The following is a 71,391-nucleotide window of genomic DNA, read 5'->3' as shown; positions in this document are numbered from 1 at the left end:
AAATAGGAACACTTGGAGAGACTGTGGTTTTATATTCCATGGCCTTTTAAATGTGTTTGGGGGGGGGTTATTGTTTTGTTTTAACTATTTTTTGTGTTACTATCCTGCATTTTTTTATGTGAACTGCCCTGAGATCTTTGGATGAAGGGCGGTATATAAATTTAATAAATCAACTAATAATAATAATAATAATAATAATAATAATAATAATAATAATAAATCAAATCAGCCGGCTCAGATAGACCCTCTGGAGAGTCCGAAAGTGTCTCGTTCATGGAATAGACCCTGGTGATAAAATAGTGGTTCAGATAATCTGTATATTTATGTAACCATAAGCCCCAGTAGTTCAGGGTGTTCCAGCAAAGGCTCTTATTAAGTCGGTGGGATGGGAAAGGGAAGGCATGTTCTGGGCTGCCCCAGCAGCAACTCTGCCTGGCAGGGGCAAACGGCATGTGGAGGTGAGAGGGTTTGGAGCACAGTCAGAAATAAAATGCCCTAAGTACCTCCATGCAATTCCAGGCAAGCTATGCACACACAACGTGGCAATTCCTGCCTAGACATGAAGAGGAGGCACAGGCTCAGACAAAGGCAGCCCAAATGATCCAGAGATGGAGCAATTCCCCCCCGTGAGGAAGAAGGTTGCAGCATCTGGGGATTTTTAGTTTAGAGAAAAGGGTAAGTGTCACAACTGTGTAAATTTACGTGGCCTGGAGAAAGTGGAAAGAAAGAAAGAAAGTTTTTCTCCCTCTCTCGCAACTCATGGATACCTGATGAGGTTGAATGTTAATAATAATAATAATAATTTTTATTTATACCCCGCCCTCCCTGGCCAGAGCCGGGCTCAGGGTGGCTAACACCAATAAAATAAAATTACAGTAAAAACATAATAGGGGGAAAAGAGAGGGAGGGGGAAACCCCCCAATTTAAAATACAGGTTAAAATGCAATTTAAAATGCAGCCTCCTTTTAAAATATCTGATAAATCAAGACCATAAGGGGAGGGAAGCATAAGGGTCAGACTGAGTCCAAACCAAAGGCCAGGCGGAACAGCTCTGTCTTGCAGGCCCTGTGGAAAGATGTCACGTCCCACAGGGCCCTGGTCTCCTGTGACAGAGCGTTCCACCAAGTCGGGGCCAGTACTGAAAAGGCCCTGGCCCTAGCTGAGACCAATCTAACCTCCTTCAGGCTCGGGACCTCCAAAGTGTTGTCATTTGTGGACCTTAAGGTCCTCCGCAGGGCATACCACGAGAGGCGGTCCCTTAGGTACGTGGGTCCTAGGCCACAATGTTGGAAGATTCAGGACAGATAAAAGGAAGGCGTTGTTAAACTATGGAACTCATTCCCACAGGAGGTAGCGATGGCCCCCACCCTACATGGATTTAAAAGAGGACTAGACAAATTCATGAAACATAAGTGTCAGAGCTGGCTCCTGGTCCCAGCTCACAGAGGACCAACGCTAGCCGGTGGTAATGTACAAAAGTCTTTATTGAAGTACAGTTTCCATTTCCAAGCCGCAGCGCCCCAGCTCTACGTCTAGGGTTTAGACCGGCGAAGCTCCATCTGAATCTCCGCCCCCTGTACACCAGTTTAAGACTCTAACCTTACTCCACCTCTTCCGTCTCTCCTTTCTCCTCTGGGTCCTGCTACCCCCCGGGGTTCCTTCCTTCCTGGACTCTTCCGACACAGACGTTGACCCCCCTGACTCCTCCCTCTCTCTTCGGCGGGCTTTAGGACCTGGCTCCCTATCCGGGCTGCCAACAGTGCCGCCCTCCTGTACATTTGAACTTGGCGCGTGCGCGCAGCCTTCAACCTTCCTCTTGACCGTTTCCGCGCTCCCCGACGGAGGCGTGGTCAATCCTCCCTCATGTTCTCCCGCTGGCAGCGCGCTGCCTGATCCCGATGCCTGGGACTCCTCCCCCCTTCTGCACTCTGGTGTGGACGCTGGTCCAGATTTCCAGCTGCTGCTCTCTGAGTCCCCTCTGGCCCCTTCTCCCTGAAGTGCCCCCCTGGGTACTCCCCTTGCCCTGACCATGGGAGCCCCTTTTTGTGAATCCTCTGATTCACTGGACAGACTCAGAGACCTCGGATCGCTGTCATCGCTGACATTTCCTTCGGACTCCTCCCCCTCGCTCTCCACTTCCTCCCTCTCCTGTGCCTCTGCTCCTGAACCCCTGACAATAAGGCTGTCCCTGGGTATGGCTACTATTATTTATTAAACTTATATTCCGCCCTTCGCAGTATAAAAGCACAAAAATACATAACACCGCAAGAGGCAAGACAATAACACCCCCCGACACAGTTCAAAAGCCATCGATTGTTTCATTAGTCAGAGGCCTAGCAGAAAAAGGATGTTTTTGCCTGGTGCCTTAATCTATGTAACCAAGGCACCCGGCAAGCCTCCCTGGGGAGAGCATGCAAGAAGCAGGGAGCCACCACAGAAAAGGCCCATTCTCATGTTGCCACCCTCCAGATTGCAGGGTCTGTATGAGTTCACAGGGGGAGAGGCAGACCTTGAGGTATTGCAGTCCTGTATAAGGCTTTATAGGTCAAAACTAGCACTTTGAATTGGACCCGGAAACTAATTGTCAGCCAGTGCAGTCGGGCCAGGATCGGTGTAAGATGCTCAAACCGTCTTGTCCTGGTGAGCAACCTGGCTGTCAAATTCTGCACCGGCTGAAGTTTCCGAACCATCTTCAGAGGCAGCCCCACATACAACACGTTGCTGTAGTCTAACCTAGAGGTTACCAGAGCATAGACAACAGAAGTTAGGCTGTCCCTGTGCAGACAAGGGAGCAGATGGGCCCCCGGCCGAAGTTGATGGAAGGCACAGCAATGGACCTAGAAGTATTTCCAAGTATTTCTTGGGAAATGATATATAATGAAATGGGGGGGGGGGGGACCATTGTAAAAAAACAACAACCCAGAAGCTTTTCTTTTGAAAATTATAGGGACAGAACGACCTAAACCAGGCATAGGCAAACTTGGCCCTCCAGATGTTTTGGGACTACAATTCCCATCATCCCTAGCTAACAGGACCAGTGGTCAGGGATGATGGGAGTTGTAGCCAAAACATATAGAGGGGTGAGTTTGCCTATGCCTGACCTAAACTTATTCATGTCTGCGACTACAGCAGCAGGAATGTTACTCGTCCCAAAATGGAAAGAAGCAGAAGTCCCAGCAAAGGAAGAACGGATACAAAAACTTATGGAATATGCAGAAATGGCAAAACTTACCAGAAGAAGAAGAAATTTAAGATAACAAGCTTTTTTAAAATAAAATAATGGAAATGGTTTGTTGAATATTTGCACATACTGTAAATTGTAAACAGATAAAAACATTGGCAGGATAATTGTAATAACCTAGTTTCATAAGAGTATATATTTATATACCCGAGACAGGCAAATGACAATGACTGTCCCACAGAGGCACACCTAGGCTCACTTGCACCCTTGGCAAAGAGGTGCAATGGCACATCCGGAACCGAGAGAGACCATGGACTAAAGAATTTGCTTTTCGTCACCTTTCAGTGATGTTTTACTGTGTTTGATGCTTTAATTTGTTGGAAGCCACCCAGAGTGGCTGGGGCAACCCAGTTAGATGGGTGGCATATAAAAGAACAAGTTCTTGTTGTTTTAACAATGCACAGTTGATTCCACACAACCCTTTAAACCACCACCAGACATCTTTTCAGCCCTTCTGAGCAAATAGAATCATATCTCCCTCCTTTTGCGGTTTAACTGTACATGAGAACTGCAGGGCTGGATCACCGAGTTTGGCTTAAAGTGTCAAATTCAAGATGTTTTGTTTACGATGACATAAAGGAGCTATTGCTCAAACAGGCTGTGTTCCAAGCAAAGGTCCTTCAAATTACCTTCAGCTACACTTTGTTATCCTGCAGCCACAACCTCCGTGTCCTCATTTGACCCCCACCTCTCATCTGGGAAGACGGAGCCGGTTACACACCAGACCTTTAAAGCACATTCAAAGCACACACACCACAAATGTCGGGGGAATGTCGGCACTGCAGTTGTTGAAAGTGGCTGGTTCTTTCTTTTATACATGCTGCATAACTTTGTTTTGCAAAATATACTTCATGAAACAAGTGCAAACACAAAGCAAAACGCTCCTAAAATTGCCCTAGTGTATGGTTATTTAAAGGAAAACAAAGATCTCTTGTGCAAAAGTCTTAGAACGCATTTTACGACAGTGGCAAAGCTCCCTATTTCTAGGTAGTGGGCTAGATGCAGCATGGCTTTCTCAGTTATGGCATCTGGTATTAATGGACAAACTGGCAACACCTGATGTGCAGGAAATATCAGGCAGAAAGAAAGAAAAAACAGAATCCAAGTCTTTTTAGGTCTCATGACATGACCTTTCCATCTATGCAGCCCTGAATGAGCCCAGAAATAGACCAACAACATGGAGACTTTGGGAATGATACTTTTATTAGATAAAAAATGTCTGCTTTTGGTGATTTCATTTCTTATTGCTTTAATCTCTGTACTTCTGTGGGATGGGGGGGAGGAAGGAGTAGAAGGGGGTTATGATCTCTTGTTTTTCTTCTGCATTATGATGATGTTATGATTATTTATGGCTGGCAATTGTAAACGTGTGAGGGTGTTGTGATATAAAAAGGCACACCTTTTGAAATTCTGCAATGAACAAGTGCAGGGTTTTCATCAGAGTAAAATATGCCCATTGTTTATCCTTTGGGGGGATTTTCTCTCCAATACGCACCTTTCTCCTCCCTGCATTGATTGCTACTCATCACTTTTATCACACACCTGTCAAAAACTGAGATTATAGGTGTGGAGTAAGCAAGGTCCTTTAATGCCATTTCACTCACTTGCTGCTCCAGATATTCTCTAATTTAAAAGGCTACCTAATAACTGGAACAGAAATAGGTAGAGAATTGAAATGCAACAGCAAAATCAAAGAAGGAACCATTTTTACCTATGACACACCTGGCTGCAGTGGACATTTGAAGCAGCCATGGCTTATTTTAATGTACGAATGCATATAACTCATAACTTCTCATTCTCAACACCAAATCTGAGTTGTTGGGTGGTTGGGGTAGGAAACTGACTTTCCATTGACCTTGGCTGGATCTAGACACATCCAAGGAGCGCTGCAGAAAAATGTGTTGTGACCTTTATCATGAGAAACCGTGTTGGCAAAAACGGAACTCCACAGCGCCCTCTGGTGCCACAGTCTTATATCACATGTAAAACGCTTTTTGTTTACCAATCTAGCCGCATCCCATGTTTCCAATTGCAGCCCAGTCAACTGAGAATAACAGCACAGCCTGGTGAGGGGAGGGGAATCTACTATGGTTCAGTCCCACGTTCCTTCTGGACTGAACGCAGCTCTGAATCATGCTGTCATCATCCACCAGAATACAGTCAAACCTCGGAACTCAAACGGCTCATTTCTCGAATGTTTCGGGTCCTGAATGCTGAAAACCTGGAAGTGTCCCGGTTTTTGAATGTTCCTCAGAAGTTGAACGACTTCCAAGGCACGTTTTTCATCCCGTCCCCCCATTGACTTTGCAGCCAGTCCATTGATCCTCAGTTTTCAAACATTTTGGAAGCCAATCTGTCTTCTGGAACAGATTACGTTCAAAAACCGAGGTTCCAATGTAATCAACTCAGTTAGCTGCAGCATTTTTATTTAGGTTGATTTGGTTTTAGTGGAGCAAACATTACTTTAAATCCCAGTGCTACACTTTAACTGGGCTGTGGTTACTGCAAAACCTGAGCAAGGTTTTGCATTTCCTCCTATCTTCATTTCCTTTAATGCCTGAATTCCCTCTTGCCCTTGGCATAAAAAGTACAAAAATGATGCCTCTCCTCTTTAAGTCTCTTCCTGGTATTGTCCTTGCTTGGCTTGGCAAGGGAGTGAGAGAGTGTGCACATGCAAATCTGGATGCTCTTGCCTCATTTCTGGAGGGTTATTGAATCCTCCCCTTCCAGCCAAATTTCTCCTTACCTTTAAGGTATTACTTTGCCCCTGGATGCAAAGCCTTTCCAGGGCTGGTAGATTTCCCACTCAGATAAGCGTAGGAGAGGAGCCTGACCTTGTAGCATCAATAGGGATCTTGTCAGGCTGACTCCAACCCAAGGCAGAGAGCTCAAACCCGATTCTCTTGTCTCTTTTGTCCTTGAAGCAAACAGATCACAAGAAGCTCTTGTCTCAAGCCCAGGTCACAGGTCAGCATTTGGCCACCTGACAGAGGTTGTATCCATTCTGTAATTCATAGGGCTGCTGAATTATCCCAATGGAAGCTGTTGTTTTTATACAGTGGTACCTTGGGTTACAGACGCTTCAGGTTACAGACTCCGCTAACCCAGAAATAGTACCTCGGGTTAAGAACTTTGCTTCAGGATGAGAACAGAAATTGTGCTCTGGCAGCGTGGCAGCAGTGGGAGGCCCGATTAGCTAAAGTGGTGCTTCAGGTTAAGAACAGACCTCCAGAATGAATTAAGTTCTTAACCAGAGGTACCACTGTAGTTAGAGTCTGTTTTTAGACTGAGCCCCCACTTTAGGTCTTCATATGGCACCTGCAGCACAAAAGGCCTCCCACCACCTTTAACTCATGTTCCGACTGCATCCCTTCCTGGATAGTGATTGCCCAACCACGGTTATCCCTGCCCTGGTAACCATGGTTGGGCTACCGCTATCCAGGAAAGTAGCTTTCATTCTGGACTAGTGCAGTGCATTTTATATGGCATTCCCTCTCTCCATAGTCTTGGATGACTACAACATTGTAGGATTTTTGCCAACTCCTTCTTATGCCAGGCCTTTGCAGGGTTTGCTTAGATTTACAGGATTTGCTTAGGACGGCTTGTTCCATGGAGTTGCTTAGAAATCATAGAGTTGGAAGGGACCCCAAGGATCATCTAGCAGTCCAACCCCCTGCAACGCCGGAATAGGCAGCTGTCCCATACGAGGATCGAACCTGCAACCTTGGCATTATCAGTGCTGAGTTCTAACCAACTGGGCTATCCACGCTTGTTCTTATTGCTATTTATAATTGCAGTATTTAACTGGTTTTTATCTAGTTACTGGATAGCTCAGCTGGCTAGAGTGCGGTGCTGATAATGCCAAGGTCACAGGTTCAGTCCCCATATGGGACAGTTGCATATTCCTGTGTTGCAGGGGAAACACTGGCCTGCGAATGCTCCCATTGTAGAACAGCCTTGACCAAAGGTGTCATGGGCTTTGAAGACGCTCGAACTCAGGACAAAAGGGAGAAACGTGCTAAGAGGAAGGCACGCTTGGCAAACTCTCACCGTGATCAACTCCCGCCCGGAAACCTACGTCTCCACTGTGGAAGGATCCAGAATTGGCCTCCACACTCACTTATGCTAAAGGTAAAGGTAAAGGTAAAGGTCTCCTGACAGTTAAGCCCAGTCGTGAACGACTCTGAGGTTGCGACGCTCATCTCGCTTTACTGGCTGAGGGAGCTGGTGTTTGTCTGCTCCGCAGACAGTTTTTCCGGGTCATGTGGCCAGCATGACTAAACCGCTTCTGGCGAAACCAGAGCAGCGCATCGAAGCACCGTTTACTTTCCCACCGGAGTGGTACCTATTTATCTACTTGCACTTTGAAGTGCTTTCAAACTGCTAGGTTGGCAGGAGCAGGGACAAAGCAACGGGAGCTCACCCCATCGCGGGGATTTGAACCGCTTACCTTCTAATCGGCAAGCCCAAGGCTCAGTGGTTTAGACTTATGGACTCACTGTTAAAACTGTGCGTATGGAAGACAGCCATACTCAGCTACTAGTGATCGCCAAAAAGAAAGAGAAGAGACAGTTTTATGATTCTATATATGGCATTTTATTGGTCGGTTGGAAACAACTCTGAGGACCCAGCAGGATGAAAAGTTGTCTGCAAGTATTGGAAACGAGCAAATAAAATAAACTGGTGCTACCGTGGGGGACCGTGGCTCCATCTTTCCCTCTCAGCTTAACCTAGGATTGCCCCATGCTGACTTTCTTGAGAGGGGTGAGATCCAAATGTGATACTGAGAATTAATTGATTAACTGTAGCAAAGGTCAGCAAAGGATTGCATGACTGGAAGAACTATTTATTTTAGAAATGTATGTACTGCCACGTCAGTCATCAGCTTTTCTTTTCTTTTTTCTCCTACATTTTTGCAGTTGACACAATCTAGCAAATATTCACTCATTCCTGTCAATGGATACTGGAACATTTTACTTCCCTAAAGTACAATAATTTATTGGAGAGCAGTACTTTCCTCTCCTCTTGAAAGATTAGAATATTTCTTTCACTGAATTTTGGAATGGGAGAAGAAATGCCTGAGCATCATCTTTGGTCATCACCAGGTACACGGAACGGACACGGCAGAATATCCTGCAATAAAAGAAAAATTGGTAACAGACCAAAGTATTGTCCTTGCCACCCTGTTTATAGGACAGAACCTGTGGATCTACAGATAGATTCCAGCAATGAAACTGATTAAAGCTGCTCACTTAAGGCTCTTACATCTGTAAACATAAGATTGTGCTGTAAGGTATAGTTCACAAACACTTGTTCAAGCAAGCATTCCCAAGAATCCAGCACTCCCTTCCATAGAAATGGAAATGAGGGCTACACCCTGCAGCAATTCATTTGATTCTGGAATTTGCAAAAGAAAAGAAAAGTGATTGTGAATATGCATCCAGGAATACAGATTACTCACTGAAGTTCAAGAGTGCCCTCAGGAAGTTCTCATGTGATCTTTCCCGAAGAAAAGAATCAGAAAACAGTGGTAATTCTCCACTAGAGAAGTTTGATGTTTGCCAGATAAAACAAGGAAAGATTTCTCAATCTGCTCCGTGAATTGCAGAAGGCTCTTCAGGAACCACAAAGCTCTGCACTCAAAAGGTGGAGCCAGAATAATTTCCTGAATAATTTGGTACCTTTCCACGGCTCAGCTGTAAGTGGGCAGGTATGTTTAAAATCAGCGTGGCACATCTTTTGGGGTCCTAGCTGCAACCAGCCATCAGTTTGGGCGGAATCAAATGGACAGTCACTATGTTATGGTCTCTTAAAAGAACATAATACTCTAACCAAATGGAAAACTGAATGTCTGCAGCCTTTGGGCAAACATTAAGCTGACCGTTAACACACCACCATCCTTTCTTCTTTGGATTTCTGTACAGTACAGCAGAGGAATCACAGAATCACAGACTTGGAAGGAACCCTTTGAATCATCTAGTTCAGCCCTCTGGAACACAGGAATTTGCAGCTGTCCCAAGTGGGGATCAAACCTGCCACCCTGGCATCATCAGCACCAACTGAGTTATCCGGGTTGACCTTTGACTAACTTGCTTGCTAAGCTGTGCAGAAATCCTTTCTTCGTTTTTCTTTTTGTTTGAATGCAAGCATGGAGATCAGATCACCGTTAGAGGCTGGATGGATCATTGTTTTGACCCCATGAAGAGGGTGTTACCCATCTCTTAACTGTGATGCAGTTTTGGTCGTAATGATGACTTCCCTTCTGTGCTTTGATAGCACCTAGATGCATAGATTGAGGTGTTGCAGGTGGAACCATGAAAGGTGGGGGCTCCTGTTGCCGTCGCTGAGCATTATCTTTTCCCCATCTCCAAATATAATATTCGGGATTAGAAGGAAGGCATAAGGAAACAGCATACCATTGGGGTGCAGACTGGGCAGTGGGCAAGCAGCATCTTTATCCCCACATGTGGAATACAATGCCAGATCTGCCTTGTTTCAGGAGCTCTTGAAATCTTCCCCTTGCAGGCAGGCATTCGCCTGTACTTGCTCCTAGAATAATTAGCTGTTGCGTCTAACAAGATTGCTCAGCGATGTTACGGCACATTCATCAAGAGAGCTCTGCCCTGTGACTATTATTATAGCAGTGGAAGGGAAGGTAAACAACAACAGCAACCCCATCTGCTCTCTTCCTCCCCCAACTGCCTCTCAAGGTAGACCAGCTATGTCAATCAATCAATCAATCAATCAATCAACCAACCAACCTCCTTTATTGGCATAGTAAGAGTACATCGCATACATGGATTGGAACACAAAACATAGCAGGAGGTACTTTAGGATAAAACTGCCCAGATGTCGTGAGACCAGTCAGGCCAAAGTTCCCAAGGCTGCCATCATACCCTATTTGACCCTTTAGCTTGGAGAGGGTGCTTTCTGGAACCCAAGGCAAATTCTTGAAGGAGGGAAGCAGCAATGGCAAAAGCTCAGTTATCCATCCCTGGGGAGCAACGTGGTTTTGCTGTTCTCTGGTTGGCCAGCGCTGCATGAAATGTGGGCCTGCAAGTGGCATGGATGCCTCTTGGATATGCCTCTGATGCAGTTTAGAAGGCACAGTGTAGACGGGATGCAGGTGGCGCTGTGCTCTAAACCACTGAGCCTCTTGGGCTTGCTGATCGGAAGGTCGGTGATTCAAATCCTGCGATGGAGTGAGCTCCTGTTGCTCTGTCCAGCTCCTGCCAACCTAGCAGTTCAAAAGCATCTCAGTGCAAGTAGATAAATAGCGTTGCCATGCGCTCTGGCACTCGTCATGGCGTCCCGTTGCACCTGAAGCGGTTTAGTCATGCTGGCCACATGACCCAGAAAGCTGTCTGCGGATAAACGCCGGCTCCCTCAGTCTGAAAGCAAGATGAGAGCCGCAACCCCATAGTCATCTTTGACTGGTCCTTATATACCTTATATTTTACTTCTTCTCTCTGCCCCTCATCCTGTGAACTCCCTCCCACCTTTGTACATTTCAAACAATTATCCGCTGGTTGGGCACGCTCCTGTTTTGCAATAAGCCCAGCTATCCTTCCTCCAGTTGTGAACTTTCTTTTTCTTGTCACGACATCTCGCTTCTGTGGTTTTACAAAGAGCACAGCTACCTGCTAAACCCCTCCCCTCCCCTCGTATCCCCCAGCCCCCACTAATATGCAGTGTGTATGCCACACTCCTGCTGTTGTGCGAAGGCCAGCCAAGCAGATGGAGCAACACTAGGGCCCTTGCGTGGCCGGGTGTCCCATAGCTGGGCCGGACGAGCTCCCTCTCTTGCAGTGACATAACAGTGCTGCAACATAGCTGTTCCCTATAGCCTGTTACACCGTTCGTTTCTTTTACTTGGCAGGGAGGCCGTGAAATGTGAGCCGTCCAGGAGGGGACTTGCGTAACTGGCCTGCCCTGCCCATCCTGCCTCCTTCGCGTTGAGCGATTGACCTGGAACAGATCGTGCCGCTGGCAGAGCTCGTTCTGCCCACGGACCAGAACACCCAACTGCAGCTCACATGTCAGGCTGGTGCCTTGCCATAACACAGGGCTGCTGGCTTGGCAAGCAGAAGGGGAGTGTCTGGGAGTGGAAGCCGTAGATACATGCAGCTGCCGCTCAGAAAAGGCTGAGCTGACTCCTACAACAGACTTTTTTTTGCTGCCTACAAATGTAAGCATTGCCTAGATTTGGCAAACCAGAGGCAGGCTTGGGGACAGCTGTCCCTTTACCTGATTGACCAGAACTTAACCAAAACAAATAACCCACCTGTAGGCTGTGAAATAGCCGCAGGAGGAGGGAATAACTCAGATGCTGAATTCCGGGGGCTCCATCCCCCTCCCCACCCTTTTAAACTTGGACGGCTGGCTTTGGGAAGAGATAGGTGTGCTCCTTGAGTCTAATCTGTTCGGACAGATTCCTCTGGTTTCTACACAACCAAAAAGCACAGTTAAGCCTTAGAATTGCTACTGTCTTTGTTTTTTTCTTGCAACCATCCGTTCAGTTCTTCAGCTGTTCCAAGGTTTTCGTACGCACAATACGGAAAACCAAGAAATTTAATTTTTGATATTGCTTTAAAATCTTTTACTTTTAAGGTTTTGAGGCCTACCGACCAGGCTTTAGAAGTTACTGTACAACAAAAGAGCTCCTCAAACCTAATATCTTATTTAAACAGGAGGAGCCTTGGAATAGGTCTAAAAATGGTTTTTGGAAGTTAAGCTGAAACAGAGAAAAGGCTACTTGGAAATGTTATATTGGAAGGCAGAATGGAAACAGGACTTCTGAATACTGGACAGAATCTTTGGGTTGTGTCTTCAAGCAGAAAGGACAGCAGTTGAAAGGAGGGAAGGATGCCCAGGAATTAATACTAGTGTCTTTGTTAGGTCTAGTTATTTATTATGGAAAGTTTTTACCTAACTTACCTAGAGAACAATAAGCCTTCTGACATGTTTGCTTAAGGAGAGTGTCTCTGGGGCTGCCAGACGGAGGAATGTGCCAGACAAAGGCATGACTGATACGAAAACTCAGGTGGGTACAATATGTTCAAATAGAGGATCTGCTTACTAATTCCATGGAGACAACTATGGATAAATGTTGATGGAGACAGCAGGCTACTCAACAATTGTCAACTGTACCTTAGTTGCAGAAATTTATTTTAAAAAACTATTCACAAGGCATTCACAAATATTATGAAAAAGGTGTCTCTTTTGGGGTAGACCAATGCATTTCTTTTTTAAAAAGAAGAGCTTTTACATTAAAAAAAAAATAGTAAGGGAGATGCTAGTGTTTCAAAGAACCCCCCCCTTCATTATTGACACATCCTCTGAGCAAGTCTATTGCTCTCTGGATCAAGCCATACAACCAAAACAGTGTGGTTGAATGAATGAATGAATGAATGAACAAGGTTGAATCCTGTTTCGAGCGGAAAAAGGAAACGATTGTCAATTGTCAATCCACATCCACTGTACCCGATTTTGGCAGCTAAAAAAGCAGCAGAGCTTGAGAGGCGACTTTGGAGCTGAGGAACCAGCAAAACACTTCTGCGGTTCTTTCCCCAAGTTCAACAACAGAACTTTCCTTTCCCTCTACTTGCCCGTTGACATTCTCAGCACGTTAACCTGACTTTGTGACTACACACTGGTTGCAGTGTCTGTCAAGGGCTGTTTGACCATGAATTGCACAAGTGCTGGGTGTTACCCAGACCTCCAGGGTGGACCTGCAGTCTCCAGGTTTGCCTGGCCACCTCCAGGTGGCAAGGGGGAGAGGGCGAGAGTATCTATCATCTATCTATCTATCATCTATCTATCTATCTATCTATCTATCTATCAATCATCTATCTATCTATCTATCTATCTATCTATCTATCTATCTATCTTCTATCTGGCTCTGCATGCATCTTGCAAGATTCAGTCTGGCAAGAGCCAGCTGCAAATTACTGCATAGACTGGGGGGGGGGAGGGGGTCCTGGCCTCATCTGCTCCATTCTCCCCTCCCCCAATTCATCTCCATCTCCAGGGCTTAGTGGTGGGAAGGAACACAAAGGGTGGGGGGAATCACCAAGGGCTGCCCTTGTGAAATCATCCGTAGACCTAAAGTTTGGACCCTTAAATCTCAGAGTCTGGGATGCTACCGATCTGACAAACCTAACTGGGTGCCATATTATTTTGTGCAAGCCTTCAACTAACTCATCCATCTTCCTCCCTCCCCATCTCTCATATGGAAGCATGGCTCAGTTTATGGGAATTATATGGGAGGGGGCACATTTTCAAGAATGGAGTTAATGATATATAACACACCCCTTAAGGTTTACAAATTGCTTCCAAGTTAGCCTTTGCAATCCTTTTTTTGCTGTGTTTTTATGGAGCCCACAGAACTTTGCTGTCAAACCGTTGCGCTTTTTCTGACCTGATTTGTGACCCTTTTAAAAAGAATATTGTGCCATTTCAATGCCAGACCTACAGCTTCCTCTTTGTGGGTTCGGCCTGGTTCAAGGGCAAGTTCAGAATCGCCTCTTAATTAAGTCAATTTCTGTCTGTCCTTGAGGAGAGGTCAACTGCTTGCTTCCCCCCTAACCCCCCTCACCCGTCACTTTGTTATACAAAGTAAGGCCATTTCACTGTAAAATAAATAAAGGAGTAAAACCAGAAAGAAATGCAACTGGTGTCCTGTCTGGAGGAAGGGTCGGTATAAAAACACTCAGGCACCAAACCACTTTGCATGTAAATGACAGGTGGCCAGGAATGCAAGGCCAGGTTGGGGGAGTTATGGAAGAAGCAAGTAATTATTAGCAATGCGAAGGCAGGAGCTGCCAGAGGCTAAATAAGGACATATCTGCATACAAATCAGTTCTAGCCTGAGTTATCCGGCCTCTTCAGGGACTTCTCAGCTGACACACTCCTGCCATTTTGTGCTAGCTGGAGCTCAAGCACATCCGATGTTCTCATCGGGGCTTCGGGTTTTAAATCCTAGAGAAGGCACACGTCTAGTCTCTCCAGGTGAAGCAAACTCTTTAAATGGGCAGGAGACTGTGGACAGAGAGCCCTGCCCAGCTCTCTCTCTCCCCAGGGCTCCTAACTCACCTGCGTTCTTGCCTTCATGCCATCTCGTGCCTGCGGGGGGGGGGGGACCATTGCAGTAAATACACAAATATTGCACTGATAATGATGATGATGATGACAAGTCATAATGGTACAACACACAAGACATTTGTTATTAGGCACAATGCGTATTACTAGAAATGTTTCCGTTCCAAGGCCACCACACTCCTCACTGTCAGTGCTTGCTGGGGGGAAAAGACTCTTGCAGTCAATATACACCTATTGCACTAAGAATAATATGAGACACGGGATATTTGCTGTTATGCACAATGCATATTACTTAAAAGGTTCCTAAGCACAAGTTTGGGATTCTTTTTGGCACACTGTTAGAGATGAGGGTGGATCAGTCCCTCTCAAGGAGGTCGCCCGTTACACGGGAACTTGAAGGCAAAAGAGGTCACCCTGTCTGTAAAACCAGGTATAAACCTGGATTTTAATTCTATTATTATTATCACCATCATTGTTGATTTATTCCCTGCCCTTCAAGCTAAGGTTCTAGGATGGGTTATGGCATTAAAACCATATTAAAACAACTTAAAATAACTTACAACCATAAAAATAAGGTGTGCCTGAAAACAGTTGTTTGCTGTACAGCCTGGGCACAGGATTCTCACCACAGTGAGAGCTGGACTTTCCCATTCCTTTTTTTTTTTTTTTTTTTTTTGAAGCCCACCTGTATAGCCCTTCCCACTTTTATTATTGATTAAAAGACCGGCCACAGGAAGCTGCAGACTTAAGAAGATGGAGGGCGGGCGGGTATTTTTCAAGCCAACTCCCTTCCCCTCAACTGCATTTCGACCAGCAGAATGTGGATTTTGCCTCAGGACGAAAAGCAGCTCAGGGCAGTTTTGAGTGGGGAAACAACCCCTCAGACAGAGGGGAATGAGCTGGTTCTCCCCAAGATCCACAGCCTTTCATGGCTGTCCTTGCCAAAAATGGAAACAAGACGTAAGGGGGGAAATATGTACTTTTTGGTTTGAGATGAGTGAGCTGAAGCCACGTTCGTTGGAGCAGAATCTTCTTTTCAGAAGCCCCCTTGGGTCCAAATAGTCCCACGTTCCAGGCTAATATGTCACGGCGCTTGGGGTGCAATGCTTCCTGTCCCGTTGCATCTGGGAAGAGGCCTTGTGAGCAAACCAGGAGGACTAATAACTGAAATAGACAGATGAGTCTGAAAGAGTGGTTCAGATGATGAGCTCAGGCATGACCCTCATTTCTGCTCTTTCTGAAACGGTGACTGTTTTGAAGGAGTCTTTCTTCAGCTATGTTTCTGATACAAGCCTTGCCTTAATTTGGGTGACCTTATCCGTCCCTGAAGCTCTCCCCTCCAGCTTTCTGGTTGTTTGGGGGGGGGGATTCGCCACTGCTTCCCCTTTAGCACACCCCTTCCCTTTCAAATTGCATTTCAACATTCGTACCGTGTGTGATTTTATCGCTTGACGTCAGTAGCAGGAGTTTTGCTTTCTGCCAGGGCACCAAGAATGCAAAGACACGGCCACCATCTGGTGGCTCCTGAAGGCAGCGCAATGTGTGGCGACTTTGACAGGGTTGCCAGACACAATGCTGTGTGAGAGTTTGCCAGATCAAACTTTCAGGAATAAGAATCACTTTGGAGTCACACTGGGTCTGAAATGAGGGATATTTATATCTTGTCTCTGGTACCTGATGTTTCCTCTCAAAATACAGTCGTACCTTGGTTGACAAACGCCTTAGCAGTCAAATGTTTTGGCTCCCAAATGCCGCAAACCTGAAAGTGAGTGTTCCGATTTGCGAACGTTCTCCTGCAGCCAATCAGAAGCTACGCCTTGGAAGTCAAACGTTTTGGAAGTTGAGCGGACTTCCGGAACGGATTCCGTTTGGCTTACAAGGTACAACTCTACGCATGTGATGCTGTCTCCACTTCAAAGCCCCTTTCTACAAAGCCTTTGGGCAAAACTCCTTAGATCTTCTTCCCTACTGGAACAAGTCCTAAACACATTGAAGTAAACACATCTTCTTCTTCTTCTTCTTGTCCTCCTTGCCTCCTTTCCTCTCCCTCTAGCAGAGCAGTCGCCAGCCATTTCAAGATTTGAGATACGACTCATTTTCCAAAAAACCAAACCCACCCACACAAACCTTCCCCAAAAACCGTGCTGACCCACAGAAACCCACCCAGATAACACCCCCCACCATTTAAACCCACCCAGAGAAACTTTCCTATGCCCCTCACAAAAAAACTGAGCACCTCTGACTCTAATTTCAGGCCCACCTTTGTGTACTTTGGCATTCTAAGCAAAATTCAAAAATTGCATTTAAGTGTCTTCTGCATGTGGAAGAGATTTACATTGGCACCGAATCACCTGAAAGACATGTAAGCACTATGTCTAGATGCAGCTTTCAACTACCCTTCCCATGTGATAGCTTACCATGTAACTTAAATTTTTTTTGCTATTGGAAGCAGTTCAGTGATTGGCTTCAGCTTCATGCAATGGGGATAGTGGGAGAGTGTTGGGGATAGTGGGAGTCCTGTATATTTTTTAAAAACCTTGACCATTGTTTATTCATGCCACCAGCTGTCCACAAGTGTAACTAATTGAGGTAAAAACATTTTATTCTAGAATGCGCTCTATTGAACCATTAAGGGGTCTCTGGTTAAAAAAACCCTGAACATTGCACAGAAAAATAAGTATCCCTTTGCAGTCAGGACCACTTCTGAATGCCGCTGCAGGAAGGCTGGTCACATGGCAGGAACAAAGGTAGCACCAAACATGCGAAGCCTGTCTTCTCATTCACACACCTGAGGGCTCCATCCCATGTTACATTTGGCAGATATTGCACTCTTTGTGAACACAAACGCAAAGGAGCAACGCACGCCACTAGCTTCTAGACAAGATCATAACTGGCAGACTTTCTGACTTGGATCCAGTTGCATGCATGGCCCCGATGCATTTATGATGGTGCTCCTTTCGTTTATATATATTTCTTGCTGTCCATGCAGTCAGACATTGGTTATTCCTAAAAACAAGAGAAGGTAACCTTTGGGGGCAAGAAGGAAGGAAAACCGAAAGAAGCAATGGAGGTATTTAGCAACCAACAAGGTTCATTCACCAACAGATCTAGGACTCTGAGACACACACCCACCCCATCAGATTTTTCAAGATGCTCCCCAACTTTTTAGCGCATTGATAAATGCACAACAGTCCTTTATCTTTCGCCCCAATTTTGCTGACCAGGAGAAGCAAACTCTGGATCCAAATATGGCAAACTGCTTTGGAGCTTAGCCCACCTAGAGAAGGTACAAAATTGAAGTGGGCAGCCCTCTGCCCATCCACTCTCCACAGGCTGAGTTTCTGCGAAAGAGGCTGGCTGGCTCCAGATCCAAAAGGTGAGACTTAAGCAAACTAATCATGGAGAGGCAGAAGACAGAAGAGTTTGCTCCCAGATGCCGGTCCGTTTGCCTCTATCCTCACTACTCACCACACAGAGGAACTAAGGAACAGGGCAAAACCTGGCTCAGGAGTCTGCTTGCTCATCTCTCTCAGTCCAGAGGAAGCACAGGGTTTTCCAAGAAGACAGCCAACTTGCCCGCTACCATGTCCAGGTCGTTGGTGTTGGCATACTTCAGCAGGTTGGTGCCTTTGATGAAGTAATGCTTCAGGAAGTGCTGGCTCACGCATTTGTGCAACTTGCGCACCATCCGCAGGAAGCCTTTGCGGAAGCAGGACCAGTCCTTGGAGCGAGGGTACTTCTCGCACGTCCAGAAAAGCACCATCTGCAGAAGACACAAATGAGGCGCAATGGATGGAATTCCACAACACAGGAAGCGTGTGTGTGTGTGTGTGTGTGTGGGGTGGGATACAGTCTGCATGGGATGGCTCCAGCCTTGAAGTCAATACAGGGGTACAAAGTTAAGTCAAGTTAAGCAGATATAGAAGAATAAATGTTTAATTATTAAGATACAAAAATACTATCTCAATAAGAAAGTCACAAAATGCTAACAAGGAAGTCACGCACAGGCAAGAAATAGACACAGGCAAGAAATAAGCAGCAAAAAAAGAAATGGATAAATGTTGGTACATCATGAAATGTGAAAATGTGAATTTACAAATATAATGTATATGTATCTGTAATGGTTCTAGGGGTTGCTCGTGCGTAAGCCGGTGCAAACACCTGGCTGGGTTGCCTGAGTGAACCTTTTCTGTCCGGACAGCCACTCACCCGTGGCTGTCTCAATCGCTGGCAGAATCTGTCAGTGGGCGTTTCTTAAACTTCTTCCAGCAAAGAAGCTCTTTGACGCCAAGTCTTCTCCTACTCTCCCTGCGTGAAAGCCTTCTGCGCAAGGAGGGCGTAGGCAGCGGAGGACCTCTACTCTCCCCGCTGGTCCCCGGCAAGGAGTCATGGGAGCGCCTCGCCGCTTCCCCCATCTGCCCCCCTTCTCCACTGGTGCTACGCTGATTCTCTTCCCCAGAAGATGGGCTGCCTCTCCCAATCCCGGGACGCTCTCCGGAATCCCTCTGGATTTTGCTCTCTCCCTCCGGCACTGATGGCAGTTCCCTGACAGTATCACTATGTAAATATTTCATATATGTGTTGCAAAATTAATAATAAATAAATAAATATTTTTTTTAAAAAAAGTAAATACAGTGGTACCTTGGTTCTCAAACACCTTGGTACTCAGACAATTTGGAACCCAAACACTGCAAACCCGGAAGTAAGTGCTCCGGTTTGCAAATGCTTTTGAGTGCCACGCTTCCGTTTTGAGTGTTACGTTGAGGTCTGTCTGTTTTTGCTATTTATTTTGCGTTTTTGTTTTTGCTGCTCTTTTTGTTCTGCTTTTTGTGACTGTGTGGAACCCAGTTCAGCTAGTGATTGACTGATTGTGTGACTGCAGTACATTGTTTATTGCTTTCATTTTGTGGATCTATGGTCTTGTTAGATAGTAAAATTCATGTTAAATTGCTGTTTTAGGAGTTGTTTTTAAAAGTCTGGAACGGATTAATCTGTTTTGCATTACTTTCTATGGGAAAGCACGCCTTGGTTTTGGAACGCTTTCGTTTTGGAACGGACTTCCGGAACGGATTAAGTTTGAGAACCAAGGTACCACTATAGTTTAGAAATGCTTCAGCTTTCTCAGTGAAACTCACTGTTGCTTTGGCATGAAAAGTAAGTTGCCAGCTGCATCTTGGAACCCCTGATACCCAGGAGAATTTGGGGTTTCTGGTATACCGGGTGGGGGGGGGGACAACAACAGCCTGGGAGGGAGGCTGGCTTGGGCCTGGTTGCCAGAAAAACAAAGGGCAGGACCAGGCTTCCTCAAGCTCGGCCCTCCAAATGTTTTTGGCCTACAACTCCCATGATCCCTAGCCAGCAGGACCAGTGGTCAGGGATGATGGGAATTGTAGTCTCAAAACATCTGGAGGGCCGAGCTTGAGGAAGCCTGGGCAAGACCATTTCCCACCCCCCAAATACCACAAACACAAAATCTGGGCCAAAAATGATTTCCCTGAAACTCACTAGCACATCTCTGGGAAGTGCTAGAATCTGGCCTACACTACATCTTCATGTTTATATGGAGTTGTTTCCATAACTGAAAGCCTAGAAACATACCACAACGTTTAGAAGCACCACAGCTGGTGTCTCCGTCACACAAGCCTATCGTGTAATGTTTGGCCCTGGGTGGGTCTGCAGAAAGTCTCCCATCTAGAAGAGAGAACATGGGGGCTTGCTAGCACAAGTGAATTAGACGGCCTTCTTAATAATGGCATCCGGTCCGAGTAATGACCTGGATCAAGGGTGGAAAACCCTTTTTCTGCATAGCTGTCAACTTACAGATTTGAAAATAAGGGATCAGCAGCCAAAATAAGGGATTTTAGTCAACCAGCATCCAAACAAAGCCTCAAGCGGTGGTTCCCACAGCGCAGCAACCCGGCAAAGGGGATGCAGCAAGGGAAACCACCGTCACCTCTCCGCTGGGAAGCGCTGAGCAAAGACGAGTCCCCAGGCAACGCGGCCGATTTGACTGGCACAAAGCATGCAAGCTCCACCTCCCAGTCGTTCTTAGACTCCTTATTGGGTGAGCAACGCAGCCAAGCAACACAGTTGGAGCCTCCCTCCTCCCTGGCCGGCAGGGAGGGAGGGAGAGGAGCTGCTTCTTTTGAAACCCGGGAAATTTACGGGACATCATCAATAAGGGACAGCAGCCGGACATGGCGCTGGGATAAGGGACTTTCCCACCAAATAAGGGACAGTTGACGGCTATGTTTTTCTGTCAAGTGTCAGATTCCGTTGGGACTACTCTGTCAGAGGTCAATGGTGGATGGAGCCAGAGCAGAAAATGGCAGACTCTACCCATTTCCTCTCTCTTTCCAACACGACCTTTTCCTCACCTCCTTCCCCACCCAGTAGGATCCTGTGGTGTGGGGAAGAGAGAGTCAGCTGCCTTCTGCTCTGTCCAGCCCTTAGCAAACCACAGGCAATGAAGAAGCGTTAAGTAGCCAGTCCTCCAAAATGGCTCCTCTTGTTTTGGGGTACAGATCTCTCCCCCCTTCCCACTGCCTCATTGGCTGGCGCACACACCTGCAGGTGGAAGGCTGTGAGGACTGGCTTGTTTCCCGCACACCAGACATCTTCCTTCATCTGCCTCATAACCCGGAAGCACATCATGCGGCAGCCGCCGTCCTCGTCGAGCCCCTGCATCAGGATGTGCTCAGCTCTCGCGAAGCTCAGGTACCAGTGGTAGTTGGAAGAGGCCAAGAGGTCAAAGCCAAAAGACTGCAGAAAAGAAGAAGCAGAGCAAGTTGGGGAAGGAAAAGACGGGGGGAAGAAGGCAGAGCCCCCCCCCCCAGCTGAGAGATTGGTTGAGCATCTCCATAGGAGCAGCCTTTGCATTGTTTCAACCCATCAACTTATCCCAAGGGTCCAGGGTGCTTACTAATACTCTGAAACAGATTGAAAGGCACAGAATTACGCAAATAAAACATATTAAAATATGCTAAATTAAAAGCAACATTTACATGCTGATCCCATTGCCTTCAATGGGGTACCTACCTACGGGCTACTTTTATGGGCTACTTTTAAAATGAGGCTGCATTTTAAATTGCATTTTAACCTGTATTTTAAATTGGTTCCCCCTCCCCATTATGTTTTTATGGTAATTTTACTGGTGTTAGCCGCCCTGAGCCCGGCTCTGGTCGGGGAGGGTGGGGTATAAATAATTTATTATTATTATTATTATTATTATTATTATTATTATTATTATCAACAGGATATCTAGAAGCTGTGTGAAGGCTTGGGCTTTGGGGACTCTCCAGCGACAGGAGGCTGGATGCATATGCGGAGAAGAGAACGTAAACGGCCCTTCACGTGCCACCATAGTTTTAAACTGGTCCAGATTAAGAAAACATGAGGCATATTTTAGCAGTTGAAAGGGAAAATATGGGAGAAGACACTGTCTAGAGCAGGGTTTCCCAAACTTGGGCCTCCAGCTGTTTTTGGACTACAATTCCCATCATCCCTGACCACTGGTCCTGCCAGCTAGGGATGATGGGAGTTGTAGTCCAAAAAACAGCTGAAGACACAAGTTTGGGAAACCGTGATCTAGTGTAGAGGGTCTTAAAAGCAATTGGTCAAGAGGGATCTGGAATTTACAATCTTCCCCCAACCTAGTAGCATTAAATAGAAATGGTGCCCTCTTCATACTTTTGTGGGTTGTGTACATTGGCCACCTCTCCCAAGCAAGCAGAGGATTTGAAAATGACGCCTGTTTGTCCTCCTTGCTTACAGGAATGTGCTGCAAGTCTCCACGGCCAGTTAGCACCAATCTCCTGTCTCTAGGCATGGCGCACAGAAAGAGGACAGAGAAAAGTCCGCCCCCCCATCTTAACACGAGGGCTTGTGGGCATCCAATGAAGTGGGAAGTTCGAAGGTTCGGGACAAATAAGAGAAAACACTTCTTCACACAGCGCATAGTTAAACTATGGAACTCACTCCATAGTAGTGATGGCCAACAACCCGTACCCTCCAACATTTCTCTGATGAAAATAGGGACGTCCCATTCCATAATGGCAATTTTACTATTTATACCCCACACATCTTCTTGTGTTGCCCCAGCCACTCCTGGCAGCTTCCAACATATATAAAAACATAAGAAAACGTTAAATTTTTTTAACCCTTCCCTATACAGGATTACCTTCAGACACCTTGAGGGCTGGATAACTCCATACCCTCCAACATTTCTCCAGTGAAAATAGGGACATCCTCAGGAAAAGCGGGACATTCCGGGATCAAATCAGAAACCCGGAGGGCTTCTCTAAATCCAGGATGGAAAATAGGGACCCTTGATGGGTCTGCCCACCCAGATAGATTTCATGAAGGAGGGGGCTATAGAAGGCTACTGGCCATAGTGCTCTGTCTATGCTCTGTCTCCACGGCTGGGGCAGTATTACTTCTGAACCCCAGAGCAGAATATTAGTTTTAACTGTTCAAATCATTATGGCCTAAATCATTGGTTCACATTTATTTTATTTGAATAAAAATTTGCTCCTGCCACACTGACTATTTTAGTGATAAGAAATACCTACATCCTCTCCTGTCACACCAGGGTGGCGCACCGCACTCTGGGAACACCCCTGGCCTATATCCTGCTCTCTTACCCCTCCACATGCCCCTCTTTGCAAGATCGGCTTGGGGCTAAAACCACGGTCGCATCCTGGCCTGGTACCTTGACGCATTGCACTTTCTCCTGGCTAGGCCAGCGCTTGAAACATCGGGGCCACTTGATTTTCTGAGGCCAACAAGTTGGGATCTCAATCGTTGGAACCAGCTCAACCTCCACCTGGACGTTGGATGTCTCCACAGCAAGATGGACCACCGGGCTGAAGCCTTCCAAAATGCTGACTCGCTCTGGGGGGAAGGGCATCCAAAGGGGATTGTCAGCAGAAACTGGACTGCAGCAGATTCCTCGCCTGGCACAATTCTGCAGCTGGCATTTCCTCCTCCAATGCCCAATATTAGCTGGATTCTGACATTCATTAATTTATTGCGTTTAGGGGCATCCCCCCCCCCAATCCCTTATGACAGTATGCTTCTGCCAGTCTGTATCTATAGCCACAAAGGCAGTTCAATTTCATTTCACTTTCAATTTGTATACCGCCTTTTTATATTTACTTGCCCAAGGCGGTTTACAGCAACAAAATAAACAACCCAGAACATGCCCCTTACAATAATCTGGTCCAATACAGAAAGGCATAACAAAATAGAACTTTTAAGCAGAATGACTTATATAAAAGAAATTAATATTCAACAATCTATTAGAATATAATAGTACGCAATAAAATTAACTCTGAAAACATCAGCAAATAATAATTAAACAGAAATTCACTCTTAATGACAATAAATATGATCTAAACTATGATAATTAAAAATCACTGCAAGTCACAATGCAGATGATGATGGTGGTGGTGATGATGATGATTTGTGGTATGGTCTGTCCTGAGGGCCAGGACCACACTGCTGGTGTGTGTGTGTGTGTAGGGGGGGGGTGGGGTGGGGTGTAGACCCGGCAGAAATATCTGTTAGAGGTTTGGGGAGGCCATGAGTGCCTGTGGTTGATTGTGGGAAAGTGCTGCCCTGAGCCCCTTCCTCTGGCACCTGCCCCAGTGAACTCACCTGTGAGATTGTGAGCCACGATCGCTTTCTCCACAAGTTCTCGGAAGACAGCCAGGACCTTGGCAGGCACGAGGTCGCCCTCGATGTTCACATCTGCCTCGTGCCACTGCTGGAGGCTCTTGGAGAACTGCTCCACTTCCAGCCACTGCTGCAGCTCCTCCGGGTCCCTGACAGGGGACAGGAGCTTGGCTCCGTGCGTCGTGTAGTAGCGCCAATGCCGCACTTGGCCTTCTTTGTAGCCAGACAGGCCAAGCAAGGGGACGGTGATGAGGAACTGGCCGGGGGTTAAGACCTAGGCAGATTCAGAAAGGTTGGAACAGGAAATGGCTGGGATGGCCAGGAAACTAGAACAGACTTTGGGCTTGTCCACACTTCCATGGGTTGGATCTGAATTCGAGGCTGCCTGATTCACGGCTGAAGGCAACCCTAAGCATGCTTACTCAGAAGTATGTATATTAAGTACTGGAGGCCTTGGTTACTTCACTACATCTGCTAACAGCGAGGAAATGATCTATCTCTCTATATAATAATAATGTAAGAATGCCATCAAGCAATCCTCCTGGAAGATTGGCAGTGCCGTATCACTATCCTGGATTTGCATGAAGTCAGGTTGGGATAGGGAAGCAAACGTGAAAGCAGGTTGCACAACAGCAATGGCCCCGGCAGAGGAGTGAGGAGCAGGCAAGACTGAGAGGGGAAAAGAGGCAGTTGAAAACAACAGAAGAGTTTTAATTAAAGCAGGGATTGAGTGAAGTGAGAGGGAAATGGTTAAGTTGTGGTTGAACATATCAGACGACACAGCAATTCTTCAAACAGCTCTTGCTTATTCACAGGCCAGAACAGAACTGAACTAAAGGGTTCAGCCAGCCTGCTTATATAGAGCTCCACTACATCGCAACTGTAACCACTTTCTGTAACTATCCAATCACTGAACGTCACTTTCGATCCCTTATTTGCATATGTGGACCTGAGTGAAAACTATCTACAGTATCCCCCTGCTGGCCCACGGTGAGAACCTCAGTCCATAACAGAAATGGTGGTTTGAAACAACAGCAGGTGTTTGAGTAAAGTACTATGGAATATTTGAGGGCTTAACATCCTTGGGGAAGTTTGAGCACAGTGAAAAGGGAGGGACACTGAAAAGCAAGAAAAGTGGCCATTTTAAAGAACAGCAGAGGTCTGAATAAAACAAGGATGGGATTCCTCAGAAAGGAATTACAAGGCATAAGTACAGATGGAATTTATTGTTCAAGTGCCATTGCAAAGAAGTCCCACGTGGCTTTAGTGGGGATGACAAATTCTGTGGTACGTAAAGCCCAGGGACTATAATACGTCCGGCAAAATGTGCAGGCCCACATAATGTGAAGCCCCCTTCTTCAGGTGAGACTTCTCAGGCAGCAGGTGGCTTAAAAGCATGACTTTGTGCTTTCATACCTTTTGGGAGGGCTTGGCTAGGGAGGAGGTGAGTTAGGGTAGTTGGTGGAGTGCGAGTGGTGGTGATCAAGGGAGGAAGCAGGCATGAGGGGACCTGGAGGGAACCTGTGCAAGGTGTTTGTACCTGGATAGACGGGTGGAAGGGGCTCTTCCCCTGAAGCAGAGCTGACCACTTGGCCAGTAAGGCTGGCTGATCCTGAGAGGCAGCAAGGAAAGAAGGAGACAGAACAGATGCAGTAAAAGGCAATTAGTCGGCTAACTAAAAACGCAGCTCGTGTGAATGCAAATCACTAGGCAGGGAGAAATGCAAAGAGATGCCCGCTCTGCAGCCTGGAGATGGAACTTCTTCAAAACACTCTGAAGCACACCTTGTCCAGTCCTTCGGGAAACAAGGAAAACACGGCATTGAGCTGGCTTCTTCCCTTGTGGGGTCTTTGCCTGCTATGTCAGTTCAGTCTCTTTCTACCTTATCTGCCTGCAAGAGAGGTGAGTGGGGGACTCAGGGCAGAGAGAGCGAGACAGCAGGAATTGCAGTCATCTCCGCAGGTTTTGCAATGCTGAAAACCAGCTTGTGGCGGCAGCCTCACAACCTTCTCCAGTCTACTAAAATGCAGTGTCCCCTTGTTGCAAGTGCCCTTTCTGAAAACGGGTATTCCAAGAACTGGAATGAGGAAAAAGTGAGGGAGAAGGGAGAAATGGTGCCACCATTCGTCGGCTCCCCCCTCACCTTGCCACAAGCTATGGAGACTTGTGGGGACATTTCGTCGCCCCCCCCCCCGCCCCACAGCTTGCCACCTAGCCAAGACCTGATGGGTTTCCCAATTTCCATAAGTCATCTCAAGGGCGACCCTGCCAGCGACCTCTAAGGCTGCTGGTTAATGTCAAACTAGCTTAGCCCCAAGCCAGGAATGTAGAAGGGGCACTTCAAAGGAGAACTATGGTCCCTGGGATTTTCGGCTACCCATATTGATCCCTGGGGCTGGGAATGATGATCATCGGTACTCACATGTTGCTAGTGTTTCAGTAGTCTGAACCAGCCTGCCTGATGCCTAAATAAGCCCTCTGTTCAGAACCCCCACCATTCCGAGTCTGCAGGTTGAGCCCCTTCTCGTGGATGCATGTAAATTAAAGTGTTACCTGATATCACCATTTGCTGCACCCTCCCTCTAAGCATTCACCTGGAGTTAACTTAGCTGTAAGGTTACTAAGGGACGCGGGTGGCGCTGTGGGTTAAACCACAGAGCCTAGGAGTTGCCGATCAGAAGTTCAGCGGTTCGAATCCCCGCTACGGGGTGAGCTCCAGTTGCTCAGTCCCAGCTCCTGCCAACCTAGCAGTTGGAAAGCACGTCAAAGTGCAAGTAGATAAATAGGTACTGCTCCGGCAGGAAGGTAAACGGCGTTTCCGTGCACTGCTCTGGTTCGCCAGAAGCGGCTTAGTCATTCTGGCCACATGACCCGGAAGCTGTACACCGGCTCCCTTGGCCTATAGTGTGAGATGAGTGCCACAACCCCAGAGTCGGCCACGACTGGGTCCCTTTACCTTTACCTAAGGTTACTAATGGTAAGAATTATGTACACCGCTTTGAGCACTTTGGGGGGAAAGTGGGATTCAAATACATTAAATAAAAAAAAATACGAAGGCAAGTTTCTCTCAAAAAGGCTTAGCTCTTCAGTTGTAGCTATCTAGTCAGTTGACAAGAACTGTTGCTAATTTGCAGAAATGAGACATTTGCTCCCTACGGCCTGCCTTCCAACCATTAAATGTGAAACTGTGCCTTTCTCTGGATGCTTGCAAGAGTTATTAAAAAACTTCCTTTACAAAGGGTTGATGTTTTAGGGGTTTTACTTACTAAATAGAATGAGAACCTTTATCAAATCATGGAATTGCCAAGGTAGAAGGAATATTGAAGACCACCCTCTCCACATCTCCCGACCTTGCACAAAGCTTGCCATGCCCTCAACATCTCTTAGAAGAAAATGACCAGCCTATAATCACACCATTGCTATGCAGTGGCAGAAACTGACAAAACACGGATGTTTTTGTGCAGTCCACAGCATCTGGACGTGGGAGATGAGGGAGGTCGTATTTTATTACAGCCTCTGAAATAGGGAGACCTGGAAGGGTCAGGGCAGCAAATAACCAACATGCAAGGAGGCTCCCAGACAGCATCTGTTGTGAACAGCAGACTCCTAACCATATCTGCTCCTACTTGACCTTATCTGATCCGTCTTACTGAATTCATACACCCAGCTAAGAAGGACTGCAGCCTCAGACCTCAGTTACCATCGCCTATAGTATATCTCCTTCACTCTTTTCAGAAGCTCATACTTTCTCTGGTACAGAGTAGAACATCTCTATGGCCAAAGGCATCTGTGTATCACCAGTGGTCCCATCCATTCTCTTCAATCAATTTCCACTGGCATTATGGTACACCCAGGGCAGATCTACGCTCACGGGCTATAACATTAAGGAAGGGTTAAGGAATGATTTTCCCAACGTAGATAGATGGGCATGTTACGTTTTGCTTGGAACATTAATAATACACCATTGAAAGGTGACACCAGAGGGTGCTGCAGAGCAACCAGGAACTGGCAGCAGGGAAACTGCATTTTGACAGGTAAAACAAGGTAAGGAACGTTTTAAATTTACCAGTTTGCCCTGTGACATTTTAGAACAATCTATCTAATGCCGTTCTAATAACGTTAAAAAGGTCTGCGTAGATCCAGCCCCAGTTTTAATAATTGCAAGGAAGTATGCCTCTGATTGTAACTGATGGCTGAATACGAGTGGTAATAGAAGCCCATTCAGGGGGCATTGAGGTGATGAACTGGAAACAATGGAAACATCCTGAGTTCCAGCTTCTTCCTGCATCTTTTGGTTGTACATCAGTCCTGCCTTCTGGCTTGCCCTTTGGTTCTGAATTGCGCCTTCATTCCACGACTCCGGGTTGCCCACAAACTGCTTCCCACACAACCCAGACCTTACACTGTCCTTTAAAGGTTGCAGAACTGTAGTCCAGAGCAAGGAGCCAGAGGCACCAGGTGTAGCTTTAATCCTGCAGTCTATAATGGACAGATGGTGCTCCCATGAGGAGGAGGGTTCAGAACCGCTTGTGGACTCAGTGCACCAATAATAATAATAATAATAATAATAATAATAATAATAATAATAAATTATTTATACCCCACCCATCTGGCTGGGTTTCCCCAGCCACTCTGGGTGGCTTCCAACAAAATACTAAAAATACATTAAAACAACAGTCATTAAAAACTTCCCTAAACAGGGCTGCCTTCAGATGTCTTCTAAAAGTCAGATAGTTGTTTATTTCCTTGGCATCTGTTGGGAGGGTGTTTCACAGGGAGGGCGCCACAACCGAGAAGGCCTGGTTCAAGCCAAAGACCCCATGCACACTTACCTTCATGTTTTCGTTATGAATCCCAGAGTTAGAAATCGCCTGGAAACGAGAATCCTTGTTGCTAATTTCGTTGGTAAGCCGTTGTATGATTTTTTGCACTTCATCCACTGTTTTGGCCACTGCTCGGTGCCTCAGGTCCACCTGCAGACAAAATCCAACATTCCTACTATATTGTTTTGGACTCCAGACTGTACAGAATCAGAGAATGGTAGACCCGGAAGGCAGTGGTGGAGGAAGGGGGTGGGGAGGGCGGTCTGCTCCAGGTGCCAGCCGGGGGGGGGGGGGGCGTCGCTGTGGTCAGGTGCCTCCCCCTTGGGGTGATCGCTCGGGCAGGTGCCACTCCATTGGGACGCCCCCAGGTACCAAAGCCCCTTCCTCCACGAATGCCGGAAGGGACCCTCAAGGGGCATCTAGTCCACAGCTTAACCAAACAAAGCTACTGAACCACAGACCTTCTGAAGGCATATTATTTTGGTGAACCTTGCTGTGTGCGCATGTACACATGTATGTGAGTCTGCATGCACATGGCATGGGAATTCCAGTTCGGAGGGCGCTGTCCAGTTCAGTAGTTCTGCTAGTGGAAGGATTTTGTTTTTAGAATGGAACTTCCCTCCCCTCCCCAAATCTTTTGGGTTGGGGAAATATCTAAAGGGTTGTCCCCCTTTAGGTATTATTTACACGGCAGAGCTTCCTATGCTTAATTCTGAGTTGTTGTTTAGTCGTCTCCGACTCTTTGTGACCCCCTGGACCAGAGCACGCCAGGCGCTCCTGTCTTCAATAATGAGTCGTTACACCCAAATTTACTGGATCTTACATTTACTCGGCTGGATCTTTGAATTCGTTTGTGTTCTTCATTGTATTGTGAAGCATCTAAAGCTATCACTTGAATTGCTTGGCCTTTTGTAAAAACGAAACAAAAAATTGACCCCCCCCCCTTTCCCCTCAAGGTTTATACACTTAGGTTACGCTTCATGCACTTGACAAAGCAGACTTTTGCCCATGAAAGTGTCAGCTGCAATGAAATTATTATTATTATTATTATTATTATTATTATTTTGAATTTATATACCACCCGTCATCTGTAGATCTCACGGCAGTTCACATCATAAAATTTACAATTTTTAGGCATTAAGATGCTTCAGAACTCATCTTTATTGCCCTATATATCAAATTTCTGGCATCTATGAACTGTATGAGAATCCGTGATTTTCAGACCTGTTTTTAATATACTCCAGTTGCCTGCTGCCCTCCAATTCAGGGTGGGGATTTTTGTAAAAAACCCAACAAGAGCAGTGTTCCTTCCTTCTCAAGAGGTGTCTTCTCACTGGGGCGAAGTTTTGTTTGTTGATAATCCCTTATTACATTGTGTTGACTATACTTAATTATATCATGGGTAGGGTCAAAGTCAATTAGATTTCTTGTGCGACTATATAAAAAACAAGAAGAACAAGGTGTGCATCAAGAAATCAGAAGGTGGGGGAAAACACAAACGAAAACACGAGGAAGAATGAAGCTGCTTCTCATATACAGATTCAAATAGGTGTGGATGGAGACTCTAATTTGATGGGGCAAAGTGGATTAACAGCTACATAATGCCCAAACATGGACAAGCCCAAAGCATCCTTCTGTTAATGCCCAGTTTGAGTAGTTACTGAGAAAATCAGGGCCAAATTAGACACGACAGCACAATATTTCCCACGTGTTTTGAAAACGTAAGTGCAGCTGTGGACAGAAGGTGTCTTGGATCTGCAGGGCTTCTGGAAGGGGCTTTTCACTCTGCCTTTTTCCGCGTTAAAATCCTGCCTCTGCAGACGAGTTAAGGAAGAAAGACTTCCTACAGTTAAGAGAATTTGAAGGAACCCCCCACCCCCCGCCAAATTACTCTAGCCATTCGTATCTCTCCATAGAGAGCCTCTGCCCTGTTTGGCTCCAGCAGACAGAATAAAAATCCTCTTGCATTTGTCCATAATGGTTTTACTGTAGATCCAAGATTGGGTACTTCAGAGCAGGAGACATTCCCGGGTTAGTTTTTGTTGATCCTTCCCAAAATTTTATTCAGTAGGTACTTTACCTGGAGAGCTCTACCCAGTGCTTTTTCCCCCTATTAAAACATGTTTAGGGGTCCTCTCATTTTTTTACTCATATTGAAATACTGCTCCTCAATGAGGCCAAACCTAGATTCATAAAATGTTGAGGGGTGTGTGTACCCCTGCACAACCCCCCACCCCCCGCTGAAAAAAAAACACTGGTTCTACCTCATAAACATGAAAACAGAATTCCGAACCTCTCCAAACAGAAGAGCCACAATGTCCCTTACCTTATTCTGAATGTATTGTTCTACAGCTTCTTCTGCGAGGGGTTTCATGGCAAGGACTTGTCTTCAACGGATCTCCAAGGAAATTCCTTTGTGCCTGCAGGGTTTTCTTGACACTGACGCGGGGTTTTCACATGCGCTTTTTCTATTTCATTAGAAGCCTTGTTTTTCCTGCATATGGAGAAGGAAAGGAAATCTTCTTTTTGTCCCGCATTACAGCACCCATGCGCAGCTTAGCACTTAAGGACATTCCCAGTCCGACCCCCTCCAAAAAGAAAACGGGTTCAATTGTTTCCATTTTTAAAAATGCAAACAATCTTAACATGTGCAGACTTAAGAGTTTCAGAAAAGGCTAATCTTTTATGAAAAAGCAGCGCACTTTCTCAGCCATTGCTGACTGCCACAAGACACTTCCTTGCTCAGTCAAGCTCTCTTGCCCATATCATTGGCAAAATAAATCCTCTTCCACCTCCCCGCCCCCTTCAACGGAGCCCTTGGTTTTATAGGCTTTGGCGTTGCAGTGCAAGGCCTATGCTCCTTATCTCTCCTTTCTGCCTCCTGCGAGTATTGACTGTAAATGCCACACCACTTGGGCCTTGCCTGCCAGCCGCTCGCCTTTCTTGACTGTAAACACAGACTAAGCCGCCTCTCGTTAGCTGCCAGCGGCCCAAACGAACAGAAGCGCACCCACCACAAATTGCTCAGGAAGGGAAAACAATTGATCGGGCTCTTTATCAATCGAAGCTGTTGTTTGTTTTTGCAAAAGCTTGCGTCAGAGGCGTGTGGTGCGCAAGGCCAGAGATTCACTCCGAACAGTTGGGCTTGGCAGCTTGCAGTCTCTTCACTGGATACTCTTGCAGGGCCACAAGGGATTGGGAAGACCGAAACATCTGCAAATAAAAAAGGATTAGCACACAGGGGGCTCCTGCAGCTTCCATGCCTCAACCACCCAAGACATTTGGACGGGAGTTGGCCGTTCTGAAGGTGTCCCTAGCTCACTTCTGAGGTTTTGGTCACGAGACAGATTGATGCGGGTTGCATGACTAGAGGAAGACTGATATGCAGAGAATCCCCCTTAGGGCTGAAAGTCAGATGCCTGTCTCTCCAGCCTCTAAGACTAGGTCCTTCTGCCCCTCACCTGTGCTCTTTTCCTCCCACTGCTGAAAGCCACACACCCAAACCTTGGCCTGTCCGGACAAGATACATTTCTGGAGATACACTGCCAACCAGTGTCGACAATATTGAGCTAGATGCGTCAATGATCTGACTTGGTATAGGGGTGCTTCCTATGGAAAAAGTGACGCGAATGGCACTGTGGTCCAAACCATTGAGCCTCTTGGGCTTGCCGATCAGAAGGTTGGCGGTTCGAATCCCCGCGACAGGGTGAGCTCCCGTTGCTCGGTCCCTGCTCCTGCCAACCTAGCAGTTCAAAAGCAGCCCAGTACGAGTAGATAAATAGGTACCACTGTGGTGGAAAGGTAAACGGCGTTTCTGTGTGCTCTGGTTTCCGTCATGGTGTCCCATTGTGCCAGAAGCGGTTTAGTCATGCTGGCCACATGACCTGGAAAGCTGTCTGTGGACAAACGCCGGCTCCCTTGGCCTGAAAGCGAGATGAGTGCCGCAACCCCAGAGTCGCTTTTGACTGGACTTAACCTTCCAGAGGTCCTTTACCTTTGGAAAAGACAGTATACCTGGCAAAAATGTGCAACAAAGGGGGGAAATGTATGGACTGTTATGGAATACCACGAAAGCCCAGGGCGTACTACCGTTTCCTGCAACTTTGAAAATATAACATTTGGATTACTTTCAAGGTCCCTTCGATGCCAGAGATCTAGGAACAGGATCACCATGATTTGCTAAACTGTAAAGTGTCAATAGCACCTGTGTATAGAGGGGGAACTTGCATTGGGTTCATAGCATGGGGCGGGGCGGGGGGTTTAATTCTTTCATGCTGTTTTCCTTATTAAAATGCCTTCCTCAAGCTGTTGCCCCCCCCCCCCCCAAGCTGGACAAGACATACAGCTATTGTTGCCATTAACACTTAAAACAAAACAAAACCCCAGTAGATTCTGTTCACTGATGTTGCGTCTACTTTGGCTTTAAGACATGAGAAAACGTAAGGAAGGGATTTCTGTAAGTCAAGCTCTTTAGCCTGGTGGTATTTTGCCCTCTCTCCAGCGTAGATATAGCATTCTCACAACTTTTCAGGGTAGGCTGGAGGCAGAACAGATGTAAAAAACCACCCTGTCCGCCCCCCCCCCCGAAAGTGAGATGTGTTCCTGACAACAGAACCATATTGGAACACCTATCGCCCCCATTCTCACCCCCACTGTACTACTTAGCTTCTTTTAATTGTTAGGGGACTGAAATTTAATAACCTGAATTTTGGGGCTGTGCCCACACCTTACCAAAGACTGAGTTCTGTAACTGAAGGTTCTCGTCTTCAATTTTACTACACTGTGCAGTCTTCCGTCGCGGAGTTGCACTTCATTCTATAAATAGCAAAGGAGCATGTTTGACCTGGCTATTTTGAGGATGTTCCGCACATCATTTTTTCTTTTTAATGATTGGATGAGTCACGGGATGGAGGCTTGCAAACAGAGAGAGCTTTACAATGTTGTCGCTAATTCGTTGTGACAGCAGCAAAGTCATGTAGCAAGGCCTTCTTCACTGCTGCCGACGACGGTAGATCAATATTTGTCAGTTCCATCAACTGTGCCTCCAGTGCTTTCTTGTTTGTTTGTTTGCTTAAACAACACACCTAAATCTGCCCTATAGATTGTTACTGCTATGTCAGTCTCAACCACTGTAAAAAGGGGATTTCTTCTTTGGAGTAAGACTTCTCCTGGGAGCCCTGCAAAGATTTTGGAGGTTGCAAAATTTATCTTTGGGCAGAACGATAAAGCTAAATGGGAAAGTGAGCTTAGATATAAAATAAAATGAGTTAATCCTAAATCTGTATTCAGAGAAAGAGAGCATGATTTCTTGCCACCGAGATGTAAACAAATGAAACTAGAACTGGAGTGTTGCTGTTGTTGTTGATGATAATAATAATAATAATAATAATAATAATAATAATAATAGCTAAAGTAATGGTGTCCTGTCCTCCATTGTGACCTGCCGCCCTGCTGAGTGACTTGGCTGAGGACTTTGGGAAGAGCAACTATCTGAGGAAAGTTAGTTTGAGGAGCTAGTTAGTTTGTGAGAAAGCCAAGATGTTTTCCGGTGCAGTGAAGAGACTTTCTTCATCTAAAGTGTAAGTAGGATTTCTAATTCTTTCTTCATTCTGCTTCTTTTGCTATCCCTCAAAATTTAGAAACATAGGGAACCATATCACGGTTAGATTCATTTTTAAAGATTGTCCTCAGGGCCACCTCAGAGGCTTGGAGGGAAATGGCTTGCCTTCTCCCTTGTGGGCATCAGCCCAAGGGCATCTCCCAGTTTGGGAGGGTCTTTTGACAAGATGCCCTCGTCAGTGGGCCAACAACTTGGGTTTTTTTTGGGGGGGGAGATGTTTTCCCCCAAAGTTTTTGGGAATATGGCAACCCTAGATGACCAGCTAGTATTTGGAATCAAAGACAACAAGAGAAGTTTGCTAGAAGATTGTGAGCTCACCTTGGAAAAGGTCCTTGGAATTTTCAAAACAGCTGAGTCAACAGAGCGGAGTCTGCAAATATTACACAGCAGTATGCAAATATTACCCAATAGAAACCCAAGGAATTCTTTAAGCACCAGCTCACAAGACAATGCAAAAACCAAACAAAACCTTAGCAAGCTCTGAGTGGAGGCACACAAATGCAACAGGGCAAGAGCTGTTGGTTTTTATTTTGTCTATTAGTATTGATTCCCCCCCTTATCAATCCCTATTCTGCTTATGGCAGAACTTGTGCCTTACCTGACGATCCGTTAACATGAGTCACATTAAGATTCTTATGATTTCAGAGTTTTAGTACATTTTTAATCCTGCAGTCAAGCTCCATCTTCTCCCTATAATATCTAAATTCTAAAGTATGCCAGCAAGTTCCTAGCTGTAGTTCTAGCTTTGCTCATCCTCACTCCGGCTGTGATGCTAAGCCAATTTTCTCATTTCAGGGGCTCCAGGCTGTTGCTAGCAGCAGTTTGCAGCATATCGAGGGGAAAGTATTGATTCACACTGACAGTTCTAGCTTCCCAAGCCCTTTGGGATGGTGTCACTCTAAATGGAACTGCTTTCTACCTTGTCATTCCTTGCAGGGATGGGTATAAATATCTGGTCTCAAAGAAATCACTCCTTGTGCTAGCAGCAGGCAGGTGGATAAATCAGCATAAAACTGGGTAGGCAGTATTGCAGATGGCCTTGTTTTTATTGAGGTTTTGGAAGTGGGAAAAGAGGGAAAAGGCACAAAGTAAGTCAAACACACATTACACAGATTGTGCAAATCAAAGGCAGTTTTACAGCTTTAAATTGGCAATGTGTTGCCCAATGCAGGAAAATATCTTAAACCCTCAGGCTACAAGCCAAATCCTACACAAGTAAAATATTGTCCTAATGAGTTTACATAGGTATGTAAAATTATAATCATACAGTTTTCAAAGATCATTAACATTTCCAATGGGGCAAAGGTTTCCCTAGTGAATTTCTGTTTTAATTCTACTATATACTGTTATTATAAGGGGCTGAAGCCAAATGATGCGAATAAATATTTTCAGGCAAGAGTGTCGCCATTCTGAGAGATCAGAAGCTGACTTGAAAACAGGGTTGCTGCTCATGGTGTTAATTTTTGTCTCTGGGTCAAAAACCTGTTGAATGCAATGGAATAATGTATGTAAAGTTCTTTGGAAACAAAGCTCTCACAGGTTGCATTCAACTTTCTTAAACTTTGTCTACACCCTGCCTCTTAGTTTTTAAAATTCAGCAATTAATCTGGCAAATGTGAGGATGGGGAGCTGGGGAAACAAAAACACATCTGAACCAAGAGCATCTTCAACTGTGACACAAACATATTTAAAAGGACAGGACTGGCATGGATAGGAATGCAGTACATAGGAAGTTACACCTTTACCATTATAGAACAAGACGATGATTTTAGCAACACACAAAATACATTTGATAGCGAGAGTCTCTTTTCACACGTGTTAAGAAGTGTACATGCCCATATGTTTCCTGTATTCAGAGTGCCCCAAATTCTGTATTAAGAAACATAACAGCATTTCCCGTTCATAAAAGCACCTTCAGGATAAAATCTCTGCACTGGCTCCACAGACATCTTTGAATGAGTTACAATTAACATTTCTGAAGTGGAAAGAAGGAGAAGTTCCAACAAAAGAAGAATGGATTTGAAAGTTATTAGACTATGCTGAGATGGCAAAGTTGACAGCAAAAATAAAGAGATCAAAAAGATGAAATTTGTGTCAAAGAGTGGAGATTCTTTTTGGACTATTTAAGAAAAATTACAGTCAAATGAAATCGCGAGCAGGATTTGAATTCTAGGGAAGGAGAAGAAATAAATTATTGTAATACAAGTTACAATATAACAGAAAATAAATGGTAGATATGGCAGCAGATAAAGGATTACAATAGGAGCATCACGGACGTAAGGATGGGAAGTCAAAATGTAAGAAATTATTATACTGAATGTGAACTGAACAATGTCAAATTTTGTATAAAAAAACTAATAAAACATTATTTAAAAAAAACAATTAACATTTAGGGTTAAGAATGGCAAGCTCCGGTGAAGTACAGTAGCTGCAGACTGAATCTGATCCCACCCAGTCAATCTGATCCTACCCAGTCAAGGCCTTTCATCTGTTGGCAAGGCGTCTTGTTTTGTTTTTTAAGTGCAGTACCATTTGTGTGACAAAACAGCAAGTGATAGCATTTAATGCATCAAGTTCCTTAAATTGGTCCCTAAAATATATATATATTTGGGGTAACTTGAAGCAGCTGTGAGCTCCTAAATGAGTTTGCCCTTTAGCCACGTACTGAACATGCCCCCAAAGGAGCAAATTTATCAGTGACCGATTAAAGCAGACATTCCAGGGACTGATTTGGCTGTAACCAGTTTGAGCTTCCCCTCAAGAGCCAGCGCTGCACCTTGCTCTTCCAGTCAACTATCCTGCTCCAGATTTGGCGAACATTAAGCCGTGGCTATATTAGATATCCACACAATAAAAATGTAACTTTTTCGAGATCTCGACATTTATTTCTTTGGCTAGGTGCTATCTGCAAAGAAATAAATCCTTCCAGAGACATTAAAGTGCTTATGAGAAAAAACAAACATTCCTCCCAGAGATTTCTCACCTTGAGGACTGGTTCATATGTACAGTGGGACCGCAGTCACCATAACTCCATTCAACGGGACTCTACAATAGTTTACCTATATCAGGGCTTATGAAGTCCTAAACATTGTGGACAGTTTAAGCAACTTTTAAGCAAGAGAAACCAAAGTTCATTTTCTTATGTTAGATTTAATGAATTGGCACAGCTGTCTAAAAATAGGCTAGGAGAAGACACGGGTGAATAGGCTTCGGAAGTGGTCCTTCCTGGATCTCCCATTCAGATGATGAAAGCAGATGAGTTCCAGTACGTTTCTCATATACAGTACTTTATTGCTTTGTAACAATGCCTCCAATGAAAAGGTTTAATGTCATCCCAAAGTGCTCCTCTCAAGACACTCAAAGCGGGGAAAGTGAGCACATACTCTTGTTTGGCCTGAATGTGCTCCTTTCTACTAAGGCTCTCCTTCCTGGGCTTTGAAAAACCAACAGAAAACGACCCACCTGCAAGTGGCCTGCCTTCTTCCGTCAAGACATTCCTTCCTGGCTTCCAGGCAAGGCATTCCATTTCCACTGTGCCAGATCATTTACTAATCCAGGCGGGTGTGGGTGTACGTGCGCGCGCACACACACACACACACACACATGTGAATTTAGTATTTAAAGATGTATTATACGGCAACGCAAGCATTATCTTCAACTACTAAATGAAGCAAAAAAAGATCATTTGAGGATTTCAAAGTGCTCAATAGTAGCATGACTACATCACTGATCATGATTTACCCATTTTAAAGGGTTTTTATATATTGGACCTGTTTTAGGCTCCCAATAACTTCTTTAAGCATACTGTCTGTTTGAACTGATGAGGAAAGGTCAAAGGACAAACCAGTTAAAAGAGGACCTGCAGACAAGAAGGAAAACCTACGAGTCCAGATTTCTATTTCAATCTGCAAAAGCATTTCCCCTTACAGTGCAATTCTTCGCACACTTACCAAGGTGTGCCCCTCTAATTTCAACAGGATTTTATCCCTAGTAAGCATGCAGGCTTCCAAGTTCTCTCCTTTCTGGTGTAGTCTGACCCTAGCACTCACTGCACTCTTAATGCAGCTTATCTGAATGAAAAGACAAAAGTTTCCAAGCACTTGGGGCCTTCGAAGCAGGATAGCACCACTTTTCAATTTCAGGAGGAGGAATTTTCTGAAAGACACTACAACCTCATAGCTCTGACTGAGCTTCTGTCCCTGAAAAAAAGGGACAACTTTCATAAGCCTTTCTACTTTTCCAACAACATCCCCCCCCCCCCGGTCTCCCGTGCCCTCCTGCATTTGTTAGGAGCAAATGGTTTTGAGCGAACCAAAGCCCATCAGCTACAGAAGGGGTGGGAGGGAGGAGAGCTGTGTTGTGCCGCCTGTCTGCTCCTTCTCCCTGTCCTTGCAGTGTGTTTGCATATTGGGAGGAATATAAAGCTCAGAAATAGACCTCCCCACTAAAAGGAAACTATGATGGAAAATGCTGATGTATAAAATTTTGTGAGCAGGGTGGGCAAAAGGAAAGTGGAATGCGTTGCTGTTCACTCGTCAATAGGTGCCCATGAAACACATACAAGCTCAGCCTAGCCTTCGTAACTGGAGCTAAGTCCTAGGCATGAGTATTGCTTTCTCAACAGACGCCAGGAAAATGTGCTTCTCCCGAAACCAAAACGCTACCTGGGGAAAACAAAATGCTAGCAGATCTTCTGCGACTTGAGTAAAAAGTGAAACAACCAAACATCAAGTCCCTGCCTAGGAACATGAGTATCTTTAGACACAAAATGCAGTAGAAAAATGCCTTCTAGTCTGTGAGTCTAGATTGGTTAAAAAGAAGTTGATCCTGTGAAGACTGGTCCCTTTATAAAGTGGAGCATGAGCTTCAGTTAGTCTTGTAGAAACCTGCCAGCACAGATAGGCTTCCTACTGCTATTTTAGTTTTGGTAAAAACAATTTGGAGCAACTACCGTGGTTGGAAAAGATCTCCTAACCTAGACCATGTCTTCCAGTTTTCTGCCTCAAGATAGGAAACCAAAGAAGTATAGAAAGCACCAAGAACTGCTGGCCCAGATGCCATTTACGTTGTTACCTAGTTAGTGTTAGGCACAGATCTGTTTCAAATGTGGAGCTCGGTTCAAAACAGAAGCTATCAGATCTTCACCAAGTTGAGAGAGGCAGCGATACCTGCTTCATATCTAGGTGTAATCTTGAATCCGTTAAGACTGAACCCACTGAACACGATGACTGCAGGAGCAGTAGGAAACCTTTCAATGGCCACACAACCACCCTTGTCTTGCACAGGTGGTGATTGGAAAAGCTTTCAGGAGCTCCCATCTCAGGCCTCAAGTCTCTTCTCTCCCATTTAAATACAGGAGGGAAAAGGGAGCCGATGTAAGTATCAATATGCTTGAAGCACGGAGCAGATGGCACGGAGTGGATTATTGTGCAGCTCAAATTGCTCCTTCCTAAAGGGGAGGAAGAAATGTCTAGCGCTACACACAGCCGCACACTTCTGAAAAAGGAAAAGCTTCCTTGTAAACACGAAGCTGTAGTCCCTTGACAAGTAGAAACCAAACACAGATTGAATCCAAATTAGCAGCACCTGCTAGACTTCCCTTCCATTTAACCAGCAAGACGCAATTGCTCCTACCGTTTTTGTAAGGCAAGGGTAAGCCCAAAGCAGAATGAGTTATCTCACCTTGATGACTCCTTCACCAAAGGTATACATGACAAATGGCACTGAAATATCCAAAAGAGGCAACGTAACAGGTCAACAAAGGCAAGTTAAAATAAAAACTTTAAAAATGAGGTTGTGAATCCACCATTACTGTGATTCAGTCGCCTTTTAAATCAGTTGGTCTGTATTACAGGTCTCTGCAGTCTTGCTCTGTTATATAGAACCATGCCTGATCCCCTTTCTGCATTACCCCAAGATTAAAATCACACACAATGCAGAACCACCAGGAATTGCATTGACAGCAAAAAATGACACATCTTGCAGTACTTCACATTTCCCCCACTAAATAGTTAATAATGCCTCTCCACCATCAAGTTTCACCAGGGTAGCATAAAATCCAAGCTTAACAAACAGACCACTTCCAACAAGTCAAGGGAAAAACCTGCAATAGATGCAGAAGAGAGCTGGCTAAACGTTGGGGCCGCTTTTAGGATTCACAAGTGCTGTCAGACAATGCGTATCCTGCAAATGCCTTACTTGTCTATAAATCAGGAGCAGTCTACATCTGCCAGAGCTGTCACTGACAAGCAGTCATCCTATTTGCAAGAGCTGTGAACGGTGTCCTACTTTTCTCCTAAAAGCAGACACAATAGTACGGTTCTTCTCTTCACTGATTGCTCCTGGCTTTTAGGTTTGTTCAGATAAAGCTGGCTGGATACTTCATAAAGGACACAGCATTTAACAGAAGTGTTTTATCCATCACTTGATCATTTGAGTCTCTTCATCAGCATCATAGAACTCTTCATCTTCACTTCCACTCCCAGCTGAACTATCGTGGTCAGACTAGAAGGAAAATGAGATTCTGATATCAGAGCTATCCTTCACCAAGTTTCGAGTAAAACGTTTCAGATGATTAATCTCAGCCTTGCAAGACTATTCACTAGGTCATTTTCAGTTTCCACCAAGCCTTTATAACTCAGCTTCAACCCAAACCTCCATATGGGATAATACTAAAGTGGCTCATTCTCTTTATCAACTGTTTTGAAGCTGTGCCCCCACCCCCAAATCAAGGAGTGTATAAATCTTACGAAATAAAGAAATAAAGCATAGTGAGTGTTTTCAAAACTCTATAACGAACATTAAAATGTCATTACTATCGCTGCAAACAGGACAACCTGGGCAACACAATTATGGCACCTTTGAGGCTTGCCTCTTATAATCAAGAATAAGAAGCCACTGACTTTTACAAAGCACAGAGCAGGCGAGTGACTGCATTTCTTCCTGAACTAGCTGTCACTTTGTAGTCTTAAGTCAAGGGAGAGAGGCGCCCAACCTATCTGGCACCACTGATTTCCCCTTCCAAAACTTCCACAGCTATGATCGACAATAATATGGCAGCCAAACTCTGCTGCCAGTCAATTTTGCTTCCTTCATTGCTGACAGAGGGTTTGGGCTCAACCTTTCTGCTTCTTGTTGCTGAGTAGGACAGGACATTTGTAGACACAATAAGTATGCCAGAACACTGTTCCTTCATGGTGGCTGCTCCCCTTCCTCTAGGAAATGCTGTCTTCACATGTTCAATAGCATGAGAGCCTCCTGTTGTTTCTCTCCAACTCCATATTCTTTTGTGGGGGCCAATGAGAAGAATGAATAGGTAACCGTTGCTATCCTTTGAAATAAAGGAGGAGGCAGGCTCTGATCCAAAGCTGGCAGCCAGAGAGAAAGTGGCTCTTTGTCTGGGATGTAGTCAGTTGCCTAGCAGCTAACATATCTAAAAGGCACAACTAAATATTTAATCTCTTCTCCTTGGAGCCCATCTGCAGTGGCAGACACTACATAACCCTAAAGAAGGTGGGACTTCCTATTCAACTTGACAGCTTTTGTAACAGGAGGGGGACTGGCAAAGGTTCATACCCGTGAGCTTTCCATTGTGTGCAGCGAAACAGCTTCATCTCCTAGCCGCCGATATGAGCAAACCTGTAGATCAGATATCGTCTCCAGCAGGGGGCTATTTAGGGTTTCTGGCAATAGCAGACTCAGAAGACCAGCGAACAAGCCCGCCACGCCAAAAACAATATATGGCAGAGACCCTTGCACAGATTTCTGTAAAAAAAGAAAAGAAAAGAAAGAACAAATATAACAAACAGCAGCAGTAGTAGCTAGGACTCAAATATGTTCATGTTAATTGTGAAATGATGGCGCAAGGACATAATAGCTATTCAACCTTCTTTTAGCTGTTCTGCACTGGCAAAGAACACGTTGGGCCAGTTACAGGCTGCAACTGTGGCGAAACAACCACACACAACAGCCTGAGAATTTGCAGTGACCCACATCTTCAACACATCTACTGGTCATGTGAAAAAGGTAAAGGTAAAGGACCCCTGACAGTCAAGTCCAGTCGCAGATGACTCTGGGGTTGCGGCGCTCATCTCGCTTTACAGGCCGAGGGAGCCGGCGTTTGTCCGCGGACAGTTTTTCTGGGTCATGCGGCCAGCATGACTAAGCCGCTTCTGGAGCAACGGAACACCAAAACCAGAGAAGTGCACAGAAACACCACTTACCTTCCTGCCAGAGCAGTACCTATTTATCTACTTGCATTTTTTTGGGCGTGCTTTCGAACTGCTAGGTTGGCAGGAGCTGGGACCAAGCAATGGGAGCTCATCCCGTCACGGGGATTCAGCCTGCCAACCTTCTGATCGGCAATCCCAAGAGGCTCAGTGGTTTAGACCGCAGCGCCACCCGCATCCCTCTGCCCAAATTATGCATGCAGAGACAACAAAAACTGGGTAGTGCCAAGAGCACAGTTACAAAGACGGAGTCTGGAGAGAGGGATAGTATGGAAGAGACGGGAGACAGAAGAACCAGACTCAGACATCTATGCCCGGCCACAGCTGTCAGGGTCAAGGGTGGAAGGAAGAGAACAGTAGAACAGTCAACGAAGCAGCCACATTGGGGAGGGTGCGGGGCTCAACTGAGAGAGCACACACTCTCACCAATATTTCCGATTTTAAAAGATCTCAGATGGCAACATTCTTGAAGAGCTGCTGGCAAGCACAGCAGGGAGAACTTGACTCAAGAGGCCAGTGGACTGAGCCTTCTTTACAAGGTGGCTTTGTTCATCCATTTTCAACAGGTCCACCAGCTGCAGTGACCCACCTGAATGCTTAGGCAGCTCTGCATTGCCTTTTCCCTCCCCTATCCCTTTCTCTCACACACATCTTTATTCACAGGAAACTATCACTACAGCTTTATCATGTGCAAGGGGAGTTTAGGACTCTTCAAAGTTGCATCAGCCAGCAAAAGTCGTGTCTACCCCAAAGCCAACTGTCCCACGCACCTGGCAATTTTCAAGAATTCTGACTGTCAAAGCCAAATTGAACCCATGCAAAATGTACTTTGCATTTTGCTACTGTCCAGTTTGGGGGAAGGCATGGGTAAGAGAAGGAAAAATTGGTACAAACCAAAGATGGAACAAAAGGAGCGATGATCCCACCAATTCGGGAGAACATGGAACAGGCTCCCATTCCAACATTCCTGCGGGAAATAAAACAGTTACATTTACATGAAGCATTTTTCCTTAAGTAACATAGGCTTGGGACTAAGCTTTCAAGTCCTGAAGAGTACCTGCAGATTGCTGAAAATATCTATTTAATAAGCCTGACAATACTCAGCAATGGCGAACACTGCCTGCCCACAGGGATGTGGCCCCAGGTGGTTCTCTGTGAGGCTACACAGCCCTCCTCACCCCTATTATTGTGGTACATTTCAATGGTGAGGGCTTTAGGCAACTTGTAAAGACATTACTTAGTCAAGCATTTGGTTAACTGACTGGAGGCAATGGTCTGTCACTCTTGTGGTGCTATGATGTACTTCTGATTTATTGATGTGGTTTAGTTTTTTATATTGTATTATTATGTATTACCAATTTTTACATCCTGCTCTGGGATATTTTTAATGAAGATTGGGCTATAAACCACCTAAATAAATATATATATTATTGACTGAGGTGGATTCAAGGGCGGCTGAAGGAGAAATAGAATGAATTATTTTGTGCAGGGGTAGAATGTTGCCTGTTTTCTAATGAAAAATCTGCTTTAGATGGCTGTTCAACCTCCTGGCAGAGAAATTCTGCTCTTTCTGAATCCTTTGCCTCTGAAGACGGTGCCTACCACAGAAAATGGTGCACAGAATGCCTCCCACTTCCACATCAGTTACTCCCAAGTCACCACATATGGGAGATAAGCATCATTCTCCTTTGAATGCTGCTGAGCTTTCCAGAAGTTTTGCATGAGTTCTGCACGTTCCCTGGCATGGAAGGACTCAAAAGTAGACTTGATAAGAGATACACCCCTGATGGCAGCAGGAATTGGTTTCCCAGTACAGTGGAAGCTGAAGCAGCTCCACCTGGCCTGGAGCAGAATGAATGAGTTTGGAGTGGAAGCTGCCAGTGGACGGCTCAGCCACAGAACTGGAAGGCGGCTTTTTTGCTTAAGGCTGTTTGACCCGTGGGACACGCTGCGTCCTCCTCCTCTTTTTTTAACAGCTCCTGCTTCTTGTGTGACCAACTGAGCCACAAGCAAAAAATAAGCCATTTTTTTAAAAAAGGGAGAAGGCAGTAAAACAGAAGGAGAAAGTAGTTTGTCACTTTTTGAGGAAGAATAGCCAATGTTAAAAAGAGGAGGGAAACTGAGTTCTAAGAGAGGTTGAAGAGAAGCTCAGTCCCAGGCAAAGGCAAAGGAACATACTTGGGAGAAGCCTAGAGGACAGGATACAGCACAAAGAGTTAGCCACATGTTCCTTGGCTTCCTAGGTAGCAGAAGGGCTTAACACATTCCTTTCTGAATGCCTTCTTAATCCCAGAGAAACAACAAACTCCTTTAGTATTTCTGTATGGACTCCTCGGACTAAATAATAAAGGTGTGGGATGTATCATAACTGAAGCAGTCAAATACAACATTTCCTGTTGCCTAGAGTGGACACACAGGAGAATGTTGCTCCAGAAGGGAGGACTTCCTGTCATACCTGCTCTGAAGCCTCCTCCCCCTGTGTGTGACCAGGGAGATGGGTGGGACTCCAGCAGGCCCTACAAAAGGGCTGGCGATGCAGCCATCTTCCTCTTTCCCCCTTTTACCATTTTCTACTTTTGGACTCCTCTGCTAGCCAGCAGCACAAGGCTCATCCGTAAAGAGGATGGAAGCCACAAAGGTAGAAAGTCTGAGGTCTAACTCAAGACATCTTTTCTCTACAGATGTAACTGTAACTACAAGATAAAGCCTGCCTTCAGGATACTACCGTGAACTGAAAGTACCATTACTTTTAAAGAAGACTGTTGTGTTATTATTCTTTTAAAGAGGGAACTAAAGGGGAAATTTACCAGGAACAATCCAGACTGGACAAGCCAGACTGGATTGCTTAACTTAAATGATTACAACGAACCCATCAACTGGCTTCCAGCAATGTGCAAGGGAAGATGCTCTGCTCCTTGCTCACTAGCATGAGTGAGGAGGGATAATATTCAATCAGGATATCCTCTCCTACTTTCCTCAACATTCCCACAAAAGGAAGCTAACATTCAAGTGGATTTCTTTGGCTAAACAGGGATGTTCACATTTAAATTTTGCATTTGGGAATGGGGAGAAGTCGAATTCTCATCTGCAAGCCTCTCAGAGAAAGGACCTGCAGTTATAGAGAGATATGCAACCCACCCTAAAAACAAGGACCTATGAATTTAAACTGAACGGTGCCTCCCAAGAAGAAGAAAAGTCAGGTGGTCTCATACAGACAACAGAAGCCACCAAACTGAACCTGTCTTACCTGATCACTGTAGGATAAAGTTCTGATGTGTAGATATAGACAATGTTAAATGCTGCACTGATTGTCAGTTTTCCCAGTAAAGACAATGAGCGGCTGTTTACAATGGCAAACACTCCTGTAGCTGTTGGGGGAGAAATGCAAAGCTTGTAAAGATGCTGTGGTAAGCAAGGATGGCCTTTTGGCTTTAGGTTGAAAGTTGACACACACACACACACCCCGCCCCCTTGCTAGGCAACAGGAAAACCAGCCTGTTCCCATTTATCAAAGAACGAGGAGTTTCAGGGGGCTTGTTTGACAGAAAGCACACTCTGGTCAAACTGCCACCTGGACTTGTACTGGGGAACTGAAGCGAAGCGCCATTTAATGTTGTGTTCACAGAATAGGAACGGTTCCATTCATGGTGTCCAACTAAGATTTACTCAGAAGAGACACAGTGAACATGACCAAGTCTTCTGCTGCGGGCTCAAAAGGAGAAACTCTTAAAGAGGCTGGACTTGGGAATTAGATGGGTTACATTTTTAACGACTTCTCAAGCTTCTAAGATCAGATATTTCTTGCGTGTCTGGTTGCCCAAGGCAAAACTCTCCATATAAGCAGCTGGAGATTGCTGCTCCCCTACAGATTTGGGAAAGCCTTCACTGCAAGATGTTGGCCCCCTGTAGTCTGCTCCATAGTTAAAAGAACAACACTTTTACCTTTCTTTTCTGGAAGAAACATGACGATAAGAGAGGCCAGTCCTCCCAGGAACAAAAATGCTGCAAGCGTCCGTTTACGGCCAAACCTGAAGAACCGGAAAGATAGAGAGCAATGGAAATGCAAAGCAAGTAGAAAAGAAGCTCCCTTTACATCCGGGGCTTCAGTGCAGGGAGCCCATTACTCTTCAGTCAACAAAGGTATTCCAGATTTTTGAAGAGAAGAAGATAAAAACAAATATCTCTTAGAATGTCAAAATCATCTCAGGCACCTATTACCCAAATTCCTAATTACTACTTGTCACCATCATCATCATCATCAACAACAACAAAAACTTTATAAGGAGTCAACAGAAAAGAAAATTGAACTCAGATTTCTTATTAGGTCTTAACTTGAAACACCCACTACGGGTGTTAAATTAGGAGAACAAACCTAGGAAGACTTGTGCTGTCACCAATTACTATCGTTGGGAGTCATCATAAACCTACTAGATCTTCTATATTCCACTCCCTTTGGGGCCCATTTATAGTAATTCCTCTATACCTGTGCATGAATGCTTCATGAGATACACTACTTCATGCACCATCATGTCAGGTTGTCATATCATGTGCCACATGATGCCAAGTGATGTGAAACACCATGCCATGTCACATCGTGGGATTCATCATGATGTCTTGCAATATACCCCATGTGACGAGACACACCACAACACCACCTCAAGAGATATATGCATGCAACATACACAATATTTCAGTCTTTAAAGTGCTACAAAACTCTTTGTAGTGTTTCCTGCAATGGACTAACAAGGCTACCCCTCCGGAGCTTGACAAAAAAAGTTTTTCATGCACGTTGCATTCCTGCATGCATTGGTTTAATTTTTTATGCCCCGTATCTTCTTATTCACCTTTCCTTAGGGATCAATCTCAATTATTTTCAAATGAAGAACTACAAGCACCTCCCACACTAGAGGAAAATAGTATAGCATTGCTGACTGCAGAAGAACAGAGTCAGGCTAAGTAGCACACACAGCAATGAAACTGATAATCATAAGATGACCAGCCTAGAGGGCTGATTACATGAATAGCATCTACCTAGGAGAAGGGGCATACGTGCGCAGACCCGCAGAAGAGGGAATCTCTTGAGACGATTTCTTGCCTCCCCTTCCTCTGGATGGGACAGGATCTTTCGAGATCTCTTCCTGCCACCTGCTTTTTCTAATTCTCTCCTTTCCCCCTTCTCACCAGGAAGTATCCGCAACCTCACCCACTGCTGCTGCTGCCACTCAAAAGAAAGAAAGAAAGAAAGAGGTAAAAAAGAAATTTATCTAGCATTCCAACACTCACCATTTTTTGCCAATCAAGTAGATGCAGAGAGGGTATGCTGGAATCTCTATTAGCCCAGAAAGAGCCAGGTTGGCATAGACACTGCCACCCAGGTCACCCACATTGAGAGTAAGACCATAATAAACCAAGCTGCACACGAACCTGTAGCGAGTAAAAAGGAAGAGGTGTAAAATGCAAAGTTGCTTCTTCTACTTTTCTGCCTATAGAGTAGCTGTAACCTTGAACTCAGAGAAGGATGTTATGCTCTAGGCATGGAACTTATTGACTGGGGCTCCTCAATATTTATTTATTTTTATTTATTTAATTTTATGTATACCCTGCCCTCCCCGGCCAAGACAGGCTAACATCAGGTATGAAAACAATTGATTAAAATACAACTTAAAAACACAATTAAAATACTACTTAAAATGCAGCCTCATTTCAGTGGAAGCCCAGATCAAAAACTGTTTAGGGAGAGGAAACATCAAATCTTCACCAAGGCCAACTATCCAGACTGGTCCTCCATGGGCCAGAAAAGCCAGGGAAGTCCCCAGATAGGGGTTCCATCACAGAAGGAAAAGGAAAGAGGGGGAGGGTATCAGGCTGGTTCCAAGCCAAAGGCCAGGTGGAACAACTGTCTTACAGGCCCTGGGGAAAGAAATCAGATCCTGCAGGGCCCTGGTCTCATGAGACAGAGTGTTCCACCAGGCCGGAGCCAGTGTTGAAAACCTGGCCCTGGTTGAGGCTAATCTGACTTCCTTAGGGTCCCGGACCTCTAGAGTGTTGCTATTTATGACCTTAAGGTTCTCCGCGGGGCATACCGGGAGAGGCGGTCCCGTAGGTACGAGGGTCCTAGGCCGTGAAGGGCTTTAAAGGTCAAGCATAATATCAGCATAACAAATGCATGATCAGGGCAATATAAATACGAATTACATTTTGCATTTCCAGGCAGGGTTTTTTGTTTTTTTAGATTATCAGGTCCACTGAATCAGCACCCAGGGACCCTTGAGCGATCCTTGCTAGTCTAAATGACAGGCTTGAAAATAGCAGACCAGCGCAGCTAAAAGCCCAGAAAAAGCACACGAAACATCCACACACCCTGGCACCGCCTTCCTTCGGTGTTCTCCAGTTGCCTTCCATGGGAGAAACTGCTTTCTTTACAAGCTCCTAAAGCCAACCTTTCCATTCAGATCACTGAACCTCCAAGTCTTATTTCTTTCATTAAACAAAAGAAAAAAGGTTCTGCTTTGATCCAGACAACATAAACTACATTTGTACATGTCAGTATTCTTCCAGCTATCTAACAAAGAAACATTACTCAAACTGTCTTGTAATATTCGTATTAAAATGTCAAGCCACATGGAAAATGTGCTCACTAATGATTTTTACTCTACCATTCAAGGACCACTTGGTCTTTGTGTAATTATGTACTAAAATAATCCCACAGGCTCTGATCTTCGATATTCTATAGTTTTTTTGTTCTTGTAAAAAATATTTAAAACCATAAAACTCCAAATGGATTTTGCAGCCTGTTTTTTTTTTAAAAAGAGTTTGGGGCTGTAACAGCCACATATTTCCTCCCAGAAAGACAGAACATGCCTATCTGGTTGTATCTGAACAGTACAGTAGTAGCAATTTCAAAATCAGATCAAAAGAAAGCATAAGTACCAGATGAACATCATGATCAGAGTACGTCCCAGAAGGATCTTGTAGCGGAACAGGTCCAGGATGCTACTGGTCTCTTTATAACTCCGTTCAGTAGGGAGTTTAAGTGAAAAAGTGCACTTTGGTTTGCGGTTCCTCTTTGCAATGAGGTAGAGGGAATCTTCAGCTTCGCTCAGCCGTCCTTGTGAATACAACCAACGAGGCGATTCAGGAATGAATCTACAAAGGACAAAAAGAGAGAAAACATTCCCCAGATGGCGTTAGAGTCGTTTGACTACTCAATATTGGCACTTCTGGTAAAAAAGAAAAAAGTACAATCATGAACAAGTTTTATACTGCAAATAGACTTCAACCTTTGCTGCTTTGCACAGGGATAAACAAGACCAATTTTGTAGGACTGCAGCTCACAACTATGTACTGAATGCAGCCATGTTAAGCTAATGTAGGAAAATTCTGAATGTGCAAACGTAAACTTAATACAGAACTTGAAAAAGTAGTGTGAAAGCAGTGGTGTGGAAAAGTATTGAGAATAGCAATTGACACTGACACAGTTCATCTCCCTATTATTCAAAATATGCATATTCTGTAATAACAATACAAATAATAAATTATCATCGTCATAATATTCTGTAATGAACATGTATTTTTATTTAAAAATTGTAGATCACATATATCAACATTCTCAGTCAGATGCTAAGATTCCTTTCTTCCCTTTTATTGTCAGTGGCATTTGGCCATATATAGACTGAACAAAATACATCCTTCAGTTCAGGACAAGAGTTGGAGATATAATATGTCACAAATGGATTTTTCATATGTTTTGGAGTTGCACAACAATTCAGGTATATTGGAACACAATTTTAATGTCATTTCAGAAGTATTAGAATATCAGATAACAGTAAAGTTTTTGGATTATTAGGTAAGTTATTTAAAGGATGTAATTCTTGAAGACAATATGGAAGTAACAGTAAATTTATTATTTGCAGCAAAGATAAATATTGCAAAAGTCGGGGGGGGGGGCTCATTCTCTTCCATTTCAGAATGTGTCAAGAGTATCTGGGATGCTGTGGTCATATGTATGATCTGTCAACATACTACGTAAGAGAGGCAACACTATATAGATTTTTTAGAGTGCTAGGTAATGGTGATTGTGTTTTAGAACAAGTTTCAGTAGAATATGCATATGTACAATTTATTTACATTATTGTAAAATGATTATTATTTTATTATACCTTTAGATTTAAAAGAGATTACTTCTTTCCCTTTTCAAGTATTTCTTTATTTCATAACCTATTATGAATATTTTGACCTACTTAAAGTATTTATGAATTAAACTATGCTTGTAATTACGTATATCTGCAGTAGAGCCTGAGCCTCTTTAATCCCAGGGTCATGGGTTCGAGCCCACATTGGGTGAAAGATTCCTGCATTGCAGGGGGCTGGACTAGATGACCCCCATTGCCCCTTCCAACTCTACAATTCTATTATTTAATTCAGTCTGCAACCCTCTGCACACTTACCTTGGAGGAAACCCTGTTGAACATAGTAGAACTTATTTCTGAGTAAGTGTGTACAAAATTGCACTGTATTGAAAACCTTAAAACTAGTAGTATGGTCTTTGAAATGATTAATCACATAATTATTTGGGAAATACATTCTCCCTGAACCTTTAATTTTTCAAGCTACTCTGCACCCAATAAGACTAGAAACATTTCTGAAGAAGAAATTACGACATTTCAACTAGAGTCTGGATTGCACAGATGTATCCTGGGAAAGGCCTTCACATTACTTGCCTTTAGCATTCAGACTGCTGCTAATTTTTGAAGAGCATAGGTGCCTATGGACTTCGATCCACTATGCTATCATAAGCAAGGGAGCAACTTCAATTCACCAGGTATGAATTGCCTAAGGCCTCCTGCAATCAACCAAATAATGCTATGTAAAATAAAGCAAAACCACAATGGGCAAATGTAAAACCTGGGTCTTGTACTAGGAATCACATTGCGCTCAAAGATTATGCATTGCTTGACCATGCTCTATCCAGGCAGAATCCTGTTCCCCACCTGGTCAGGTAATTTCATATCTAACACTGATGCAACCAAGACCGTTTGCTAAATACTTCCAGTCACTCACTCTCTGTCTCTCTCACACATGTACCCTTTCAACTGAACTCTAAAAAAAAAAAAAAGGAATTTACTTTCAACAAGGAAAAGTCAGTTTTGGTGGACATGAACTTCCTACATCAATCAAGCACCTTCCCTACCACCCAAAATTCCAGAGCAGTTTTGCAACTGATTTTCAAACTTTTTCTCCTCATTTGAATGAATAAGCAAACTTATATGCATCATCAAAAAAAGGGGAAAGAAATAAGCAACTTGCTAGAAGCACAAGAGAGGCAAGACTGAAGGCCGATGCAGTGCTCAACTTAACGTGTGTGTCTGTATCTTACAGATGTCAATGCCAGTTTATAATGCAGATGAAATGCCTCTTGCAAACGCTCTTCAAATCCTACGTCTGTTTTCATCCTAGCAGGTGTCCGCCTCTATGTAACTGAAAGTCTACCTCTAAAGCAGCGGCTAAGATGACATTAGGGGAAAGAAGTCTGGAGCTTACAGCTTATGAAATCTTGGGACAGGTGGCAACTAACTTGGATGATCAGAACTTGGCAGAGTTTATCAGAACATAAAGGAAGGAAGACAAAGCAGGAAAAAGCCACACAATGGCTCTTAAAATGGCGGGAATCTGGCAAGGCAGCAACACTTCAAAGACAGATTTAGGGAGCAGAGTGGATAAAACTAACAAGACAAAAGGTGATGCTGTCGCACAAGGCCAAGGGCAACCCTATGCTGTTTGAACAGGAGCAGTGCTGGCATCAATTCTGTAGTATTCCTTTTCCCTTTAGCACTGCTAAAACCACATCCTGAATCTTTGTGTTCAGTTCTGGGGAGCACACGTCAAGACAGACACTGAAAAGGATTCTAAGGACTGTTAAGATGAAAGAGTCTAGAAATATCCTATGAGAAGAGGCTAAATCTATGTCCAGGCTTAGAGAAAGTAGGATCAGGGAAAGTAGAAATCAAACAGCTTAAAATACTTTAAAGGGGTGCAAGAAAGAGAGATAACTACTACTTCTATTCAGCGATAAGTGATTTTCACACCTTTTCATGAACACCACCAGAACAATTTTAAGGTAAGTAACTTACAGAGACAGGAGGAAGACTACTGTTCCCTCCAGGTTAACCACAACTGCTAGAATTCTCCAGGAGCGAATGAGATATCCTAGCAAAGCATACTGGGCAATTCCCACAGCAAAGAAGAGGCCACCAACTGATCCTAACATAAGGCAGACAGGGAGAAAAGAGTTATTGACCATTTAATGATGTTTGCTAACACAAAACAGACAGGCAAAGAAGGCTACCTGAACAAAGATGCAAAGATAAAGATAATTTAAGATGGAAAGAGAAGACAAATTATGCTACAACCTGTTCTTAAAATCACTATTTGTGAGGTCTTCCTTAAAAGAAAAAAAGGTCAACTTTGCGGGTGAAATGGCATGAGCAGAACTGGACTGAGAATTTTAGGCAGTGTAACACGTGATATATTAGGTATGTTATCCTCATCCTACAGAGTCTAAAGTTTGTGCTAGTATTTTAAATGTGTAAGAATCAGAATGCTTAGCATTTTACAACAGAAAATTTGCGGAGCTTTGTGGCTGAAGGATCAATCGTATGCATACAGGGAACACAAACTACTTCACACGTTACAGTTGGAGGATACACCATGACCATAACATGCAAACTAATTTTTTTTTTACCCTGTCTACAAACTGATGGAAGCAAGAGCAAGTCTCAGCTTCCAACAAAAGCATGTGTTCACATGGTAATCAATCAATCAATTAATCAATGGCTGGATGCATACAGATTACCTGGATGTGCCCGTCAATCTCATAATGTATAAAGCAGTTCTCAAACATGAATTAAAATTTGGATTTGCTGCCAGAATTTTTTTCAAGCTTTTAATATAAAGATCAGTAATTAAATGTTGTACCTGCCAAAGCCCAATAAGCAGTGCCCACACATTCGTTCAGGAGGACAAAAGCCACTAATGACATCCCACCATTCATTACTCCCACCAAGAAGCGAGAGACTGCAAAGAACTCGTACGAAGGGGAGAATCCATTAGCAACAGCAAACAAAATGTCAAGGGCAAAACCTGGAAGGCAAACAAAAATTTCCTTCAGAACATCTCCCAAGAAGTAAATGATGCTTGTTGTTTTTTCCCCTTTTTCCAAAGTTAGCCACTGTGGACACAGTGCAATATTTTAATGCAGTTCTGCTTGGTTGCTCAAGGAAGCACATGCAGTGTTTGTTAATGAAAACTATAGCTGACCGTATCTTACACAAAAGTTCTCTCTACATATGATAGGATACGCTGTCTGGTTCGCTTTATGGAAAATACACACACCCGATGGAGGGAATCATGTTTTACAATTATCCTCTCTCTTTTTAAAAATCAGCAGCTCCCATATCTTTAAATGGATTCTAATTCTGCAATGAATAGTGCATATGATTATCCCATTTTAATAGCCAGCTGCTATCAGGCTTTCCTAGTGGCCATTTTAAAGGCAATTATTTACATTGGGCTTGCCAGGGCTTTAGGAGCTGGCAGCAACAGCCAAAATATCTGAGCCAGGGTGAGGAATGTTGCCATCTTGTCCCCACAGCCCTTTTTGCTGCTTGGGGGCTGCTAAGGAGAGAAAGATGGAGCAGCTGAGGCAACACTTAAGATCAGCAGCCCAGGCAAAGGCAAACCTTGCCTCTTGTAACTGGCATCTGTTGTTAGATGTCCCTGAAGCCAGGGTGTGTGTTATACCAAAACTGGTAACTATGTTTGTGAGCCTTCAGTTAGAGAGGGTGAACTAATCCCATGTTATCGTTTAAATTTCTTGGATCCATGTGTGAGTAAAAAGGCAAGCTACAAATATTTCGGATAACAAATAAATATCCAGAATATTTGAGTAACAGGAATTTAGCTGTTTTATCTGCTTCCGACAAGTAGGTTAGAACTACAGTGGTGCCTCGCAAGACGAAAAGAATCCATTCCGCGAGTCTCTTCGTCTTGCGTTTTTTTCGTCTTGCGAAGCAAGCCCATTAGCGGATTAGCGCTATTAGCGCTATTAGCAGTTTAAGGGCTATTAACGGCTATTAAAGGCTTAAGGGATTAGCGGATTAGCTGCTAAAAGGCTATTAGCAGCTTAGCGCTTTAGAAAAAGGGGTTGGGGAGCGAAAAAAAACCTCAAGAATCGCAAGACATTTTCATCTTGCGAAGCAAGCCCATAGGGAAATTCGTCTTGAAGTAAGGAGCACACATTACTGGAAGAGAAAAGCACCACAGTGCAAAGCACCACAAGGTCACTAGCCAATTTGACATAAGGGAGAATTCCCCAAAATCCAAATGGGACAACAGGGCCCCAATTAAAACCCATTCACGGATTCTTTTCACAAGAAATTAAAAAAACTCTTATTATCAGCCCATACTCCCCCCTCTCTCTACAACCGTCTCCAATGTCCCAGAAGGTGACCAAACCCTACAGATTGTGGAAAGAGAAAGCTATCATGAGATTCCCAATATCTGAAGTGTAGTCTATAGGGTACTCAAATTCATGGCTTTCCTTTAAAATACCTGGACAGAGCAGAGAATACAACTATGCTAAGAAAGACGGAGGGTTTTCCCTTCATCTTTTTCTGGTGACAGCTTACCTACAAGGTAGACTTTCTTCCGTCCAAAACGATCTGAGAGCTGTCCAAAAGTAATCACTCCGACAAACACACCACTGAAGAAAAACGAACTAGCAGCGCTGATCTTGTATGATGTGTTGCCAATTAAAAACCACTAGGGGGAGAAAAAGCAGAGTTAGGCAGAATCCAACAGAAGGGAAGAGCTTCTTTTTAAAATGCACCTAACAACTAGCACCTGACAAAAAGTTATTTCCTAGTGTAAATAAAAAGTACTTTTCTCTCCTGATTTATATCTATAGGTAACATTGCATATTTATTGTCCATGTACCACATACAGAAGCTAAACAGGAGTGGCAAAACTTCAGAAGAAAGGCCAATATTGAGATGCTTCAAGTTTAAAATGCATCTCTTAAAAGATCACAGGAGTACATATTAGGTGTATTTCTGTACAATGGATAAATGGCAAATGTAACACTCTGGGGTAGTTGGCAGAAGCATTTCCTGAAGGCATACTCATTATTCTGTTCGCTTGTTACTGGCTAATATGACAATTCCAGTGTATGAACTTAATCCATTAAGGTGGGGGCTTTGTAATCTTGTTAATAGGACATGTCTTTTGAGAATGAGTATGTTTAGCACCTCCATTGCCAAAACCTGCAAACAGACATATACTTCATAATTTAACTCCAGTGCTGATCTTCTCAGAAACAGTGATATGTTTCAGCCACAGTTCTTCTTAGAAATTAATACTTCACAAATGCTACAAACCATATCCTTTGAAGCATGGAATGAACTTATGCAATGCTTGTTGTGAAACAGACTTGGTGAGGAAGTAGATTGTGCTACACTCAGGTTACCATTCAAGCATAGCACTGTTCATGAACCCAGTAAAGAAATAATGATCTTATTCTTCTTTATGGAGTCATAAACTAGTTCCTCCCCTTTAAACACACACACACAATTTCCAGAGAAGTAGTCATGCTAGGTGTTTTTGCAGGAACAACCTTAAAGGCTAGCACATTTATTATGGTATAAGCTTATATGGACTCCAGTCCACTTCATCAAATGAATTAATCTGGTGGTTTTTAGAAAAGTCACAGATGCCAATATCCACAGGACTGGGTATGTTCATCTGATCACAGCTAGACAAAATGATTATGAATGGATCATAAGTCATTTTTATAAGAGCTACATTTGGTTAAGGCTTTACTTTGAACCAACTAGAATGTGACAAAAATAGTGAGCAAACCTTTAACTCTTCTTTTGCCTGGACTCTAAGCAAAATGGCAGGGCAGTGGGAGAGGAAGAGATTAATATTGCAGCCCAAAAGGCTGTGGTCTGCAGCAATCTCCATTTGGGAATGCAGGAAATTCATTTGTTTATCACATTTATATCCCATCTTTCCCAAGGAACCCAGTGCTGTATACATAGTTCTATCCACCCATATTTTATCCTTAAAACAACCCTGTGAGGTAGGCTAGGCTGACAGTGGCTGGCCCAAGGTCATCTAGGGAACTTCTTGGCTAAGCAGGATTTCAGCCCAGGTTCACAGACTTAGTCTCTGCTAAGTGCAAGACAGAATTTTGGTTGCACCATGTTCTCTGACCTCTTCCTTCCCATTTTGCTTGTGTTGCTCAGCCTGATTAAGAGAGCTGCGAAAAAGCTTGTTCACCATTTTGGGACATCTTACTTGGTGCATCTTACGTTACTGTAGAATTTGGATTTTCTCTCTCTAATGGATCACCTACAATTTTGTAGCAATAATTTAGAAGATGAAGTGCCAAGATCCCCACCACAATCTTGGCTCAATTACCTCAGAGGCTATTGATGTAAAGTTGCTGCTAAAGTGTATGTGTTTCTGAACTTCACTCCCATTGGCCGTCAGGAGCCACTTCCCAAAAGCTCTTTCTTCGCTAGCTGACTCATTACTATGGCTTTTATTTGCAGAGGTCCCTTCAAGGTCCCAGTGGTAAGGAGGTGTGGCCCCCACTAGGGCAATGAGGATTGCTTCACTGGCCACATAGAGCTGAAACAATGAGAAGTAGAATCCAAATCAATGCCAGAACAAACAAGAACTTCCAGACATTTAAATAACAAATATCCTTGATCATATCTACACAATAGCTCAGAGGTTATTTGCCGTTTAGAATGAGAATTGTCAGTATTTCAGGTTTATCTTTACATACTTCAGCTTTGGAAATGTTTCTCCCTCCTTGTCAATTCATGAATGCTCTTTTTGCTTGGCTATACAACCCCTTTGCAATAACCATAATTCCAGGGTCCATCTACACTTCCATTTGTCCTGTGATTTCAAGTCACAGGTCCAAGAGGGGTCTTTATTTGTTCTGCTGCCTTTCTCAGGAAAACCTGCTGTTTTACTGCTAAACTGGAACAAACCCAATTGAGTCTGGTTCCGATTAAACAGTAAACAAGAGGTTTTCCTGGGGGAAGTAGTGGGGAAAAGACGAACCTCTTGAAATGATGGAACAGAAATGTGGGTCGGCCCCCAGGTTCATCCAAACCACGGAACTATTGTTAGCAGCTTCAAAACAAGTCAGGATATGAAACCAATTGCAAACTATGGTGAAGAAAGTGTTAAGTGCACACATTCCAGTCCTCTTCTCTAAATACGCATTTGCCAGAGTAATGCATTGCCCCACTTGCACCCAATAAATCTGTCTAGTAGAGATATGAAACAGGGGCTTCCTGATTCACAGCCCAGCATCTTAGCCTCTGTGTCACTGTACACATATCTGTGAAATTTAGATCATGCCACCTGAAGAACCAATAGTCCCGTTTGCTTATAAGAATTTCTCTACCACTACAACATAATTCAAAGTTCTTTCATACAAAATAAGTTTTTTCCAAGAAAAACACACACGTCGAGATGAGTTATAAGCTAAACAAACTTGTTTCTAGCCAACAAAGATTTTTGTGAGTGCACTGAAATAGTACAGACCAGACACAAGCTTACAATCTGAACGCGAACTAGGCCTTCTCAGTCATGAGTATCCAAGTGGTCTTCGAGAAAGCCAAGATCAGAGTGGAATGATTTCCAGGGATCCATAATTTTTGGCTGGCTAAAATTGTGCTTGGCAGAATGATTCCTCCTCAGGGAAAAATCTCCAGGTCCAACTTTAGGACCGAGAAGGGTGTTGAAGGCTTGTTGACATGGCCATGAGTGGCCGAGCTGCTCCAGGGCACCTACGGCAGCCACCACCTCACTCCCCAGCTCCAGAGCCAGCACAGCTGGCAGTGTTTTATTGGTTTGGCTGCTTAGCAGCAGAGCTTAGATCAACACTCATTATATGGAGGCTTCCTGGGTGGGAGGCTTCCTGCTGGGTTTGGCAAACCTCAGCCTACAATAGCCACAGCATCTTCAGCTTTCCTCACCCAAGGGGAGGCAGGGAGAAAGGAGAGAAAGAAGGGATCTCTGCACTGCTGGCCAAACCCAATTCTGCAGCTGCAAGGTTGGAGAAAGGCTTGCCATGGGCAGCAAAAAAAATGGAGGTGCCTGTCTGTTTCCAATTACAGTTTTGAAGGGTAGTTTCCAATTCACCTTTGGGCTTTGTGTGACAGCCACGAACTACACAAGAACACTCACCCAGTGGCGGAAGAAGAGGAGTGCGGGGGGAGCACACCGCCCCTGGCAGCGCGATACTGGTGGGGTGCCATTGTGGCTGCCCCCCCCACGCTGGGTGCCCTGCCCCCGCAGGTGATGTGCCATGCCCCCAGGACGCACGCCAGCCCCGCCCCCGCCTGCTCTCCGCCTGCCCCCCCCCCCTGGTGCCGGAGCATGAAGCTCTGCCACTGCACTCGCCACCACCAAAGTGGCTCTCCTTGAGGCTATACTGTCCAAGCGACTGTCGCCCTTAGGGCTACCCATCTACTTGGTGCAGGGCCAGCCCAATACATTTTGGCACCACAGGCAAACCACAAAATAGGACTCACCCCCCCCCCCACGCACCAGGGAAGAAGGGGTGAGTGAAGATCTACATTAGAGAAAAGAGGGGGGATCAAATCAACCTCACCCAAAGGTTGAAATGGGAATCAAAGGCCATTGTTGGAAGGGGTGCGCTGAATCATGCCAGGGAGGTGCAAAGCCCAGGAGACCCCCGAGAGCAGCCCCCACTATTTATTTATTCCTTACATTTATATACCACCTTTTCCTCCAGGGAGCTCAAGGTGCTGCCCATGGCTCTCCTCCTCCCTGTTTCACCCTCACAACAAACAGTCCTGTGAGGGAGGTTAGGCTGAGACATGGTGACCGGCCCAAGGCCACCCAGCGAGCTTCATGGCGGAACGGGAGATTCGAATTCCGGTCTCCAAGGTCGTAGCCCAACACTCTAACCATTTTGGGCTCAGGGGTGGGAGGAGACCAGCAGCACCTCCTTTTCCCCATGAGGCCATGGTAGAGGTGGGTGTTATTACTCCTTGCTAAATTTGCACACCGCCCTTCCTCCGAAGATCACAAGGCGGTTCACAACATAAAAAGACAAATGCAAACACAGGACACATAATAAAACACAGGCAAAAGCAACAGAAACTAATCACCACCTCCACCCCAGAGGCACGTTTAAAAGGCTACAGCAGTCCAATGTCTGGTTGAAGGGAAGCATTTCCACCTGGTGCCTAAAGGTAGGCAAGGAAGGTGCCAGGTCAGCCTCCCTGGGGAAAGCATTGGGGGGGGGGGGCTCCAAGCAGGTGGCAGATCCTGGAGGAGCATCTTCACTCCCATCGTTCAGCCCGGACATGGAGGTCCAGCTCTGAGTGCCTTCTGGTGGTTTCCTCCCTGTGAGAAGTGAGGTTAAAGGAACCAGGCAGAGGGCCTTCTCAGTAGTGGCACCCGCCCTCTGAACGCCCTCCCACCAGATGGAAAGGAAATAAACAACTCTCTGACTTTTAGATGACATCTGAGGGAAACCCAGTTTAGGGAAGCTTTTAATGTTTGATGTTCTATCCTCTTTTTCATATTCTGTTGGGAGCTGCGCAGAGTGGCTGGGGAGGCCCAGCCGGATGGGCGGGCTACAAATCAATCATTCTTATTGTTATTGTTATTGTTATTATTACTACTACAGTACTACTACGCTGCAACCGTGGCGAATCCCTGCGTGGCCGGGGGTTGGACTAGATGCCTCTGGAGGTCCCTTTCCCTTCTCGGAGGCGGGGGCCTCCCCTTGCCTCACGGGTGGGCCGGCTCCCCGCTCCGCCCTCCCTCCCTCCGTCCCGTCCGGCTTCTTCACCTGGAGCAGCGCGGCGAGCAAGACGCAGAGCCAGACCTGGAAGGGCCCCATCTGGCCCACCTGAGGGAAGGCCTCCTCCACGTCCATGACCGGGGCTCCGGCCGGGGAGGCGGCGGCGGCGGTTCTCCTCGCGGCGAGAAGAGCATCCCGCTGGCCGGCGCCGCGCTGACAGGAGACGCGCCGCGCGAGTGCGCATGTGCCAGGAAGGGAGCGCGCCGTCCGCCTGGAAACGCGACTTCCTGGTTACGGCCCCCATTTCGACATCCGGGGCTTTAAGGTGATTGGGCAAGGCCGCGAGATGCTCCCGCCCTCCTCCCCAAGTCCCTCCCGCCGGAATCCGGTCGCGTCGCGGCGTCTTCTCTCCGGGCGGAGGTGAGCGGAAGTTCGAACTGGACCCGGAAGAGGCGGCAGGCGGGGGGGGGGGGGCAGCGGAGACGGAGGCGAAACCGGGCGAACCTGCGGACTCATTTTAATTCTGTATCTCCATATACACAATAATTATGTGTGTGTGTGTGTGTGCATTTTTAAAAATAATATATAAAACATTCGTTTCTCCCCCGCCTTTTTCTCAGGCAGGGACTCGAGGCGGCTTACAATAAAATGACACAGAGATCAAATTCATCCCTTTTGTCTCCTTCCTGGTTTCATTCACCATTAAAAACCAAACCATTAAAAATGCTAACCATTCTAATATAATAATAATAATAATAATAATAATAATAATAATAATAATAATGTAGATAGATATGGGAATTCATGTTTTCAGCATAGCTGTGGGTTGGGCGGCAAAGTTTCCCTCGCCCTCAGACAAACCAAGGTAGCCGCCAAGAAGGGAGTTTGTAACTGGCTGGATTTATTTGGAACCGGGCTGGGCAAGACTTCAGGACCGTCAGATGGTCAACATCATGTTTTCCTGGCATCTCCCAAGATAAGTTGCTCCTGCCAGCCAGAGCCAGATGCAACAGGCCTGCAACTGGAAATAAAGACAGGGGCTCATTTATTACCTCAATCTGAGACTACAAATCTCTTTTCTGTTTTAGAACTGAAGTGGACTTCCAGTCTCCCCCCCCCCCGGTCAATTCCAGATAGTTTAGTTTTTGTTTTTCATTTCAGCAGACTGATTTAGCGCCTCAGATGAGTGTTCATTGTCGGATCAGTGCTGGCATCAAAATGTCAGCCTGTATTCCTCAGCATCCCCTAAATCCAGATTTACTTTTTCCACAGGAAAACTTGACTGTGCGCACATTCATTTAAAGTGTATTAGAAGCACATCCTTTCCCTCCATGATTTCTGAGGGCTGTAGTTTCCCCTTTGCAGACACACAGTTCCCCGTAACCCGTCACAGACTACAAAGCCTCTTATGAGGGGAAGGAATGTGTTTTAAAGGTATACTGCATGGACACCTGCCACCAATAACCTTTTTGTGGTTTCTGAAAGACCCACTAAGCCCCCATCTGGAAACATCTACAGGTCACATCCAGACCATACATTTGAAGTAATGCCCTCCATTTTGACAGTACAGTGGTACCTTGGGTTACAGATGCTTCAGGTTAAATCCGCTTCAGGTTACAGACTCCGCTAACCCAGAAATAGTGCTGCAGGTTAAGAACTTTGCTTCAGGATGAGAACAGAAATCGCAGTGGCAGCGGGAGGTGGTGCTTCAGGTTAAGAACAGTTTCAGGTTAAGAACGGACCTCCGGAACAAATTAAGTTCTTAACCCAAGGTACCACTGTAATGCGACCTTCCCCCCAAATAATCCTTAGTTTCTTAAGGACGCTTGGAACTGTAGCTCTGTGTGGAGACTCTGTTTTTTTAGCTAATATCACATATTTGTAGAAATTAGAAAGTGGCGGCTTTTTGGTGATGTTATAGCACGCAACATCACTTGGAATTAACAGCATAAGAAGGATCATACCAAATGCTCATCTAGTGAAACATCCTATTCTTTTTTAAAAAATTATACTTTTCAAGTTTATCCATTTTATGAATTTTAAAATCTTTGACATTTCAAAACTTGACTTCCTTTCCCCTCTTTCTGCAGTTCTTTAAATTTATTTTTAATATCTTCTGCATATCCAAATCAATTTAATTTGCTCATTACAACAAAATGCATTTTGAATTCATTTCTTATCACATCATTCGCAGGTAGCGATTATGACATTTTCAAGGGTTCTGGCCTACTACAAATGGCACTTCCAGTATGGTAGGCTAGGTTTAAGTTAATATATGTACATAAACAGCAGTTCTTGTCAATAGATTGTGGGGGTTGGGGGGGATGCCGGGAGCCCAATCCATATTCAGTGAACCAGCCCCAGGAAATCGTAGGATCATAGAATTGTAGAGCTGGAAGGGACACTGGGGATCATCTAGTCTAACCCCTGTAATTAAGGAATATGCAGCTGTCCCATCTGGGGATAAAACCTGCAACCTTGACGTTATCAGCACCACAACCAATGGAGCTATCCAGGCTGATGATCCTCTTGGCATCTCTGGTTCCAACCCTTGTCTCTGTCCTCTTTGGGGTCCTTCTGCCAGGCAGACTGATTGCTGATGTGACGTCTACCCACCAGGTAGTCCTTGGGCTAGCAGACGGGTTTAAACTGTGAGGGGTTTCTTCTTCTTCTTCTTCTTCTTCTTCTTCTTCTTCTTCTTCTTCTTCTTTGCAAATCTCCAGCATATTGGAGGTTTGGATTGTACTGATAGCTCATTTCCATATGGCCAGTGGGGGTTGCTTTTTCAAACTCCACCTGCCCCCAGACAAATACTTAATACGCCACCCCTCTTTCTCCTCCACTGTAAGACCATACCTCATATTAGGGATGCTTTGCTTTTTTGCTTTCTAAATTCATCAGACTCACCTTCAAACGTCGAGTGTTTTATGTGATGAACAGCATTCCGCACACCGGCTCCTAGACACTAGTTTAGGACAATCCGCTGATTTAATATGGGGCACAGAACAGCCATCAAGTCGAGTTTCATGAGCGAAGTAAACCTGCATGCTTCAATAATATTAACATGCCCTACTCCTGACTATGTCATAAATTTGCTGTAGGATATAAATTCAGCGCCTGACATTCTAAAAGGATTTGGCATTTGTAACTGGTTCATTGGGCTCAGCACCTGAGGCTCGGCGAAAGCAGGAGTTTCAGAGAGTGCATCTCCGATGCCTTTAACGATTGTATTTATTAGACTGAATTGTGTTGATGAGGCAAAAGATGCTTTAGGAGAGATGAGGGAAGCCGAGGTGTGAAGAGAGGCAGCTGAGTTCCCTGGAGCCTCCTGGTAACTAACACATGCAGCGTGGCCTTTGGGTGATTGCGGGGGCAAGACGGGCAAAAATAATTCTCAGAGTGACAAAAGGGTAATGATTAAGGCTTGCATGGCTATGAACATTCCCCATGGCCATTGCTGTGGTCTTACCGTGCTCTTATAAAAATAACTCCACCATCGCTATGGCCCCACTAGTTTTGAGAATGTGTCTCGTATATGCTCACAAGCACAGGGCAGGGCTGCCACTCAGGGGTGCGAAGGTTACAATGGATCAAAAATCAGGGCCCTGGAATTAATTGAGGTTAGTAAACACAACTGGACACAGCTGGATGAATCTTTGGAGGGGGAGTTTAATGTTGCATGAAAGGCTGAGGTTGGCTGCAGCACTGCAGCACTGATAAATGGTCTCTCCCTATGGATTCCTGGGTGGGGAGGCATCCTTTGTCAGAAAAGCACCCCACAATTGGGAGGTTTTTAGTGAGTGAGGGTAGGGGAAGAGAAATAAAACTATTTATTCATTTGCTGGCTGGGGACCCTACTACTAGGGACACGGGTGACGCTGTGGTCTAAACCACTGAGTCTCTTGGGCTTGCTGATTGGAAGGTTGGTGGTTCGAATCCCTGCGACCGGGTGAGCTCCCATTGCTCTGTCCCAGCTTCTGCCAACCTAGCAGTTTGAAAGCACACCAGTGCAAGTAGATAAATAGGTATCGCTGTGGCGGGAAGGTAAAACAGCGTTTCTGTGTGCTCTGGTTTCCGTCACAGTGTTCCGTTGCACCAGAAGCAGTTTAGTCATGCTGCCCACATGACCCAAAAAGCTGTCTGTGGACAAATGCCGGCTCCCTCGGCCTGAAAGCGAGAGGAGCACTGCAACCCCATAGTTGCCTTCGACTGGACTTAACTGTCCAGGGGTCCTTTACGTTTACCTTTACTAGTACAGTGGTACCTCGGGTTACAGATGCTTCAGGTTACAGACTCCGCTCACCCAGAAATAGTACCTCGGGTTAAGAACTTTGCTTCAGGATGAGAACAGAAATCGTGCTCTGGTGGCGCAGCAGCGGCGGGAGGCCCCATTAGCTGAAGTGGTGCTTCAGGTTAAGAACAGTTTCAGGTTAAGAATGGACCTCCAGAACGAATTAAGTTCTTAACCAGAGGTACCACTGTATTCAGTAGGGTCAAAGAAGTCTTCAAAGCAGCTGCTATATCAGAAGAATTTATTGGAAGTGATAGTGGGTGAGGTAAGAAGAAAAAAAAAAGAGCTGGCTAAAACCATGTAAATTTCCTTCACTTAGCACAAGTTCTAGTACATATTTTATCCACATAAAAGGAGGTGCTGTTATGTTACCACATTCCCCTGGGTAATAGTGTGGTAGCTCTTCCCTTCAACACCAGTACTGATGCTGGTTGCGCCAGCTGGCCAGCTGTGGATGAGGGATACGTTCAATTCACACTTCAAGGCAAACTGCCCTAATCCACACTTTACAGAACAAAATGCGAACCGAAACACAGCCACCCTTTCAAATTCACTCTTTGAATTTTGCAGTGCAATTCCCCAACCGGCTAATGTATGCAAAACTGGACCAGCAAAAATCACACACAGAATACATTATATCAGCAAGAATCACTTTGCAAAAGAAAGTGTATATTTAGCAAAATTGCATACGTAAATGTGTGTTTATTAGGACAAATTTGTACTAAAATGCTTGCGAATTTTCGTGAGTTTTTTGAAAAAAACCACATCGCAAGCTGATGTGAAAATGTGAAGAACCCAACTTAAGAGTGGGTGGGGCAGGGAGGGCAGCCTGACTGGTCCAGCGCCCAAGGAGTCTTCTGCTTCCAAGCCTGGCTATCTCAGGGACTGGGCAGAGGAGGAGGACCCTGGAGAGGGGCTGATGTCTGGGCTGGGTACAGGGGGGGGGGTGGAGATGCCTCCCCAACCTGACCCTTCCAGGGAGGAGGAAGAGGGAGAAAAGAGGGGTGGAGATTCACTCGGGGTGGCACCATTATCCAAGAGGCTGGGTTCTAGAGCCTCTCTCTGTAAAGTTTGAAATAAAAAAGGACTGCAAGAAACTTTTCCTTGCCTTTATAATTTCCTGGGCAACCAGCTGGGAGCCACCGACAGGATGCAATTTTCAGGCACGTCACACAAAGCAACATTCTGAAAAAGACACCCTCTCTCCAATTCAATTTCTGAAGTTTAACATAATTAATATGGAGGAAAAGAGAATCTTTCGGAAGCCATAACATGAGAACAGAAAGTCTTTGGAGAAGAAGAATTATGGGCATCTCTCCAGCTCCGTTTTTTGCTAGTACTTGGCAAGAATGTCACTAGGCCACTCGTATATGTTTCTCACATGACATGAATAGCAGAAATAAGTACTCCTTGGTTGTTCACTGCTTTGGCGTTCTAATTGCTGTCCCAAATTAAGCGAGTTTTGCTTTCCAATTATCTGTAAACAAAGTCGAACAACAGTTACAGAACTCTTTGGGGACAGGAAGGCAGAAACAGGAATATTAGTTTAGTCAAAGGAAATTGCTTTAATTGGAATAATTATAATTTGGCCTTTAAAGACCCTTTCCAAAATAACTGTTGGTATTGGGGGGAGGGTTCTTATATTGCATTTGGGAAGAAGGACATACTTCATAAAGTCAGCTATACAGGTGGACTGCTAGGGGAAAATACAACAAAGGAACAAGGAAGTGAATGAACTTTGCCCAGGGTGTAACCAGGCCCACAGCTCTGTTCTTCTCACTTACCTGTTTAAATACCCACCCACTATCACTTCCAATATTTTTTTCTGATATAGGATACCTGCGAAATGATTAATGTAGCTTTGCTGGTGTTCATTGCAGAATGAATAAATATTTAATATATTCAGGGGAGGGAATTAAAATCAGAGTTTTAAACATTCATTTTTTAATGTCATCATATTACTTAGAACAGTTATTTAAAATGATGTCTGAATGTTCCTACAAATATATTAAAGAGTGCACATATTATATCTTAAATTGAATTCATGACCCCTTAGCAATATATTAAAGACTGCTTTTCTGGGAAAGATCGAACTAGAGTATCCTTTTTTGTTTTAATTGCATTCTGTACATTGCCTTGACTTGAGGCGTGTGCAAAGGTGACATACAAATAAACAAAGTATTGTTTTAGTGTTGTGCAATTATGAATATTAAGGCTGCAATCTTACCCACACTTACCCAGGAGTAAGCCCCATTGACCTCTGTGGGACTTACTTGTGAGTCGACAAATAAGATTACTCCAATCTCTTCTCAGTGCAATATCTGCAACAGCAGCATCCCTAAGAAATTATTGCCCAGCCTCTGTTTTAAGAGCCCACTACTTCCTGAGACGTCCTGCTCCATATCAGAGAGCTCTTACTGTTAGGAAGTTTCTCCTAATACTTAGATGAAATCTGCTTGCCTGACATTCCTGCTATTGGTTCTAGTCTTGTCCGTGGGACCAACACGGAACAAGTCAACTCCATCTTCTGCACATGACAGCCCTTCAAATATCTGAGGACTGCCATCCTGGGAAGGTGACTTGTCTTGGGGGCCTGCAGAGTAATATTAGCAGCACCTTCTCAGAAGCAAGTGGTAAGAGAGAGTTTGTGAACAGAATCAAGGCAGGCACAGCCAGTGGCATAACATGGGTTGCCAGTGCCCGGGACCACGTGGAGGGGGAGGGAGGGAAACGGACAGAGTACGCATGCGCATGCAACTTCCTAATGTCACCCAGGAGATGGCAGCCACAGAGATAAGGGGGGAAAGAGTTGTTCCATTGTCTCGAGAGGTCACTTCCTGGTTCATATGGAGAAGCTGTTTTCTACAAAGCCCAGTGATGGAAGCTCCCAACTGTATTGAAGCAGCACCTGGTGCTGAAATTTTGCGCCCCTAACAATTTTCCGCCCGGGACAACTGCCCCTTTGGACCCCTCCATGCTATGTCACTGGGCACAGCCCGTTCAAAGAAGGGCGGACCTGCCTCCCTTTTGCTCACAATAGTGCCAACATTCTTGCTCCATTTCTTATGACACTTGTAATCTTGAGTAGGTATGAATAAAACAAGTTCCCATCATCAGAGGGACAGAGTACTGAGATATTCCCTGCTGGTCCTGTCTTCTGCAAGAGGAGGGACTGCTCTTCTGCTTGCTGACTGAGAAGGCCACGCTCCTATTAGTCATACCAGGCCTGGTCTCATCCCACCAGGTCATCTCTCAGCAGCTGATGTTGAGCAACCCTACGCACATATGCAGCTGAAGGCTTCAGCATGCGCGGTCCCAGGTAGTTTGCCAAGCCTGGGACCACGAGACTCTTGGCTTGAGTTCTGTAGTCCCTGATATTAATAATTCTGTGCAAAATTGTGTGGCATTTTGTTTTGTGTGCATGTGGGTAGGTGACTGGGAGCCTGTCTTGTGTCAGCAGGAGTATTCTTGTTTTCTTTGCAAGGAGTTTAATTACAAACCGATCCGTCTTTTCAAAATATTAACAACCTGGCATAGTGCAGTGAAAGCAGATGCATGGGGCTGAGAAGAGAGACGCTAAATCCCAAATCCACCGGGCAAGCTGTGACCTGGGATTTTGGACATGGAAAGGCAGGACAGATGGAAAGTTAGCACGGAAAGGTTCTCCCAGTAGCCTAGTGCCCATCAAACTCTGTGGAGTGAGTGCAAAGATGCTCTTGGCCTCCTATAAAGGCTTGGGCCTGGAACAGGCCAGCTGGTGGGCTAAGTGAAGAACAGCACTCTGTGCCAAGCAGGTGTTCGTTATGGAGATTGGCAGGGAGATGCTGCTGGAGCCCAGAACCACCTGAGCTCTTAACAAGAAGAGAGGAGCCCAGCCAGAAGACGTGGCTGCAAAAGCAAAATTAGTCTTTCTGTTCGTGGAGGGTACTCTCCAACGGTTTGGCTTCGCCCCCAAAGGCGCGCTCCTCGATTGTCTCCCGAGAACAATGGATGCCAGCAGAAGGGATCTCCTTGTTGAATGGAAGGTGACCTTGAAAGGGAAGAGGGTGGCAGGTGACAGACGGAGAAGCTCTTTGTAGTACTCAAGGTCCATGGAGGTCATGGAAATTGCACACTCACCTTGATAGCAGGCTACCAACTGTGGGACAGAAAAGACGCAGATCTGAGAAGACTTCAGCACCAACCTTACAGGACACTGGGCTGAACCTGACAGCAGGCCTTGTTGCCCATTTCTAGAGACAATTATACAATAAACAAGCCAGATCAGTGGGTAACAAAGGCTTAGGCTGCACACACATTAGTAGTTACTCTGACAGCAGTGTGCTTGCTTCCACTGCTGGTGTTTGAAGCTGTTTACACATGACATTAGCCACAGTCCATATTGTGGGAAGGTTGAAGATAGTAGGCGAGGAGTATATAGTGATTAAATATTATTTTTCCTCACTCACGCTAATGAGTCATGTAGCAGAGCAGATTTACTTGTACATTGCAGGAAGCAAGTTGATGGATTCGTAAGAATCCTTTGAGTTAAGCAATTCAGTTTGGCTTGTCCAGATTGGATTGTTCCTGGTAAATCCCCTTTAGTTCTCTCTTAAAAACAGTTTTCTTTTAAAAGTAATGGTAAAGTTTACTTACATTCAGTTCACAGTATGGTCCTGAAGGCAGGCTTTATCTTGTTGTTATTGTTACAGAGAAAAGTGTGGGTTCATCCTCTGCGAGGGATGAGCCCATGTGCGGCTGGCTGAGAGCCAGCAGACAGCAAAAGGCAAAATCTAGAGAAGGCATCAAGAGAGCAGCATAAGAGCATCAAGAGTCTATCAAGAAAATCAAGAGTAAGGAAAAGATGGCTGTATAACTAGCCCTTTATAGGGTTGGCAGGGTCACGCCCATCTACCTGGTCACATGCAGGGAGAGGATGCTCCAGACCAGGTGTGACAGGAAGTCCTCCTGGCTGGAGCAACATTCCCCTGTGTGTCCACTCTGGGCAAACAGGAAATGTTGTATTTGACTGCTTCAGTGATGTTACATCCTACATATATCTATGCTGCAGTTTATTGAGCACTATGATACAGTCTCATCTTAGGTGGGGTGCAGTTCCCAGAGTTCCATGTATACACAAAAACATGCATACAGTGGTACCTCAGGTTAAGAACTTAATTTGTTCTGGAGGTCCATTCTTAACCTGAAACTGTTCTTAACCTGAAACACCACTTTAGCTAATGGGGCCTCCTGCTGCCGCCGCGCCGCCAGAGGACGATTTCTGTTCTCATCCTGAAGCAAAGTTCTTAACCTGAGGTACTATTTCTGGGTTAGCGGAGTCTGTAACCTGAAGCGTCTGTTACCTGAGGTACCACTGTATTCAAACTGCTCGCTTCATACTACCAAGGCAGAGAGCATGAAAGCTGTTAAATATATTTCGGCACATTAAAAAACCAAGAACCTCAATATATGTAGAAATGTGAAGGCCAAATTAGACATTGCTTCAAATGCATCTTTGAATCCTTGTCATACATATATATATATATATATATATATATATATATATATATATGGTGTGTGTGGAGGGTGTCAGTTCGTAACAGGCCTGGAGAGAAAAGGTTTGGCTCTTTTTCTCCCCGTGCCATTTTCCGGTGGAAAATCCCCCCACCAAGCTGCTATTTGCTGCCAATGACACATGACTGGAATTAAAGAGGTTCCTAAGGTTGCAAGACTGGAAAATGGAAATGGGTTTAGCAGCACCTGCTCTCTTTCCCTCCTGACTGGGGGCTTCTCTCCGTCAGCTCGTGACATGGAAGGCGCACATTTTATTCAATGAGAATCAACGCTCTGGCTGGGCCTTCCCAAACTTGCCACGTTCAGGCTCAATACGATGACATTGACAGCAGCGCCTGTTTGCTTCCTTCAAATAAATTGCCTATCTCATTCTCCTGATGGGGTGAAAGGAGGACTGCTGAAATGCAGGGATGTAAGTCTGGAAGGTGAACTGAGAGCAGCTGAATTATCAAACGTACTTGAGTTTACTGAGTAGATTAACTCTTCTGCTGTAACTGAATCAACCAACTAATAGATTAATTTTTTCAGCAATTCAGTCCTCTCCTCAGCAGAAAATGGCCCTTTCCCCCTTCCTCTGCTTCCATCTCCTCAACGCATTGCCCATGATCCCATTGCTCATCTGTTGAGGCATGTAAAGGTGGAAGAACCACAATCCTGCATTTCCTACTAGACGTGTGTCTTGGCTTACTGGCTGCTATTGTGAAGCAGACTTCATATGCCATACCAATATTTTTAGACACCTAAAAAGGTTTGTGTGCCTCGGACTATGTGTACCAAATTGCAGCTTTGACCGGTTAACAATCCTGGTGAGTCTACACATCTAAACCATAAACCTGACCTCCTTTGTTCTCATTCTTCTGAAGAGTAAATAATACAAAGCTAGAATCCCAGAAGGAGAAACCTTTTGTCTCTCAGGTTCCGTGCAAAGGATAGCCACAAAGCTGCCCTGACAATGTTTAACCTTCAACGATTCTTAATATAGTTTTGCTTATTCATATAA

The 71,391-nt window shown here is 44.9% G+C and overlaps 2 protein-coding genes across 5 annotated transcripts; both read right to left on the bottom strand.

Annotated features, from left to right (window-relative positions):
- Window positions 1-16,863: 16,863 nt before the first annotated feature.
- Window positions 16,864-32,418, bottom strand: MAB21L3 (mab-21 like 3). Of its 4 annotated transcripts, none has more exons than XM_083420475.1 (7): window positions 32,301-32,418; window positions 31,166-32,052; window positions 28,849-28,989; window positions 23,999-24,290; window positions 23,052-23,233; window positions 20,909-21,103; window positions 16,864-18,104 (listed from the first exon to the last, which is right to left on the bottom strand). In XM_083420475.1, exons 2-7 carry the CDS (start codon window positions 31,211-31,213, stop codon window positions 17,871-17,873), a joined length of 1,092 nt encoding a protein of 363 aa, XP_083276601.1. In that variant the 5' UTR covers window positions 31,214-32,052; window positions 32,301-32,418; the 3' UTR covers window positions 16,864-17,870. The 4 variants fall into 4 exon arrangements, with proteins under 4 accessions (XP_083276601.1, XP_083276604.1, XP_083276602.1 ...); XM_083420478.1 differs by lacking the exon at window positions 32,301-32,418 and adding an exon at window positions 25,557-25,628 and having other exon boundaries at window positions 31,166-32,281; XM_083420476.1 differs by lacking the exon at window positions 32,301-32,418 and having other exon boundaries at window positions 31,166-31,333; window positions 31,763-32,278.
- A 3,068-nt stretch (window positions 32,419-35,486) lies between these two features.
- SLC22A15 (solute carrier family 22 member 15) lies at window positions 35,487-60,870 on the bottom strand. Its single transcript, XM_083420141.1, has 12 exons — window positions 60,596-60,870; window positions 57,166-57,378; window positions 55,374-55,506; window positions 53,662-53,826; window positions 52,818-52,947; window positions 49,618-49,833; window positions 47,971-48,111; window positions 46,630-46,715; window positions 45,935-46,055; window positions 43,582-43,654; window positions 42,035-42,223; window positions 35,487-40,963 (listed from the first exon to the last, which is right to left on the bottom strand). The coding sequence occupies exons 1-12, from the start codon at window positions 60,680-60,682 to the stop codon at window positions 40,880-40,882; spliced, it is 1,638 nt and encodes a 545-aa protein (XP_083276267.1). The 5' UTR covers window positions 60,683-60,870; the 3' UTR covers window positions 35,487-40,879.
- Window positions 60,871-71,391: the final 10,521 nt, after the last annotated feature.

Source organism: Podarcis tiliguerta (assembly GCF_965153285.1).
Source record: "Podarcis tiliguerta genome assembly, chromosome: 17".
In the NCBI taxonomy this organism is placed as follows: Eukaryota; Metazoa; Chordata; class Lepidosauria; order Squamata; family Lacertidae; genus Podarcis; species Podarcis tiliguerta.
Note: the sequence above shows the minus strand (reverse complement) of the source record. Positions and strands in the feature narration are given on the sequence as shown.

Coding starts and splice junctions, on each gene's coding strand:
- SLC22A15 (XM_083420141.1), bottom strand. CDS start 60,682: ATGGACGTGGAGGAGGCCTTCCCTCAGGTGGGCCAGATGGGGCCCTTC. Junction 55,507..57,165: donor TTACATCAATAGCCTCTGAG/GTAATTGAGCCA, acceptor TTCTCCCCCTAG/TGGTTTTTAATTGGCAACAC. Junction 46,716..47,970: donor TACTTGATTGGCAAAAAATG/GTGAGTGTTGGA, acceptor CCGGTTCTTCAG/GTTTGGCCGTAAACGGACGC.
- MAB21L3 (XM_083420478.1), bottom strand. CDS start 31,213: ATGAAACCCCTCGCAGAAGAAGCTGTAGAACAATACATTCAGAATAAG. Junction 24,291..25,556: donor CCTTCCACCCGTCTATCCAG/GTACAAACACCT, acceptor GAATCTGCCTAG/GTCTTAACCCCCGGCCAGTT. Junction 23,234..23,998: donor CGTGGCTCACAATCTCACAG/GTGAGTTCACTG, acceptor CCTTCCCCCCAG/AGCGAGTCAGCATTTTGGAA.